The 72,089-nt window shown below is 41.9% G+C and overlaps 2 protein-coding genes across 2 annotated transcripts; both read right to left on the reverse strand.

Annotated features, from left to right (window-relative positions):
• Window positions 1–19,797: 19,797 nt before the first annotated feature.
• LOC127338560 (uncharacterized) lies at window positions 19,798–22,749 on the reverse strand. Its single transcript, XM_051364622.2, has 6 exons — window positions 22,549–22,749; window positions 20,999–21,272; window positions 20,782–20,878; window positions 20,575–20,702; window positions 20,377–20,458; window positions 19,798–20,294 (listed from the first exon to the last, which is right to left on the reverse strand). Exons 2-6 carry the CDS (start codon window positions 21,036–21,038, stop codon window positions 20,159–20,161), a joined length of 483 nt encoding a protein of 160 aa, XP_051220582.2. The 5' UTR covers window positions 21,039–21,272; window positions 22,549–22,749; the 3' UTR covers window positions 19,798–20,158.
• Window positions 22,750–27,637: 4,888 nt separating this feature from the next.
• Window positions 27,638–35,768, reverse strand: LOC139838106 (uncharacterized). Its single transcript, XM_071827458.1, has 14 exons — window positions 35,613–35,768; window positions 35,309–35,404; window positions 34,878–34,888; window positions 32,726–32,850; window positions 32,541–32,633; window positions 32,232–32,301; window positions 31,357–32,054; window positions 30,491–30,639; window positions 30,084–30,193; window positions 29,797–29,979; window positions 29,563–29,709; window positions 29,136–29,361; window positions 28,706–28,787; window positions 27,638–28,464 (listed from the first exon to the last, which is right to left on the reverse strand). Exons 1-14 carry the CDS (start codon window positions 35,766–35,768, stop codon window positions 27,638–27,640), a joined length of 2,973 nt encoding a protein of 990 aa, XP_071683559.1.
• Window positions 35,769–72,089: the final 36,321 nt, after the last annotated feature.

The raw sequence follows: 72,089 nt of genomic DNA on the forward strand, positions 1-72,089 counted from the left end.
TAAGTTTCAGAGGCTCCTTTTTCATTAGTCTTAGGCTTGCTATTCTCATCAAACAAATTTTCAGGGACAAGCCAAGCATAATTATCATCTAGAGCTTCATGCATTCCTAGGAGCTTGCAAGGTATTGGTGCTTTAATCTCCCCACCACCATTAACATTATTAGTATATTTTATTCTATCCATGTCCATCTTTTCAAGTGTTCTTTTAAAATCAGTGAACATACCAAGCCTCTTATGCTTAATAAAAACTTTTCTAGCCTCTTTAGCTATATCTTCAAATTCTCGAACAAGGACTTTTAAAACAAAATCTCTCTTTTCTCCCCTCTCCATATCAGAAAGTGTAAGAAACATGTGTTGTATCATGGGGCTGAGACTAATAAATCTAGTTTCTATCATGTGTACCAAACAGGCAGAGGCACTTTCATAGGTAGGGACAGTTTCTGCCAGGGGTATATCTTCAAGATCTTCATACATACTAACATGGGTGAAAAATTCTTCTATATTATCTCTTCCAATTATAGACCCTTGTCCTACCGGTATATCTTTAAGAGTAAACTTAGGAGGAAGCATGATGAAGTAAGTAAAGTAAATGCAAGTAACTAATTTTTTTGTGTTTTTAATATGGAGATTGCAAACAAGACAGTAAATAAAGTAAAACTAGCAACTAATTTTTTTTGTGTTTTGATATAATGCAGCAAACAAAGTACTAAATAAAATAAAGCAAGACAAAAACAAAGTAAAGAGATTGGAGGTGGAGACTCCCCTTGCAGCGTGTCTTGATCTCCCCGGCAACGGCGCCAGAAAAAGAGCTGCTGGCGTGCAGTTGACGTGGGAGTTAGAAATCTCTGTGGAGTAATTTCCTTCACGTCCCCGGCAACGGCGCCAGAAAAAGAGCTGTTGACGTGGGAGTTGAAAATCTTTGTGGTGTAACTTTTCTTCGTTCCCCGGCAACGGCGCCAGAAAAAGAGCTTGATACGCGTACAGCACGCGTCCGTTGGGAACCCCAAGAGGAAGGTGTGATGCGTACAACGGCAAGTTTTCCCTCAGTAAGAAACCAAGGTTTATCGAACCAGTAGGAGCCAAGAAGCACGTTGAAGGTTGATGGTGGCGGAGTGTAGTGCGGCGCAACACCAGGGATTCCGGCGCCAACGTGGAACCTGCACAACACAACCAAATTACTTTGCCCCAACGTGACAGTGAGGTTGTCAATCTCACCGGCTTGCTGTAACAAAGGATTAGATGTATAGTGTGGATGATGATGTTTGCAGAGAACAGTAGAACGAGTATTGCAGTTGATTGTATTCGATGTAAAAGAATGGACCGGGGTCCACAGTTCACTAGTGGTGTCTCTCCCATAAGATAAATAGCATGTTGGGTGAACAAATTACAGTTGGGCAATTGACAAATAAAGAGGGCATGACCATGCACATACATGTTATGATGAGTAGTGTGAGATTTAATTGGGCATTACGACAAAGTACATAGACCGCTATCCAGCATGCATCTATGCCCAAAAAGTCCACCTTCAGGTTATCATCCGAACCCCCTCCAGTATTGAGTTGCAAACAACAGACAATTGCATTAAGTATGGTGCGTAATGTAATCAACAAATTTATCCTTAGACATAGCATTGATGTTTTATCCCTAGTGGCAACAGCACATCCACAACCTTAGAACTTTCTGTCACTGTCCCAGATTTAATGGAGGCATGAACCCACTATCGAGCATAAATACTCCCTCTTGGAGTTACAAGCAAAAACTTGGCCAGAGCCTCTACTAGCAACGGAGAGCATGCAAGATCATAAATAACACATAGATGATAGATTGATAATCAACATAACATAGCATTCATTATTCATCGGATCCCAACAAACGCAACATGTAGCATTAAAAATAGATGATCTTGATCATGTTAGGCAGCTCACAAGATCCAACAATGATAGCACAATTAGGAGAAGACGGCCATCTAGCTACTGCTATGGACCCATAGTCCAGGGGTGAACTACTCACTCATCACTCCGGAGGCGACCATGGCGGTGTAGAGTCCTCGGGGAGATGATTCCCCTCTCCGGCAGGGTGCCGAAGGCGATCTCCTGAATCCCCCGAGATGGGATTGGCTGCGGCGGCGTCTCCGGAAGATTTTCCGTATCGTGGCTCTCGGTACTGGAACTATTCTCGACGAAGGCTTATGTAGACGGAAGGGTAGGTCAGGGGGCGCCACGAGGGGCCCACACACCAGGGCCGCGCGGCCAAGGGGTGGGCCGCGCCGTCGCCCCACTTCGTTTCCTCTCTGGACTTCTGGAAGCTTCGTGGAAAAATAAGATCCTGGGCGTTGATTTCGTCCGATTCCGAGAATATTTCCTTACTAGGATTTCTGAAACCAAAAACAGCAGAAAACAGCAACTGGCTCTTCGGCATCTCGTTAATAGGTTAGTGCCGGAAAATGCATAAATATGACATAAAGTATGTATAAAACATGTGAGTATCATCATATAAGTAGCATGGAACATAAGAAATTATCGATACGTTGGAGACGTATCACTATCACAGGAAATTTACAGTTGCATCTATGTCGATGACATCGAGGTGTGGTACGATTTAGAGGATAGACAACATGAACAAACGTCCTGTGATGTTTGCCTGAAGCTAGCTCTATTGAGCATTGGATGGCAAAGCAAGAGGTTCCCATTATATAGTGCAATACATAACCAAAGAAAACACAGTACAGAAACTATATGTGCATCCTATTAGAAGTCTTACTACAGTGCATGAACAATTTTCGCTTCTTGCGAGATGATAGAGAAGTACACAAAGGAGTTGTGACAGTGCTGTTCACAGTGGCACACCACGACGGCAATATGATTATTTAGTGGATACACTTTCCAGTATACTCTCTGCTGGAACTGTAGGCCCATCTGATTCTTGTATAGAACTCATTTGATTAAACTGAGCAATGCAAGACCATATCAATGAATTTTTCCAACCAAGTAATGCTTCAACCATTACTGAATTGCAAAAAAAAATTGCATGGCCATAAACTCAATTGATTATGAGAGAGGGCGGTAGATGTGACCATGAAGTACTTTGTTTTGCCTAAAAAGGGAAGGCACGTTCCTGTAGATGTATTGACTTTTAATTGCTGCAAAAGAGAATGCGTACCACTTATCTCTTGGTATACGGATGTATGCTATCTGGACAAATTAGTTTTAATGGTTTAAAGTTTTATATTGAGTACTGAGCTGGGAAAAAATTCCTTCAGGGAGGTTAGTTTAAATATATGGCGGTTAAACTATCATCTTGTTTGTAAGTTAAGATATCTATATCTTGTAAAGTGGCCTTTGTAGTCTCCATCTAAAATGGAAGGATACAACATACAATGTGTCGGCGCAATTTACATACCATTACTGGAGTAGGAAGAGGTTATGAGAGTACAGAAAAACGTCTAATAGCTAGTTAGATAATGAGTTGGTCATCGATGTGTGGTAAGAATATTTTGTATGCTAGATTATATTTTTTGTAATACCCTGTATGAAACTGGAACAGGTGCAGCACGAATAAACACATGAGAACTATGCAAGTCAGTAAGCGGCATGGTTTAACCTTAGTCCGTAAATAAGCAAATAGTATCCACCATCAGATCTTACTCATTTGTTTTTATGTTGGAGATGAGAAGGGAAGTCAACGTGACAAAAGGATGTAGAAACAATGTAAACAGTTGTGATCTTCGTTTTCACAGCGAGGTATATAATTCTAGAAGTGAAATGTCTAAATAATATAAGTCATGTATAAACCATACTGAATTACCGTTGGTCTCAAATGAAGTAATTTGAGTCAGCAGTGATCCACAACACTTTCATCAGAGACCAATCATCAGAGGAAAAAGTAGCTATATTGCACATAGAAATCCCAGGATCATTATAATCCTATAAAAAGTGGCAACTGTAAAATAGGCCAGTAACTTCGAAAGGAAACTATTGTATGAAGAACCCATCAAATTCAGGATATCTTATGTGTGCATACTAATCTAAAGTGAGAAAAACAGCCTCTTAATAGACTGTACCACATTAGTTGCTTTCCTTACCAAATATAAACGGATTATCGCTCTAATATTCCGTAAGTAAGATTTTTATTTTTGAGATATGAAAATAAGATCTTGGAATTGTACCAGAAGACTATTTACAACAATAGTGATAACCATATACCAATTGCTCCTATTCTCAATCTAACTAACAAAACCTGTCTTCTGTAGATGGACCATATTTTGTATCTAAATCATACAGTTTCATAAAAAATATCAAATGATATATGCCTCGGGTTGTAACCAGGATTATGTAAACAATTTATTAACTATAAATTAAATGACAGCCGGATGTGACACAGTCAAAGATAGATAGATCCAAGTTTTAATCAGGGAGTAGTAGTTCAAACTCCACAACATCAGGGGTGAGAAATATTTGACACTTGGACATGGCTAGACTGCCGCAGTCCAAACTCAAGAAACATCGTGATGAACAAATATTGGCTTCTGCCCGCCAGTCGTAGGCGGTGGGCGGTGGAGATTTTGTTAAGAGAGGGAGGAAGTCCAGTTCCCGCTGCCATCTAAACATCATCTATGCAATGTGTAAAAAACAGTGAACGCACTTGTTATATGTTAGCTTGTTGATTTACATTTTCCTCTAAACCTATGGAATGCCCATAGCAAAGATTTGTGTGATCTATTGAAACAATGGTTGGTTGCTGGTCTTTTTATATTCCAATACTGTAAAGCGAAGATCAGCAAAGTAAAACTCATTGCAGTAATGTACTAATGCATCAAAGACAACTATTTTGCCTAAATAATATATGTAAACAAGTGAGTCGACACAACATGAAGATAAAAAATATGAATGGAAGTCATATTTTGTAAGGATGGAGACAAAGGTTCTGATACAAATATTTTAGTTTTATGCCAAGTAGCAATGGTGACATATATCATGAAAACAAAAAATGGTAAGAGCCTAAATCCAATAAAAATGCACCTAAGATCAAGCTAATGTGCTGAAGATCTATGGCTACAATGTCATGTATTGGTTTGCGCTGCACCTGACTAAATGCTTGTGCCGATAATTTGAAATTTCAATAGAGGTTCTAGTTGTGAGTACATTCTTTTTACAATGGCTGATCCAAGTTGTTGTTGGGTACATACAACATTTTATACATTCATTTGACAATTAGTCTTATTGTGTGAGCTATTTCAAGATGAGCAAGCTAGTAGATATGTGAATGACACGATAGACTGGAAAGGACTGCCTGACACGATAGACTGGAAAGGACCTCTGATACACAAACAGTTTTTGTACTAAGGAGGAACCTAAAGCGAGCAATATATTACAATAAGACCGGCAACAAACAAATCACCCAGTGGATTGTGATGCAGGAGGATTGGTAAAGTCGGTAGACAAAGACATCAGTCCAGAAGAGTACATAAGAGTGTAGAAGTAGGTCTAGCACAAAACAATGCGCTCATAACGACCAAAACAGAGCGCATGCGTCAACGACCGGAGCAGGTACTAAATAGAGAGTGGCTTCATTAAAGATGCTAGTTGGAGGAAAATATGAGAAAATTCAGTCATCGTCTGAGAACTGGAGACCTTTCTTACTCTTTGGAGCCTTTCCATCACCATTGTTCTTACGCTTTGTTCTTGCAGATGATCCAGAGGGAGGCTGCACGACGGAAAGCAAATGGTTGAGGAAATTGCAACAGGAAATGAAAACAATAAGTTAATAAATGTTGCTGCTGGTAACTATAGGCGGTGATCGGCGTACATGCTCAGGCGTAGGATCTGTTAATGGTGGTGGAGTTGACATTTCCTCAGCAGTGTTAGCTTGCTCATTTGGCTGTACAGTAAGGAGGTCCTGATGGATCTGGCTTGTGGATGGAGCAGCTGCATCTTGTTGGCGCTGGACATTGGTTTGGATAATGGGATCAACGATCTGGACCTGAAGAATCATATGCATCGAATTGGGTCAACTATTTGTTGGCATGTCAACAATGTGCAAGTCCTTTTTTGTATCAGTAAGTAAATGAATAGATCTAACAATCTGTACCTGAAAATGCATATGGTAAGCATAAAGGCCTTGGAGTGACAACAACAGTAAACTCTGTGGGGACCCCGGACTAGCTGTCCGAAATACCCGTTATGTATACAGTTCACGATCCCATGATCAGTGCACCGTGAACACATAACCGAACTGATATCAAAATTTCATTATCCTTTACAAAACGGAATAAGAAAATTACAACAAGGTCACATGACCAATCTTTACATACTAGCCTCGATGGGCCTAATCTAACCATCAGAGTAGCGGAATCACTTCAGCAGCGTAGAGCCCAAGTCATCTGCCTTAACCCTACAGGCAACTGACTGGGAAGACGTTCCTAGCTCGCATAGACGTCGTCAACTCCTTCTTCACCTGTCGAGTTCCTCCAAGTCTGGCCAAGTAAATAGCCAGGGACAAAGCCGTGAGTACATTGGAATTGTACTCGCAAACCATCAAGAAGGTGATAACAATTCTAACTAAGGAAGACAAGAGAGAAATAATAGTTTCTCTTGTGGATATAGCATGTGGAAGAGAATCAGTTTCTCTTGTGGATATAGCATCCCAACTTCGCAGTTAAAGGGAACACTAAGAGGGTTCTATGACATCTCTACATCTTTGTTGAAGAAGGTACTCTAAAAGATATCCTATGACATCTCTATATCTTTGTTGAAGAAGATAATCTAAAAGATATCCTATGACATTCTCTATATCTTTGTTGAAGAAGTTACTTCAAAAGAGTTCCACAACATAAAACACTAGGATGGGGTAACCCAATTTTATTTATCCTTCCCGACCATCTCCATATGGTCGACACATCCTTTCCCGTACCCTTCCGGTACTTCAAAACAAGGTCTTTCCTTTCCTTTGTCAAACAACTTTGTAAAACAAAACTCATCAGGCTAAGCAACAGCCATTCCAACCGTCCATGACCGCGGACGCGGCTATTCGAATAGATTTTACTCTGCAGAGTTTGCACACTTTCCCCACCTCTATCCGGATACCTATCGTGTGGGCATCATCCCCGCATAACAACATATGCCACGACGGATACCCGAACATAGCCTTTCGCCCATTCGACTTAGCAAGAGGTCCTACCCTATGGAGTATGTACCTCCCCGGCACCGTGGCAGCTCACCTCCTCTTGAGCGTGGCTCCACCGCCAAGCCAGGAGACCCATAGTGTCTTCCGGACGGGTCAGCCCCGAAGGCCTCCCGTTATACTATTGTCCCAACAATGACAACCCGGACTCGGGAGTAACCGTACCCTTGTATAGTTGTGCGGTGCCTCATGCTAAGAAGAACAAACGTCAAGCTAAGCTCTGTGCCCACGTTGGAGTAGCTGTGGTTGCGCGGGTTAATTGTCACGGGTGAATACTTAGACGCCAAAGTTTTCATAAACAAGATTCTCTTTCCAACCATCTTTGCCAAGATCCTTTTCTTTCATAAACACACACTTAGGTAAGTCCAACTCACCCAAGGTTTTTCAGAAGTTCTTTTCAACAAGGTATTTTTCCAAGGGGTTCCCAACCTATAGTTTCATGTAAGAACTAAGAGACAACAATGGCGTGATGCTAGCCATCATACCACTAAGGAGATGATAATTGAGGTGTCAAGGGGATCATACATACTTAGGATAAGCATGCATAGGGACATCATAAATAGCATGATTCAACAAGGGTCTTGATGTTAATCATCATACCACTAAGAAGATGATAATATAGGTGGTCAAGGGGGCATACATGCTTAGAGTAAGCATGCATAAGATCAACAAGGGGTTCAACACACTCGAGAGTAAGTATGTATAACAGCAACAAGGGGTTCACAAACTTGGGAGTAAGTATGCATGGCATCAACAAGGGGTTTAAGATACGACAAGGGCATGATGCTAACCACCATACCACTACGGGGTGCAAAAAGGGTGTCAAGAGGTCAACACACACAAGACAAGTGGGCGTACCCATCACACTTAGAGGGGTACACCAAGAACATGATGATGAAGACCACCATTTCACTAAAGGGGGTTGTAGGTGAGGTGTCAAAGAGAATAAACATGCTCATGGTGAGCATGCTCCATCAACATAAGTAGAAACAACACAAGATAGATCGAGAGACAAGAATAACAACAAAGTAACCACAATATGTGATTAAACATTCAGAGATCAAGAGATGGCTTGCCTTAGCTTATTTGTCCCTGGACTTCTTCAACTCCATCAATATAAGAATCCCAACAATAAAAATAAAATCCTCGCCCGAACCACTTCTCCTTCTTCTTCGAATTGTTCGCATCTAACGCCGGAAAATATAAAAGAACACAATCAACACATTGCACCAATCATAACAAGCATGCAACAATCAACAATCAAAAGCTAATCACTCTACTAAGTCTAACATATTAAGTACTTATATATACTACCAAGCAACTAAAAGAGAACCCATTTTATTTACCTAGTAAAGGTATGAGAGTATCACACTTAGCAAATGCCTCTCTCGGCATCACCATGGCCCAACTAAGTATCCCCTGGTAGATAACATTAGAAAGAGGAAAAGTGCATAAGTTTGGAACCACAAACATTTATATTTTATAATCAAACATTTTTGGAAAAGCACAAATCATTCTTCTTATCTTATTTTGTTACAAAACACTACCAATAAAAAGGAAGTAAACAATTATTCCACACCATTTGAAAAATTAAGCCAGATAATAGAACTAAGGATAAGTTGCAGAGGTTTTGTTTTGCAAGAATAAAACATTGGTTGACCAATTTTTTTTTAAAAAAAGTTGGTTAAAGATTTTAAATAAACAAAAGTCTTGGTACAACCATGCATGTGACACACACACACTTGCAAACAGATACAAAATTTCTTGAACAGAGACTAAAAGTATTTGTCCTAGATGGACAGTAACAAAACAAGGTCAACACAATTGGATTCATCCAAAAATATTAATCCTAACATTTTAGGAATTACAAATACTAAACAATAACCAGTGAACATGTTTAATGCACTAAAAATCGTACAAAAATCCTAAAAATATGGGACCAGTGGCATTTGAAAGGTATTGAAATTTCTGAACTAACGCAATTGGTTTCACTCGATTTGGGTTAGTAAAACTCTAGATATTCTCAAAACAGTGCCACTGGTTTCTACAGCAAATTTCAATTTTTCAAACATTTAAAACGGGCGGGAGTTCTCTGGGCCGTGCGGGGTGGCAGTATTGGGCCAGCCCAGGTATGTTTTCCAGGTGGATGAAAAAAAACAAAACAAAAAAATAAAGAGAAAGAAAAGGGAGAGGGGCCCGGGCGGGCCAGGCCACTTGGGCCGACGTGGCCAAAACGGCCATGCAGGCACGATTTGGACGTCGAGGCGTTCGTCGTCCTCTTCCTCTGTGCAGCGGACGGGAAAAGAACAGGGGCGTCCAGGCGCTTACCTGGAGGCGACAGAGGTTGACGGCGAGGTCACGGTAAGGCGGTGGCGGGTCGACGGCGGTTCGAGGCCGTCCAAGGGGCACGTCCAGGGCGCCATACCCTCCTGCAGCAGCCTCGCTCGACGGATCCTCTCCGCAGATGCTCCCGGATGAACTTCAACGGCGGCGGTTACCGACGGTCCTGGGCGATGTGGAGGCATGCATTAGGACGGGAAGAACATGGCAAACAAGACGGAATAGAGAGGGAGGGAAAAAGGGTGTCGGGGCGAGCTCCACCGGCTCGCCACCCTTGCGGTGATCATGCCGGCGTGCCCTTCTCCGGCGAGCAGCGGCTAGGGAACTTCTAGGTGCATGTTGCGGGAGCTCAGGGAGGGGGAGAGGAGCCGTGGGGTGTGCAGAAAGGAGTGGGCAGGGTGCGGGTTTTATAGCCGGAGGGAGGTGTGTGGGTGGTGGCTGTGGCCAACGGGAGGGCGAGCTAGCGGTGGAAGCGACCAATGGAGAGGCGAGGGCTGACGTAGGGGCGGTGCTGGAGCGTGACGTAAGGGTGGGGACGTCAGCAAGAGGGAGGGGCGCGCGGGAAGGGAGGGAAGGTGAGCGAGGGAGTTTCCAGAGCTGTTGTTCTCTCGTTCCCTCTCGGTTAGGGTTTGGTGTTGGGCCCCTTTTGGGCTGCTCGACTTAGGTTGGTGGGGAAGGCCTAGAGGGAGGTGCAGGGGTGGTTTCTGGGGGGTTTAGATCGGGCAAAGAGGGTGCAAGGGTTAGGCACAAGCAAAAACATGGCCCGGCCATGTTTGATGCAAAAAGAGAGAGAGGGAGAGGTAGAGGGGTGGGTGTGAAATGTGATGGGACAAATCCCATGCAAAGTCCGGGTTTGCACCACTTTGCAAGAGTTGGAAAGAAACCAAGAGTAAATTTGAAACAAAGAGATCTCCTAGAACTCAATTTTGGAAATGAACACCTTCCTATCTTTAATTGACAAAGATTTTTGAAAAAGGTTTGGTAAGACTAGAAATATTTGTGTATGGAGAAGGAGGTTTTCTAGGGTTTTAGGTTAAGTGGAAGGGAAACCCCAAATTTGAGAATTTCAATTATTGCCAATGTAGAGTTGGATGATTTTGGAAGGATTAAAAACAAATGGAGGTTATCCATTTGATGAACCAAAGTTCATTCACCAAGATCATGAATATAAGGAGTTGTGATCTTGATAGATATGTGAGATGTATTAATGGCAAAGGCAATGCCATGCATGGGTATTTGATCACAGATTCAAATACCTTAGATTTGGTGTCTAAGGCTTTGATTTTTTATTTGTATAATCAAATAGGCTTACTTGAAATATTTGAAGAAGAGGAGAGGTTTTATAAGAGTATAATGATCCATAGAGGAATAGAAAATATGAATCCATTCATTTTATTTTAGGAACCCAAAACTACACATAAAAGCTTTCATAATATTTTGAAGTCACATAAAGTGATGGTAAACCATTTGGTAAATACTTTGTGCCAAAATAAAACATCTTTTGGAAAACCTTTTATGATACCATGATCAAAGGTGATCATAGTAAAATTTAAAAAGAAAGGTTTTTGACAAGATCCTTTGATTAATATTTTGAGTCATATGACAAAACAAAAAGAGGTATATTTGTGGTTTAGGTCAAAAGGTTCAATTATTTTTAAAGAGAGGAGGTTAAGGTAATACAAGAGTTACCATGGCTTCACTATTTTTCTGGAGACTAGAAATTGTGTGTTGAGGTACTTTATGGTAAAACACCAAGCATAGGGTTTTGTGTACTGGTAGGGAAAGGAAAAGAATTTCCCAGGGCCACACATGTGTTTTATTAGGTGAGTTGCTAGATTGTTTTACCACTAGATGCGTTGTTCTCAAGAGTAAACTTAACAAGCAGATCAAGACAATACATCTATAAACAGATCAAGGCAATTCATCTTAGTTAGCCTTTAGAAAAAGTTTTTTGTTCCCCCTAATTTTTGCACTCAGGACAATTAAACAAGGTTGCAAAAGTTAGTGTGTGATAGATCTTCCACCCTTAAAATAATCTCGTCCTGAGATTACTAAGCGTAGGACTAGGGAGGTTGTAAAGTTTAACTAAAGTTAGCCTCCATTCTTTTGTAGATGTGTTGTTGTCGAGAAGGTCGTTGCTTCAACTTCTGGGAGACATGGTGGATTCTTGCCGAGGTGAGCCTTATGAAGAGGTTGACTACTCCATGGAGGTGTTAGATCTGAAACTTCTTAACGATCCTATCGGGGTTCAAGACTCTGCGAGGGTTAGTGCACTCCAACGGTGCTTTAGCAGGGTTGAGAAATTTTTAGAGTTAGCTTACTATTTTAGTGGAAGACGAAGTCTTCCACCCATAAAATTGTTCAGCGGGGTTCCTGAAAAATTAGAGCCTCAGCCACGGGTCTTGTCGGGCGCTTTTTGGAGAAGTCCTTGATCTCTTGTCTTGAGTCGAACATCTTCAGAAGGCGTTGTGTAGTCCACGGCTTCAAGAGGGGTTAGTGTAGTCCCACATTTCCAACGGTGTTTTAGAAAAGTAAAACTTTTAGGGTTAGCTCTAATTTTTAGTGGAAGACGAAGTCTTCCACCCTTAAGATTTTTCATCAGGCTTTCGAAAAAAAAAATTCGAAGCTTCTGCCTTGTGGTTCCATCTGGGGCTTCTGAAGAAGTCATCGATCTTCCGTATTCAGTTGAAGAATCTTCAGGGGCAACGTGCAGACCACAACTTCAAGAGACACTCACGGTGTTTACTAAACCTTATAACGCGCGGTAAGTTAGTAAGTCGCTGGAGATCCTAGTTGGTATCCATATGAAGCAGAAACAAAGGTCGTCGAAGACAATCTTCAGCTTGCGAGTCGGTGCTGACTTCTACCAGCTAAGAAGTTAGCGGGTAAACTACGCCAAAAGTCTTGAGTCTTGAGATATCTTCAGGAGCTTCACTTGGTGAGGACCAGATGAACCATGTGATGTAGCTTGGCTTTGATGCTATTGTTCAGCTTGTTAGACGGTGTGTTAGAGGGTGGTTTCAAAAAGATATCCTCGAGGTTAGCGCGAATATACTCCAAGGTTAGACAAAGTTAGTATGTCTTCTCGCAGAGGTGCGGTTAATCTTGACGGTATGGGCGTCTGCTTTCTTGGCGTAGTAGAGATGCTTCAGTTGATCTTGAAAGTATTTATCGAAGATAGGGGTATGGGTTACTTTTTCCTACGGTTGAAAACAACTGTTAACAAGGCTAACTTCTCCAAAAACTAGCAGTTAGCATTTTAACGGCAAGGTAGATGAGGGCGAAAACATCTTAGGGAGGCTTCCTACATTGGGTTATCACACTAAGAATGTTTTGCAGACCGAAAGGCCAAGACAATCATACACACAACAAACAAACAAATGACACTCAAGGAAGCACACAAGGAAACTACAAGCAATCAGCACAACAAACAAGGCACTCTAAGTATCTAGAGATACCTAATACGTGGGGGTAGCTCAATCAAAGTGATCGAGTTTGTCCTATCCATCCTATAGGTTTGGGGCTGGTCGCATATGTTGACGTCTTCATATCATTGATATTGGCTTCCACTTGGATCCTTGTAGCAGTTAGTGGTGAAGTGGTCTGGTGTTGACTCGTCAATGTTGAGGCAGAGGCTAAAACTGTGCAGATTCTTCTAGTCTCGACATCCCGGGGACGTGAGGTCTTTGAAGGGGTAGCTGTTGAGGTGCTCCCGAAGTCGAGTTCTTCGTGTGGCTGGCCTAAAGATTACTAGTCAAGAACTGAGGACTTGATCCCAGACGACTGCAAAAAGTGCGAGTCCATGGAGGAACAATGTTAGCTTCTTGACAGACTTTGGTGTTAATCCAAAGACGTGATCTTATTATTCTTTTATGTGCACACTATGTCGGCATCCAATCTTCAATAGCTGCTGTTGGAGATACATGCGTCTTCTTGAGGGATTGATTGATTTTTGAGTTTCGAGTCTCCGGTCTGAGTTGGGGACATCGTCCAATATGTAGGTTTAAAGTGGATGAGACAATAGAATAAGAATTTTCAAACATTTTTAATAAAGCGGAGAGATAAGAATTCAGAAGTTTTGAAGAAATAAGAGGAGTAGAAGCTATGCTTCCGACTAAAGAAAGAATTTGTTTCGTAAATATTTTTTTCCCATGTACTTGTTTCCTAACTAACGTCCATGCTAACTAAGGTCTCCTACAGTCAGGATAGCTCTGATACCAGCTCTGTGGGGACCCCGGACTAGCTGTCCAAAATACCCGTTATGTATACAGTTCACGATCCCATGATCAGTGCGCCGTGAACACATAACCGAACTGATATCAAAATTTCATTATCCTTTACAAAATGGAATAAGAAAATTACAACAAGGTCACATGACCAATCTTTACATACTAGCCTCGAAGGGCCTAATCTAATCATCAGAGTAGCGGAATCACTTCAGCGTAGAGAGCCCAAGTCATCTGCCTTAACCCTACGAGCAACTCGGCGGGAAGACGTTCCTAGCTCGCATAGACGTCGTCAACTCCTTCTTCACCTGTCGAGTTCCTCCAAGTCTGGCCAAGTAAATAGCCAGGGACAAAGCCGTGAGTACATTGGAATTGTACTCGCAAACCATCAAGAAGGTGATAACAATTCTAACTAAGGAACACAAGAGAGAAATAATAGTTTCTCTTGTGGATATAGCATGTGGAAGAGAATCAGTTTCTCTTGTGGATATAGCATGTGGAAGAGAATCAGTTTCTCTTGTGGATATAGCATCCCAACTTCGCAGTTAAAGGGAACACTAAGAGGGTTCTATGACATCTCTACATCTTTGTTGAAGAAGGTACTCTAAAAGATATCCTATGACATCTCTATATCTTTGTTGAAGAAGATAATCTAAAAGATATCCTATGACATTCTCTATATCTTTGTTGAAGAAGTTACTTCAAAAGAGTTCCACAACATAAAACACTAGGATGGGGTAACCCAATTTTATTTATCCTTCCCGACCATCTCCATATGGTCGACACATCCTTTCCCGTACCCTTCCGGTACTTCAAAACAAGTTCTTTCCTTTCCTTTGTCAAACAACTTTGTAAAACAAAACTCATCAGGCTAAGCAACAGCCATTCCAACCGTCCATGACCGCGGACGCGGCTATTCGAATAGATTTTACTCTGCAGAGTTTGCACACTTTCCCCACCTCTATCCGGATACCTATCGTGTGGGCATCATCCCCGCATAACAACATATGCCACGACGGATACCCGAACATAGCCTTTCGCCCATTCGACTTAGCAAGAGGTCCTACCCTATGGAGTATGTACCTCCCCGGCACCGTGGCAGCTCACCTCCTCTTGAGCGTGGCTCCACCGCCAAGCCAGGAGACCCATAGTGTCTTCCGGACGGGTCAGCCCCGAAGGCCTCCCGTTATACTATTGTCCCAACAATGACAACCCGGACTCGGGGGTAACCGTACCCTTGTATAGTTGTGTGGTGCCTCATGCTAAGAAGAACAAACGTCAAGCTAAGCTCCGTGCCCACGTTGGAGTAGCTGTGGTTGCGCGGGTTAATTGTCACGGGTGAATACTTAGACGCCAAAGTTTTCATAAACAAGATTCTCTTTCCAACCATCTTTGCCAAGATCCTTTTCTTTCATAAACACACACTTAGGTAAGTCCAACTCACCCAAGGTTTTTCAGAAGTTCTTTTCAACAAGGTATTTTTCCAAGGGGTTCCCAACCTATAGTTTCATGTAAGAACTAAGAGACAACAATGGCGTGATGCTAGCCATCATACCACTAAGGAGATGATAATTGAGGTGTCAAGGGGATCATACATACTTAGGATAAGCATGCATAGGGACATCATAAATAGCATGATTCAACAAGGGTCTTGATGTTAATCATCATACCACTAAGAAGATGATAATATAGGTGGTCAAGGGGGCATACATGCTTAGAGTAAGCATGCATAAGATCAACAAGGGGTTCAACACACTCGAGAGTAAGTATGTATAACAGCAACAAGGGGTTCACAAACTTGGGAGTAAGTATGCATGGCATCAACAAGGGGTTTAAGATACGACAAGGGCATGATGCTAACCACCATACCACTATGGGGTGCAAAAAGGGTGTCAAGAGGTCAACACACACAAGACAAGTGGGCGTACCCATCACACTTAGAGGGTTACACCAAGAACATGATGATGAAGACCACCATTTCACTAAAGGGGGTTGTAGGTGAGGTGTCAAAGAGAATAAACATGCTCATGGTGAGCATGCTCCATCAACATAAGTAGAAACAACACAAGATAGATCGAGAGACAAGAATAACAACAAAGTAACCACAATATGTGATTAAACATTCAGAGATCAAGAGATGGCTTGCCTTAGCTTATTTGTCCCTGGACTTCTTCAACTCCATCAATATAAGAATCCCAACAATAAAAATAAAATCCTCGCCCGAACCACTTCTCCTTCTTCTCCGAATTGTTCGCATCTAACGCCGGAAAATATAAAAGAACACAATCAACACATTGCACGAATCATAACAAGCATGCAACAATCAACAATCAAAAGCTAATCACTCTATAAGTCTAACATATTAAGTACTTATATATACTACCAAGCAACTAAAAGAGAACCCATTTTATTTACCTAGTAAAGGTATGAGAGTATCACACTTAGCAAATGCCTCTCTCGGCATCACCATGGCCCAACTAAGTATCCCCTGGTAGATAACATTAGAAAGAGGAAAAGTGCATAAGTTTGGAACCACAAACATTTATATTTTATAATCAAACATTTTTGGAAAAGCACAAATCATTCTTCTTATCTTATTTTGTTACAAAACACTACCAATAAAAAGGAAGTAAACAATTATTCCACACCATTTGAAAAATTAAGCCAGATAATAGAACTAAGGATAAGTTGCAGAGGTTTTGTTTTGCAAGAATAAAACATTGGTTGACCAATTTTTTTTTTAAAAAAAGTTGGTTAAAGATTTTAAATAAACAAAAGTCTTGGTACAACCATGCATGTGACACACACACACTTGCAAACAGATACAAAATTTCTTGAACAGAGATTAAAAGTATTTGTCCTAGATGGACAGTAACAAAACAAGGTCAACACAATTGGATTCATCCAAAAATATTAATCCTAACATTTTAGGAATTACAAATACTAAACAATAACCAGTGAACATGTTTAATGCACTAAAAATCGTACAAAAATCCTAAAAATATGGGACCAGTGGCATTTGAAAGGTATTGAAATTTCTGAACTAACGCAATTGGTTTCACTCGATTTGGGTTAGTAAAACTCTAGATATTCTCAAAACAGTGCCACTGGTTTCTACAGCAAATTTCAATTTTTCAAACATTTAAAACGGGCGGGAGTTCTCTGGGCCGTGCGGGGTGGCAGTATTGGGTCGGCCCAGGTATGTTTTCCAGGTGGATGAAAAAAAACAAAACAAAAAAATAAAGAGAAAGAAAAGGGAGAGGGGCCCGGGCGGGCCAGGCCACTTGGGCCGACGTGGCCAAAACGGCCATGCAGGCACGATTTGGACGTCGAGGCGTTCGTCGTCCTCTTCCTCTGTGCAGCGGACGGGAAAAGAGCAGGGGCGTCCAGGCGCTTACCTGGAGGCGACGGAGGTTGACGGCGAGGTCACGGTAAGGCGGTGGCGGGTCGACGGCGGTTCGAGGCCGTCCAAGGGGCACGTCCAGGGCGCCATACCCTCCTGCAGCAGCCTCGCTCGACGGATCCTCTCCGCAGATGCTCCCGGATGAACTTCAACAGCGGCGGTTACCGACGGTCCTGGGCGATGTGGAGGCATGCGTTAGGACGGGAAGAACATGGCAAACAAGACGGAATAGAGAGGGAGGGAAAAAGGGTGTCGGGGCGAGCTCCACCGGCTCGCCACCCTTGCGGTGATCATGCCGGCGTGCCCTTCTCCGGCGAGCAGCGGCTAGGGAACTTCTAGGTGCATGTTGCGGGAGCTCAGGGAGGGGGAGAGGAGCCGTGGGGTGTGCAGAAAGGAGTGGGCAGGGTGCGGGTTTTATAGCCGGAGGGAGGTGTGTGGGTGGTGGCTGTGGCCAACGGGAGGGCGAGCTAGCGGTGGAAGCGACCAATGGAGAGGCGAGGGCTGACGTAGGGGCGGTGCTGGAGCGTGACGTAAGGGTGGGGACGTCAGCAAGAGGGAGGGGCACGCGGGAAGGGAGGGAAGGTGAGCGAGGGAGTTTCCAGAGCTGTTGTTCTCTCGTTCCCTCTCGGTTAGGGTTTGGTGTTGGGCCCCTTTTGGGCTGCTCGACTTAGGTTGGTGGGGAAGGCCTAGAGGGAGGTGCAGGGGTGGTTTTTGGGGGGTTTAGATCGGGCAAAGAGGGTGCAAGGGTTAGGCACAAGCAAAAACATGGCCCGGCCATGTTTGATGCAAAAAGAGAGAGAGAGGGAGAGGTAGAGGGGTGGGTGTGAAATGTGATGGGACAAATCCCACGCAAAGTCCGGGTTTGCACCACTTTGCAAGAGTTGGAAAGAAACCAAGAGTAAATTTGAAACAAAGAGATCTCCTAGAACTCAATTTTGGAAATGAACACCTTCCTATCTTTAATTGAGCAAAGATTTTTGAAAAAGGTTTGGTAAGACTAGAAATAGTTGTGTATGGAGAAGGAGGTTTTCTAGGGTTTTAGGTTAAGTGGAAGGGAAACCCCAAATTTGAGAATTTCAATTATTGCCAATGTAGAGTTGGATGATTTTGAAAGGATTAAAAACAAATGGAGGTTATCCATTTGATGAACCAAAGTTCATTCACCAAGATCATGAATATAAGGAGTTGTGATCTTGATAGATATGTGAGATGTATTAATGGCAAAGGCAATGCCATGCATGGGTATTTGATCACAGATTCAAATACCTTAGATTTGGTGTCTAAGGCTTTGATTTATATTTGTATAATCAAATAGGCTTACTTGAAATATTTGAAGAAGAGGAGAGGTTTTATAAGAGTATAATGATCCATAGAGGAATAGAAAATATGAATCCATTCATTTTATTTTAGGAACCCAAAACTACACATAAAAGCTTTCATAATATTTTGAAGTCACATAAAGTGATGGTAAACCATTTGGTAAATACTTTGTGCCAAAATAAAACATCTTTTGGAAAACCTTTTATGATACCATGATCAAAGGTGGTCATAGTAAAATTTAAAAAGAAAGGTTTTTGACAAGATCCTTTGATTAATATTTTGAGTCATATGACAAAACAAAAAGAGGTATATTTGTGGTTTAGGTCAAAAGGTTCAATTATTTTTAAAGAGAGGAGGTTAAGGTAATACAAGAGTTACCATGGCTTCACTATTTTTCTGGAGACTAGAGATTGTGTGTTGAGGTACTTTATGGTAAAACACCAAGCATAGGGTTTTGTGTACTGGTAGGGAAAGGAAAAGAATTTCCCAGGGCCACACATGTGTTTTATTAGGTGAGTTGCTAGATTGTTTTACCACTAGATGCGTTGTTCTCAAGAGTAAACTTAACAAGCAGATCAAGACAATACATCTATAAACAGATCAAGGCAATTCATCTTAGTTAGCCTTTCGAAAAAGTTTTTTGTTCCCCCTAATTTTTGCACTCAGGACAATTAAACAAGGTTGCAAAAGTTAGTGTGTGACAAACTCCTTTCCTACAATAGCGAGCAGGTCATCTGGTAGTCTGGTAGGCTGCTCATTAACACTTGTAAGAAGTGATAGCGCTTTTTGTCCAACGGCAGCTTCTCCTCTCGGGCCAAAGAAATACAGATCAGCAAATTTTGCATCATCTTTGTCTGTTGAGTTGGTATCAACTGCTCGGACGACAAACCTGTACCTGATAAGTTAGTGTCAGAAGAGATGTAAAGAATGTGTCAGTATTCTCCATGAGGAAATTATAAGTCTAAGCACAGTAGGTATAGGACCAATAAGAGAAAGGCTGAATATAAGTATGCTCACCTTGGTAAAGGTACAGTTGTGGTGCAATCAGGACACCTGTAGCTCCCACTTTCTGGGATCAATTTTTTCCAGCAGTCTGTACAACTCATATAATAGCACCCATCGCCTTCATGGATCTCGGTGATTTTGAAAGAAATTTTGTAACGCATTCCCTAGTTATGCACAGGAGAAAGATTAGTTAAGAGGAGAAAAGCATTTATACAGTGTAAAAAGCCATGTATTCTGTCAGAAAGAATAACACCAAAAAGAATAATCTGTGATAACACTATGGAGGACCCCAAAGATAGAGAATTTCATTACATAATTACTGGATGAGATATGTAGGAGTAAGTTTGAGTTTGGCAACAGGGAGTGAACATACCGAGCTTGTTTAGTATAATACTGCAATACAATAAATATAAGAAAAATATCGGTACAAAAATCTTAAACAAATAATTTGTTGGTGTCCATAACATGGTAGAGAATAGTTGTTTTTTCGTGCTATCATAAAAAAAGAAGGTAAGTGAACATGAAGAAAATTAAATTGTACCAAAACAGAACACATATGTAGATTAGTACTGTTGTATGAATAAGAAGTAAGCTAGCAGTGGGAGTTCACAGATAGGGCACAATAGATGTATGAACACAGATCGTTGGATAGACATGACGGTATGTTATAATTGTTAGAACACAATTTAGAAACAGTATGGGCGGACCATGATATCATTTGGTTCAAACGTTGATATCTCTGTGATCGATGAAGGTATTGGCTCAGCGTCATTTTTGGTCTTTCCAGTGTGCCACTCTATGTGGTATGGAAGATCCTTTGTCCTGGAAGATATGCAAAACATGAATGATGGTCAATAAATAGGAAAAAAACAAATAATGGAGATGAGCTCATGATGCAGTATACTTTTCTCGGACATCAGCAATTTCTGGGAGTGGTGCATTTACATAGCATCTTGTTACTGACGTACTCTGAAGGGCAAGTAAACCTGTAGAGGAAGAAATAATGTAGGTATCATGAACCGAATGGAGATGGAACGAGGAGCAAAAATGAAGAAGAAGATCACAGGTACTGAAAACGAAGAAGAAGATGATAGATATTGACCTGAATACTCGCCAACTGTCATGCCAACAAAAAGAACTATAATTGGCCCTTGAGCTGATGCCGCTATCAGCTCATCGACATCAAGCAAATCAGCTTGTTCTCCCCACAATGTAACAGTAGCATGTGTGCTTTATGAGGTCCAATGAAAACAAATTAAAGAGTGGTAACACTATAGCACATAAAATTAGCACTATCAGGAAGACTCACCTGCCATTTGTGATATATAGCTGTCGCCTATGGCTTTTAGCTTTTCCAGATGGAGGAAGTAGTAGGGGCGTCACCTTGTTCACCAGGCCAACCACATCTGCGCGTGCGGCATGCAGAAAAAATTAGCTTTTTCGATAAAGGGAGAAAAAAAAAATTAGCTATAGGAATGTAACATAGTAGCAGGATGGACTCATGTTTCATCTGGTTGTGTGTGTACCAGATAAGGTAATAACACTGTCAACTCGATCTGATAACATGCTCAAGGGAAGAGCAGTATAAGCAAATATAGGAAAGTTCTCAGGCGGTGGCACAATCTCTGCCACTTTTGTCCTCTAAGTGAAACAGATCCTTAAAGGATTATCCACTGAACGATAGTTCTTTTTTGGTTTGGCCAAATCAAACTTTTCAACAGTGTAGACTGATCCTTCTTTTATCAGATCTTTAAATTGCTCCCATCTCTTTCCTAGGATCCAACCTTCCATTGTGGATTTCTGCAAATTATGGCAGAGTTAAGACCATATACCCAGGACCGCTACTGAAACTCGAACGAAGTATGTATTGAACACTCAGATTTTTCGCAGTAGCCCTTCCGCAACAGCATGAGTAATGCCCTGATTACATCTCAAACTACAGAGGTTGTTGCTTTAAAAAAATGGTATGCTAACCTATTGGCCTGTACAAAGGAATAAATATTCGCAGTAACTTGCTTACTAAGGCACCCACAGTCTAAGGATTTGGTTCATACACCGCTAATGAAAAAAATAAGAATAAAACTCCAACATACATACGTCATCACATGAAGAAAAAGAAGAAAATAAGGAGGCGCTATAGGCACATGAGAATATGCACAATGAGCAGATGCAGATGATTAACAGACATACTTTATGTCAAGGTGAAATCATTTATCACCATGGGAAAGAAGCAACTAATATCGCAAAAACTACAAGAGAAGTTATGGCTGAATCACGTGAATGATGACGTAGCATAAGACAAGTGGCACGGAGACCATATGACTTACTGATATGTAATAAATGTAAACATATACACCTTTTCAGATGCAGCAACACATATAATTGAAAGTAAACATATCTTGAAAGAATATAAAAAATGTGTTAAATCTATAACACCTGATGCACATGGAATACAGATAGATTGTTTGGGTGATTGCAGTAAGCAAAACTAACCTATACAAATTTATAACTGAATTCGATGTATGGAAAGACAATGGAGTGGTGTGAACAAATGTAGCATTAAATAAATGGACAAAAAAGGAACACAGTGCACTAACAGATTAAATCGACCATGGCAACAAAGTATAGATGACTAAATCGAAAAGGAACACGGTCTGTTCATGTTCATTAGTGAAAAGTTTATCTAGGGAATATCTTATCTACGGTAGCTGAACAACATAGGTGAACCAAAGTGGGGAAAATTTAAAAATGTACCATACATGATTATCTAAAAGGGTACATCAGGCCACAACAAAAAAAAAGGTGGTCAAGAGCCTGGGACAGGGAGCATTCAGAGCTGGGAACATTGCTAAACGGATACAAAAGACAAATCTAAACAATATGGCAGGTGCCAAAGTGGAGAAAATTTTAAAATGTGCCACACAGGATTATCTAAAAGGGTACATCAGGCCACAAAAAAAAGGGTGGTCAAGAGCCTGGGACAGGGATCATTCAGAGCTTGGAACATTGGTAAACGGATACAAAAGATAAATCTAAACAATATGGCAGGTGAAAAAGCAAAGTAAGAAAATCTTACATGTCCATCAACACCACGAAATCAACAGTATACAAAGCTGCCTTATCTGGGCTTCGGAACTCCCAGACTCTAGCAAATCGAACCCTAATCTTTGCTCGAAATGAGTCCGGACCAAGATCCTTCAGAGCCGTGCAGTCCATCTTTGGTCACCACTCTGCACAGAGAAATCGAAGAGAATAAGGAAGAGACTGGGCATCATGGGGAAGAAGAGACCTGGAAGAAAGGAGAGGAAGAACCGAGAGAACAACCTGGAAAGAAGAAGTGAATCAGCAGAGGAGGCCGACCAGGGCGTATAAACCTACGGAGGCGGAAAGTCGACACATCGATGCGGCGCAAGCACACGTGTAGCCTGGAGTGCATCGGCGGCGAACGCGTGGCGTCAATGACTCACCATGAGGGTTGGTGAAAATTCGTCCTCAACATCCGATGGAACTTAAGTGGGCTAAAGAAGTTGACAATCGATTATTGGGCCGCAGAAACTATAGGCAAAAGGTGGGCTAGCACCAAAGTACACAACATAGAGATAAGCATCCTGTGGGCTTGTAGCAGGACTTTTTTTACCTGTTTATACCTATGAACTAAAACGTGACAATTCTATGGACTCACATATAATAAAATGGAACTCTATTGATGCAGTATGAATGACAGCCTGTTTAAAAAGGAGAAGAACATGTACACAGCGTAGAAAATTCATAGGTTGTATCTTTACAGCCAAGAAGGTTGCAAGTTGGTAGATCGTATCATGGACAATAGAAAGTTTATTTGGTGGGTTGAAGGCAGGGGTGGCAAGATCCTAGCGACGCTAGATTGATCCGCCGGTGGCTGGTTTGATGATGACAGGTAAAAACAAATTCTCAAATCAGTATCGAACAGCCGCAGCATAGATACATCGGTGGATCAACAAATATTAGGGTAGGCGTGTCACCTGTTGGGGCTCACAAGTGTTTAAAGGGCGACATGTGTATATCCACATAGCAAAGGTCGATAGGTTTCTGATCATCTCTTCCTCTAACATGGGTCATGCGGAGTGGACAACAACATCTGACATGTGAGGCTGACAATGGACCCAATCTGTCATTTTGGTGGTAAAACCGCTAAAACATCCTCATTTCACAGAGCGATGGGTATTTGTCACATTGTTACACCAAACCGGTGTTTTTTGCTGAAAATATGGAAAGTGGTGGTTTATTTAGATCTTAGTCGCAATTGTGATGGTTTTTCCTAATGTTCAACTCTCCAACGTATGTTGTCTCTTAGATATAAACACTTGTCCCCGCTAGCGCTGATGCAGTTGCTATGGTTTGGCATCTCAACTCAGCAAAAACAGTGGTGGTGAAGCTAGGGCCAATAATCGAAGGCGGTGTCGGTAAGAAAGAGGTGAGGACACAGCGGCATAGCGATAGGCGCATTGTACCAATGACGCTGTTAAGCTTGTTTTCTAATGTGGGCAGCGAAAAAGTGACAAGTGTGGACACAATGCAGAGGTCGCAACCCCCTGATCGGCCATAGGAGATGCCAGGAGGAAAACACATTAAGGCGGATGAAAGAGGGCGGAGGAAAACATGCTAGGGAGCACATCAGCCACACGGGCAAGAGGACTCGCCGGTGGGAGAAGCCGGTAAGACTCGACATCTTCCTCTCCAATGGGGGCACGCTGGCGCTAAGGATCAGTGGCCGATAGCCGAGTAGCATCCGCCAATTGAGGTAGGAATCCAAATGAGCATGCTTAGCCGAAAAGCGAAAGCATGCCACCGTGTCAGATGGCGTCCGATGAAGGAATTTTGGTGACAACAGTAAAAATAGAAGGTTAGATTGAATTGCTACATAGAATCCAAGTGAGCATCCGTAACTGAAAAGTGAGGGGGATGCCACCGTGTCAGATGGCATCCGATGCTAGAATCATGGTGAAAACGGTAAAAATAGAAGGTCAGATTGAATTGTTGGATAGCACAGGCGGACGTCCCATCTATATCAGGTGAAGGTTAAATCGGTACATGAAATCGAAGGGAGCATCCTTAGTTGAAAAGCGAGGGGATGGCACGGTGTGAGATGGATGACGATGGTAGAATTATGGCCCCAACGGTAAAAATAGGACTCCTCGACGTCTAGGAACCACCGCGTCGGCGCGAGACGATAGCCGCCTCTGGGGCGGCATCCCCAGAACGGGGGAGTTCCCTCCCTCGATGTTCGCGAGCGCATTCGCTAGGGTGCGGCCAGACGCGTTCCACCACAGGCGGCGGCCGTTGGCGTTGTTCCTGGCGGGAGGTGGAGAAGGGCGGTCGTAAGCGGTGACACCGCGTTTCGTCAATGAGTCGGCTTCACCACCGCCAACCAGAGGGCGCAACGACAGCGCCCTCATCATCCGCGACCAACTCACCTCCTCTCCATCACACGGGCAAAAGAAGAAATCGTCGAAGAAGGAGGCCGCTGCGAACCAGTTCATCGAGGAGGAAGCCCAGCGCGCCGAGGTTGCCGCGGTGGAGAAGGCGATCGCTAGGTCGCTGAAGGACTTGGTGCCTGCCAACAACACCCTCTCCATCGACGCCACGCTAGAGTGATCCATGTAGGACTGGGAGCGACAGGAGGTGGAGATATTAGAGCGAGACGCCCCATCTATATCAGGTAAACAGCACAGAGAAATCCAGAGAGGTGTCGTTAGGCAAGAGGTGAGGGCACAATAGCATAGCGACAGGCGCATTGTACCAATGTCGTTGTTCAGTTTGTTTTTTAATGTGGGCGATAAAAGGGTGGCAGCTGCAGACAGAATGCAGAGGCCGCAACCCCCTCGTCGGCCACTGGATATGGCGTGGGTGAAAATATGTTCGCACAGATGGAAGAGGCAGCAGTGAAATCTCCACTGGACCCACGCAGTGCTCCCTTTCTGGTGATGTAGGGAGCAAGTGAGTTGCAGGCGGGGCACACCGGTGGGATAGGCTAGTGAGCCTCTACGCCTCCCTATCCAATGTGGGCACGCGGGTGCTGAGGAGTGGTGGCGAGAAGCTGAGTGACATCCGCCGATTTGGCCAATGGCAGGAGCCCAAGTGGACATCTTTAGCTGGAAAGCGATGGGACGGTACCATGTAGATAACTGATTACCAAATTCCCATTACCTATGATGAGTAAATAAAAGGTACGGCCTATAGCTGTGGTGTTTGATTCACTTGAACAATACAACATCATATAACTTGCTGACATAGTGCTCATTTTCCCTATGTAGCTCCATTTTAATCTGAAATGTCTAGGGAATGGTGCAACATAAGTAGTGCAAGAAGTCTTCTATTCGAACTTCTTGTTAGTAAAACTCAAATTTCTTGCACCTTTTATAAATACCTAATTACCTGTCAGACCTAACAAAAAAAATAACAGTTCAAAAATTTGTGAAGAAAACTCAAACTAAAGGAACTTACATGGACACACATAGGCCCAAGGTAACCGCAGCCCTTCAATTGACAGCATCTAACTTACTGCAAATCAACTATCTTTTCCATCTACTGTAATCATTGTCGTGGTTGAAGAAAAAAATCATCTACTGTCGAGAATTTGAAGGATACCCAACTTCTTAACACGAACATCCATAGAATTTCAATCAATTTCTCGAACATACTGATATAAAATCTCAACTCTTAATTTGGTCTCTAACTCTATGGTATACTCCTTGTGTTCACATAACCAGCAGTGACCTCCTCTACTTCCATAAGGAGGTTATGAGCCAAACAATATTATGGGAAAAAAATCTCAAATTATGACTAAGAAAACATAACGACATTATAATATATGAAAAGCTGATCTTCTAAATCTCCAGGTTCGCTCAAATAATTTCATGTGGACCTCATATACATAAATTACGTGTATCATCAATCGGTGTCTCGATAGGTTCAACTTTGCAAATCGTAACAACAAAAGTTCATTGCATTAGATATGTAATTCTGTATTACCATTTGTTATATTTTCCCACTAATAAAAGAACTTGAGTATAGAAGTCCACATCGATAGTGAAATACAGTACACAAACCTTTTTAAACAAAGAAACAAGTAACTGGAAAGACCATGAAAGGAAAAAAACGTTGCAGTAAATCCATAATGTTTACTTCCTCAGCTAGTTGCAGTAAATCCATAGCGTTTGCTTCTTTAGCTGTTTCAAATTGAGCTCACAAAAGGAGGAAACGACAATTTGAAACGGAATGCACATATACTAAATGTATGCTATTAATCCAAGAGAACATTTTTAGCCCTCTACTCTACTCACAGGTAAAGGAGTACAAACCGTTGGACAGCAAAAGGGGACCCTTTTGGGTACTTCATTCCAACACACGTATCATGCGGCAACAGATTAGACCCCGGTACAAACGATTTTTTTATAGATATTTCAGTATCTCAGGAAATTGAAGTCAATAAACAAGTGCTGATTATCTGTAGTTCCTCGTCCTGTGTCAGCAAGTGGTAAAGCATAGTAGAATAAGAAGCATGCGGCAACAGATTAGACCCCACTACAAACGAAAAAAATTCAGATATTTGAGTATCTCAGGAAATTGAAGTCAGTAAACAAGTGCTGATTATCTGTAGTTCCTCGTCCTGTGTCAGCAAGTATTAAAGCAGCGTAGAATAAGAAGCACTATGCAACATGAAAGCAGAACAACTAAACCATTTGACGAAATTCCTAAGTAGAAAATCATGATGTCATCCACAGAGGCACACGGGTAAAAAGAATGAACTGAAAAATAACAGTACGATCATATCTGAAGCAGAGCAGAAAGTACACGTATGCTCACAAAGCACACCATATAGTAGGTATTCCCATAGATAACATATAATAAGTACGTACAGCACACAGAAGCAGAGAGCACGTACAAAGAACATATTCAAAGAAAAGGAAATAGAACAGGGTCAACAAACAGATGACATAATGACCCATCGATGAGCCAAAATAAGGCAGAGACCGCAGAAGTGATCTGTGAACACTGCAGAAAACGTTGGCTACCTGAAAAAAAAAACAGACCTTACTACAGGAAGGAAAAACATACACAGGAACAAATCACAAGGAAAAAAACAATGAAACAGATATAAAAAACATTACCTTCTTTCTCAAAACCTACAGAACACTCATGAGAACTTCTTTGTAGACTATATTCTTTGTCCTATCAGTTGGTTTACCGTTCTCATCTTCGATCAGAAGCCTAAGACCTTTCCGCGAAGTAGCCCGTGACACCGCGACATAGAGCTGACCATGAGAGAACACAGGGTTCCGCAAATAAACACAAATCTTAGAAAGTGTCTGCCCTTGGCTCTTGTTTATGGTCATGCTATAACACAAACGGACGGGGAACTGGCAGCGGCGCAATGTAAATGGCCATTTAGAGTCAACAGAATTGAGAACAATCCTTGGAATGCAGACCCGGTTGCCTTTGTGCGACCCTGTAATTATTTCTGCTTCTAGCACTCTTTCGCCTAGCCGCACAACTAACAACTGAGTGCCATTGCAGAGGCCTAATGATTGGTTGATATTTCTCACAATCATAACAGGAACACCAACTTTCAGGTCCAGCTGATGGTGAGGAAAATTATTAGGTTTCACTGGGTGAAGAAATTCTGGAGGACATAGTAATTCTGCATCAGAAACATGGTCAGCTGACTTTGATATGGAGTCACAACTTAGATACCTCCTAGAACAGCCAGGCACACAGGTGAAAACAGCATCATTGATTTCATCGATGACTGAATTTGTTGGACACATAATTGCACGGTCTGCAAGGTACTGAGCAGAAGAATAGTTGAAGAAAAAAGACTCATAAACACTCTCTATTGATGCATCTACGTTGGAGGAGGTAGGACGCAGAATAAGATCATCAGGAATTGTTATCCAAGAACCAGAATCTTCTCCATCTCTTGCATGCCCTGGGATGTCACCATTACCAACATCTAATATCCATTGCGAAAAAATAGAAAGCTCTTCACGCTCAAAACATGATAAACCAGGTCGATTGAGGCGCATATTCTCTTTTAAACTCAGCACGCTGACATGCATGACGCCAAAGCGGTGACGCAATAAGAGATGCATCGATAATTTCATTCCTCGAACCCCCCTCAATCACCGGAAGAGTTTGACGGAAATCACCTCCAAGCACAACAGTTTTTCCACCAAAAGGAAGAGACGACTTACTGGCATCATTGCAAGAGAGGACATCTCTTAAAGTACGATCAAGAGCTTCAAAACAATAGCGGCTTGTCATTGGAGCTTCATCCTAGAGAATCAAACTGGTTTCCTCAAGTAATAAAGCCATACTGGAACCACTTGAAATATTACACTGAGATTTATTTGTGGCATCTATCGGAATCCGGAAGCGGGAACGCGCAGTCCTACCATTAGGCAATAATAAAGAAGCTACTCCAGAAGATGCAACGGCAAGAACAACCCGACGCTCCGACCGGAGCACTGTAACAACACAGTTCCAGAGAAATGTTTTTCCAGTTCCACCATTACCAGAAACGAAAAAGATTTTTGGTGTTTGCTTGTCAACTGAATGCATAATTTGACCAAAAACAATGCGTTGACCAGAGTTTAACTGTGCACGCATAGACTCTCCTTGGACCTGCAAATCATGTACATCAGACTGTGTCTCCTCAGCTATCAGTCTGTTGTAAGATCCTCTATTCACTGGCAGACAGCGTGGAGATATGTTAAATGAAGCAAGCGAAGACCCATTTTTAGCGAATATAATTGACAACTCCTTCAGTAACTCATCTTGGATGTAAACATCAGGCACAACATATCCTCCAAGAGAAGTACTAATTCTATAAGATATATCCTCAGCCATGCTAGACCAGAACCGATCAAACAGAGTATTACCGTTGATAACCTCACAATACAGCAAAACCGTCATGAACAGGTGCCTCAGCTGAAAAGGAGTTGCCCATACAATGGCTTCCTCGAATAGATTGAACCACTCATTGTCATCACCCACAAGTCCTCGAGCCTAGCAAGCTTGCTTGAACGTATCGTGCAATGTTCCATTGTACCTGCGGAGATCCTCAAAACAAGTGGCCCCAGTGACAACCAATAGCAGCATACGCATGAAGAATAGTTCTCCACAGCTTGGATGTACATGGTATATTCTTCCAATCTTGCTACTAATCTTCCTCTTCTCAACCCTCTTGTTCCACACCCTATTGGGAGCATCCCAAACCCAAGAAGTAGGGAAGTCCAAATAGGTCAACGACCTGGCATCCAAGTGGTTTTGATTAGCCGCAAACCATTCAGTCAGCATCGTTTTGTAACGAAGCGAATTCTCCACTAAAGAAACCAAAGGATCATCTTCATGAAAAATGACTCTGTTCATGCCGGGCAAGTGCACAACAAGGCGCTCAACAGAAGGCTGCCTACCTTGGATATCATATCCAAACATGCGCCAACAGGCCTCACATGCCGAGAGATATCTGCAAAAGAAAGAAAAAACAGTGCATATGATATACCAAGGAAGAAACCAATAAATAGATGCATAAGATAAGCAAACCTAAGAACAAGGAAAATTGACACGAACCTACACTTAACAAACTCCTCTATTTCATTTCTACCACAAGATATAGTAGGACCAGCAGATGTCACAGAATTAGACTGAGTCTCAAACCGAACACGGGCAACATCAGGTCCCTTTGTAACATATTTAAAAGGTACTTCAATAAATTGGTTTTTCTACCATTCTACATTAATATGGGCCTGGAACCTTTTTAGCAACCCTAGGTTATAAGGAACAACCCATTTGTTGGTAAGCTTGACAGCGCCCTTGTTCCTAAGAACAAAACGACCGTCATCTCGCCGACGATAAACAGGGAAACCTTTGTCATCTACCAACGTTTCATCATTATAAGCCTTAGGAAAACGCTTAGAACAAATTCCTTCTTTCATGCAAGGGCATCTCTTGTTTAAATCACCACAGGGACCATGCACCATGAATTCGTCTACAAGAACATAACCTAAGGGGTCCTTCTCAGGATCCAGAAGTTCAGCAGAAATAAAACCATCAATCAGCGCGGAAGAAGGTTCCTGGGTATTTTTTTCAGCCATATGAGAGTATGTGTATGTGGTAGACCCCTTTTCTGAAATTCCACAACATATAAATCTGTAAAGGAGATAACACCAGTGCAAACAAATAAGATGGAAATAATATATAAAAAACCGAAGAAAACAGTAAGGCCCATAGACATGAGAGAGGCCCATAGAACAGTCGACAGATACATTGGACTGAAAGGAAGAAGATAAAGTAATACAAAGAAGGCCTCACATGCTTTGATAGGCCCAAAGAGATTACCATTATTCACATCGGCAAGGAACTCATTATATTTCATATGGAAAACCCGTGTAACAATATATGGCCGATCCGATGGAGACTGTCCAGGCTCTAAGGACAAAGCATCAGTAATCTCTTGCCACTTAGGATTACATGTGAAAGTAATAAAAAGATCCGGCGCACCATGTACCCGAGAGATAGCCATACCATCATGGTAATTTTGAACCATATATCGAGGACCACTAGTAAAGCTAGAATGAAGTATGTACTCAACACCAATATTTTTTTCCAGTAGAACTACCTTCACCCATGGCATCTGTGATCCCCTGATACGTCTTAGAACAAAGGGTCTTTTGATTTAAAAAATGATAAGCTAGCCTGCCTGCCTCAACACAAGAATAAGCGTTGACAATAATTTGCTGGCTAAGCCGGCCACAACATGTGTAAGGATTAGGCTCATGCTGTCGATAGTAGAAGTAGTATGCATAGTATTCCATCATAGACACCTCGTCCCGAGGCGACAAACCAGTTTCATCTAGCGTGGAAGATGAAGAAGAGGAAGGTGCAGAGACCTGTCGTGATGTCATTTGACCAGACAAATAAGACCGGTTAACATATTTAATCCCCAGATGGAAGCCCTTGTCAGCATATGGAAAAAGCAGCGGATATTGCAGAGCCATAAGAGAAGGGTTTAAAGGAGGCACACGCCTTAGTTCATGCGAGTTAGTCTCAACGATGACATCAAAACGATTCACCTCAGGCGTCAAATCACCAACTATCAAAGCAGCAACCTCACAAGCAGTCGGGCCATAAAAACGGGTTCCATGTGATCCACCTTCATCACCGAAAAATCTGATGGTAACATTTTCAGACCTAGGAGACTGTAACCTTCGTCGAGCAAATCTGAACTGCCCAACCAAATGGTTGTGATGATCAAGCATTTCAGTAAGCTCTTTAACAATTAGCGGATCAGCTGATTCAGTGCAGCTGCCTTCAGCGATATCTTCCTGCCCAAACAGATCAAGACGTTTCTGGACTTCATCACCAGAATCTATTATATAGAGCTGTGCAAACTTTGGAGGATCTGTTTCATGGGGCAAAAGAGAACCAATCCGATGGTAAGCTGAACCACACATCTTGAAAATATAGGGAGCACCTCCAGAATTAACAGATCTATCAATGTCAGCACCCATAGACGTGAAAGCAAACAGGGAATTATAATGCCTAATAAGGCGATAGAAATGAGTAGAAGCGGAGCCACAACTAAAAGAAAGCAACTCCTTAAGAGGAGAAGGCCAATCGTTAAAACGTGGCAACGACACTTTTCCACGAAGACAACAACGGGAGAAAACCGGCAACCGGCCTTTTCCAATAGACGATCTTTTACACCGTTCAAAGAACCAGAACAGCGCGCCGCATCTCTCACACCGATAAGCAGGAGCACCGTAGTATGAACGCTCAGGCGCCAAAGCTACAAAAGACAACCAGAAGGAAATAATGAAACAAACAAATAGGTACACGAAAAGAAGGACAAAATGTAACGAAAGGAATCTATCGCCAACCTTTGAACAAGGCAATACGCTTGTCGGTAATGGCGGACCATCGAGAGGAACTACATAAAAGAAACCAGTAAGAGAACACCAAATGAGTAGGCAGAAATTAGAAAATGAACAACAAAGAGAAACAACATAAGAGATGAGAAGAACAGACCTCTGGCTCTTTTACGCTGGAAGGCGTGAAGGACCAACCTTCTACGACGATTGACCAACGTTTGTTTACCATCAGCAAATGGTAGAGGAAACACTGCAAAGCAAGATTCGAAAAAGCGTAGAAACATTTAACAATAGCACATGTCATACAAATATTAGAAACAGCAGGAGAAGAAACAAACCTACCAGATGGCGTCGGGTAACCAGTCACTAACGAACATGCAGGCCCAAGAACATAGGGCACATCCGGTATGACAACAGATTGAAAAGCAGAATCAACTGACAGCAGCCCAGCAGGAGAAGAAGAAGGACTGAAATGAGGCAACACAGCAGAAGAGGCTCTATAGTGCACTGGAAGGCGAGATGACAAGGCAGTAGGCACCAAAGAAGTAGGAGCAGGCATTGACATGCTAACCGAAGAATCCCCTGCTAAAAAAATAAGCACAAACAATTAGAAAAGCAATGTAATAAATCAAAGAATAAAAAACCAACAAATCAAGAGAGCACGCCGGAAGTACAGACAAACACTTTCGCCAGTCAACAAACAACATAGATAAAAAGGGCCAGTATCTCTGAAAAAAGTGCTATTCGCACAAAAATTCTCCAAAGAGAAAAGTTTTTATTGTTAGCTCACCAACAGCATGTAGATGTAGCGACAAAATTCTGGTTTTCTTGAAGGAAGCGGCACTAAACCATAATAAAACCTCGAAGTAAAGGAACATCTTAATTTACACACATATGATAAGCGGCAACGGGGAAAAGCCTCAGAACCAACAAAACTAAATCTACAACTTTGTACATGACATTATCAGCCACAGATCTGAACAAAAACAACCAGAACCCTTTGTCTACCAACTATAGCATTTCCAGAAGTGTAAATACCGCGACACACATACAGCCTTAGAAGAAGAACATGCAATTACCAAAACTAAAGCTATAGCTTTCTACTGTCGAACAATGCGTTCGTCCATATAGAGCACAACCTTGTCAACCACAACTGTCAGCTGGAGCAAGCAAAACCCTTCAATTGCTCACATAGCATTTGTCCAGGTTTGAATACTGTGGCACACAGAGAGTTAGATAAGTGAATCAACATAGTAAAAAAACTACAGCAACATCACATGTATCCAATGCTGCCTCAGTTCTGGACTGTAGCATCGCTAAACCGCCTTACACATATCTAGCTATCCCTCTCTCAGTAAAGAAAATATCAAAACAACTGCTACAACCAGTAATAAATAAGACCCACATGCACCTCCCAAGTTGGATGGGAAGACTCACGTCATCAGGCGGTAGAATTGAAATGATTCAACCTCTGTCCTTCACTGCTGAAGTCGTGAGCTACAATTGCAACCTATTATCGATATGTTGAGCTCTACTAAAGCAAGTACCGACACGCAGGGAGAAGCAAGGTTTATGGTGATAACACGCAAACCACCCACCCCAAAACATTTTGTACACTGCTGAACAACAGGGGGTTAATATGGAACAGATATAAATGGGTTTGACGTGCTTTCATACCACTTCATCATAAATTCCTCGTTTGGCTAGCGTTCCGGGATAGACAAAACACCAATGATAATATGACCAAGAAATGCTAGCAAAAGGATAGAGGATACGACCAGTGTGTAACCCTCGAACCCATACACCATATAACTCTTCACTGCAAGCAGGCTACATAGGTCTGAAAAAAGCTAGATCTAGACAATACTGCTGCCACTACAAACAATCTCAAGCAGTTCGTCTGAATCACCACCAAAACCACAACATCCAAAACTTGGATTATCTGTGTTACTGCATGTCTGATAGACCTATCGAAGAACAGCTACAATAAGGTGTTTAACTGCAAATACGTTGAGACCTCTACCCCCATAGCCTCCCCTGGTCTATAATTCCAACCCCACCCCCATATAACGCATCCGATCATAAAAAGGCAGAAACAACTCTATCCTAATACGTAGAAATGTATATTAATCAAAAAAACCATCACATGTATCCTGAAAAACTGATGTGTGAACTACAGAATAAAATTCTCCTATGACAAAACTTTCTGTTACTAAGCTAAGAACCCCATGTACCTGTACTGAAAACATGATGGTCCTGATAAAGGAAGTCACACTAAACCATACTAAAACTTGCAAACTAACAAACAGCTGAATGCACATATATGTATTGGTTGGCTGCAGAGGTAAAGCCAACAGTCAAGCAAAACTAAGCCATACCCTTCTACTGACAAACAATTCATAGTTGTCGACCATGGTTCTCACCTCAAGCAAGCAAGACCCCTATTCCACTCAGTGCAACACTTGTAAACCTATGAATATGGTAGCACACATACATTCCAGATAACTGAATAAGCGAAAACAGAATGGTTATGATAAAGAAAATCACACTAAATCATAGTAAAACTTGAAAACTAACAGACAACTGAATGCACACATATGTATTGCTTGGCTGCGGAGAAAAGACCAGCAGTCAACAAAAATTATGCCATAACCTTTTACTGACGAACAATTCATTCGTTCATCTACGACACAACGCCGGCTGCCATGGTTCTCACCTAAAGCAAAGAAGACCCCCATTCCACTCATTACAACACTTGTAAAGCCATGAATATGGTAGGACACATACATTCAACATAACTGAATAAGCAAGATTTAACAAACGTACTGATGTGCCGACTGAAAAAACACTGAAAGCTGACGGTAATAAATAAATATTCTACAAACGGAAGGTGATTCATTAATCGATGGAATCTAAAAGACATACCGTCCGATAGAACGGGACGTTTACCCATCCTAATTTCGCGACGCCGGCGCGCAAGAGCAGTAGATGCAGATACGGAAGAATCAGCGGCAACATGACCTGCACATTGCACCAAAGTATCACCAAAGAAAGAACATAAGAAGCACACATAACTAAGCAACAAACAAAGGAGAGAACCAAGAAATCAAAAATGGCAGCAAAAACAAAGGAATCTAACAGTAAATATTACCAGAAACAGAGGACCCTAACAGAGGGACAGAAGCCATGGGCGACCCAATAAGGGCAGAAGACTGAGCAGAGTAGAAACGCGCTGAAGATCGACGGACCGAATCCCCGCCGGACGGCAGCGGAACCACAGGAGAGCCCATCCGCCCGCGACCAACCCGGCCACCACGGCGGCGGCGGCCAGCGGGAAAAGCATCTGCAGCAGGCGGGCCTCCAACAACATGAGGAACAGCGCCATTGCTAGCAGGCAAGAGCGCAGGCCGCCGGCCCGATTGACGGGGCATGGAAAACCAGTTGGAGTTGAAGCAGAGCGGACGGAGCAAGGAAAGGAAGGAAGGAGACGCGGCGACAATAAAACAGCACCGGCCACTCCGCACGAACAGATGGAAGCGGGCCCCGCAAGCGAATGACCAGGCGGTGGGGAGAAAGCATTACATACACCAAAAGGGGGCCAACCAATAGGAATCACAGTGGAGGCCGGTAAAAAAGAAGTACAACCTGCCCCCAAAAACGTACACAAAAACAAAGGGACACACAGAATTACACGTGTCAACCAGCATGAGTGCCCAAAAAAAATCCCAAAAAACTGAGAAAAATCGAAATCGTTCACATTTAGTATAGTAGTTATATCATCAAAGTATACATGCGTGAAGAACCATCTTTCTTAGATACCAAGATAATAGGAACAACACATGGGCTCAGAGACTCACGAATGTAACCTTTATCTTGGAGAATCTGAATTTATCGCTAAATATTTTTGGTCTCTTTAGGATTGGTACGATATGGTGCACGGTTGGGCAGCGAAGCTCCTAGAATCAAGTCAATTTGGTGTTCTATCCCACGAATAGGCGGTAATCCAGGTGGAACATCTTTGGAAACACATCAATAAATTCCTGCAAAAGGTTAGCAAGCGCGGGTGGCAAAGAAGGAGGCATATCCTCAAATGAAAACAGAACTTCTTTGCAAATAATAGCATAACATTGAGTAATGTTCACATCAAGTTCAGCAATATCAGATTTGCTAGCAAGCAAACACAGATTTTTCAAACGAATTTCAGTAGCATGGCTCGAATCAGATTTAGTATTAGTCTTATGTGGCACAAAATCTGCAGCAGCAATCTGATTTTCACTCTCATGTTTCTCCTTGTTTTTTACTCTAGTAACTCTAGCAAGATCATATTTTAAAATTTGTTCAGGTGTCATAGGTTTGAGACCAATTTTCTTTCCATCATGCATAAGAGAATATTGATTAGTTTTACCATTATGAACAGATTCTCTATCATATTGCCAAGGTCTACCAAGTAACAAATAACAAGCTTGCATAGGTACAACATCACAATCAACAAAATCAGAATATGTACCAATAGTAAAATGCACACGTGTAGTTCTTGTTACCTTGAGCTTCCGAGAGCTCTCAAACCATTGAATGTAATATGGTTGTGTGCACTGTCTTGTAGGGAGAGAAAACTTCTCCACCATATCAACGCTAGCCAGATTATTACAGCTCCCTCCATCAATGATGATCCGTATAGCTCGCTCTTTTACAACGTCTCTTGTTTGAAACAGATTGTGGTGTTGATCATGCTCAGATTAGCTCAATTGCACGCTCAACACACGATGTGCAACTAGGCTCATGTACTGATCAGTAGTGTCAGCTTCCATTACCTACATCTCTCTCTCAGAATCAGAATTGGCGCCATCACGTGCAGCAATAAGGGCCAATGTATCTTCATCAAAGTCACTTGCAGAATCATATTCTCCATCTTCACGCACCAACATCACATGTTTAGTTCTGCATTCTCTCTCTATGTGTCCAAAGCCCAAGTATTTTGCGACATTGAATGTCGCGCGTCTTCCCCGGGGAGGCCATGAAAGAGGAACTCCGAGGAGGACCATCGAATTGTGGTGGAGTTGCAGCAGGTGATGCTCGTGATGCAGGCGCGGTGTACTTGGAGGTAGTAGGTGTCGGTGCAACTTCACAGATGGTGGCGCTGATTGTCGCGGAGACCATGACGATATACGATCAGCAAAAATATTAGCTCTTCTCCATGGTGGTTGATGATCCTGCACTTCACGTTCACCTTTGCAAGCAAGATGAAACAAGCGAGTAATAGTGTTGTACTCCTTATAATCTAAAATATGTTGAATATCTTTATTCAAACCACCAAAGAAACGTGCAAGCATAGCCTCATTATCCTCTACAATACCCCAGCGAATCATGCCAGTTTGCAATTCTTGATAATAGTCTTCTACATAATTTTTTCCTTGTTCTAAGCGAGACAACTTTTTCAGCAAATCACGTTGATAATGTGGAGGGACAAAACGAGTACGCATAGCAAGTTTTAAACCAACCCAAGTAGTAGGAAAATTAGCATATGAAAGGACACGGATGCCGCATAGAGATGGGGTGAATAGGCGGTTTAAAACTTTTAGGAATATGGCTTAACAAATGTGGAATAAAACTAGCGTTTAATTTGTCAATCATAAAGCCTATATAACTAGAGTTCACCTATGTGCACCAACGACTTACGCTAAGCAATTCAAACAACTATGTGATAGCAATATATATAACTTCAAGCACGAAGGCTATCACAAAGCAAAGTGCATAAGTAAAGAGCTCGGGTATAGGAATAACCGAAGTGACGCGGAGAAATGATGTATCCCGAAGTTCACACTCTTGTGAGTGCTACTCTCCATTGGAGCGGTGTGGAGGACAAGTCACTCCAAATGCACGAGGGCCACCGTATTCTCCTCGATAATTCCCACCAAAAGGGATGTCCGCGATCCACTATGGAACCTTAGGGTGGTCACCGAACCCGCACAAAGCTTGGGGCTATCTCCGCAACTTAATTGGAGGCTTCCAATAAATTGCCACAAAGTCCTTACCCTTGAGGAATCTCTACAACTTAATTAGAGGCCCCAAGAACACCACTAAGCCACAAAGCACAAAGCTTGAGGTAATCTCCATAACTTAATTGGAGGCCCCAAGAACACCACAAAGACCACTAAGCCGTCTAGGGTCCAAAGACCCAAGAGGAACAAGCTCCCGAATTGTATGTCTCACGAACTTTCACCTCCACGTATCACCGCAGAGAAGTCAAACCAATTTACCAAATGCAATGGCAAGAACACCACAAAGATGTTCTCTCTCAAATTCCAACAAAGCTACAAAAACTATTGAGGGAATAAGAGAGGAGTGTGGATTTCTTGCCACCGGGTGGCACTGCCCCCCTCTGACTGTCGTCTGATGGAGCGTTCGAGATTCGTGCTGCCTCCATCCGCATGTGTCGCGATGTGCTTAGCACACGCCGAAACATGCTGGTAATCGATTCAAGTCCTAATCACTAGGTGACGTCTCAGCGAGGAGCAGCAAGACGCAGCGGGTGCCGCGCTGCACCCATCGGCTGTGGCAGTTCACTTTTCATATCATTGAATGTATCCGAATGGCAAAGCTGCTTGCCGCGCTGATGTGCATATACGGTTCCTTTTACTTTTACTTCTACCCATTGTCTGTGCCAATTTACTTTTCAACCATTACATGCGCTGCTTGCCGCGGACTGTCGCCTGCATGCATGGCGCTCACCTATCTAGGTGTATTGCAAGTTTCATGCATGCCTAGCTATCCCGATATACTTGGCAAGCAGCGCATGCAATATATAGCTCTAGTACTAACCAAATCGTGTCCAACATTCCTAACTAGGGTATTAGCACCAAATAGTCACTCAATGTCTGTAATATCCCAGGTTTAGAGGCTATAAAATGAGAGAACACCAAAGCGTGCATTGCATTCATGCATAGAAAATCCGGGAAATTTTCGCGCTTTCAAATAAAACTTACCACAGTAACTGAAGTTTCACTTGACTTGCTGGAACTGAAGTAGATCATCAAGTCAAGCGCTATAAACTTCACTGTGATCTTTGTTAAAACCTTGTTTTGGGTAGAGATGATTTGATCTATGGATTAGGTCAAATGGAATTATATTTACAACAACACATTCTTTAAGAATCAAACCCTAACTTATTAACACTTAAAAGTTAGCAACTACCTTTGTGTGAAAATTAAATTCACTTCTAAACTTATTACCAAATAAGGTAAACCACAGGGTCTGAAGTGCATAAAAGCCACACATTCTTATTTAAATCATAACTTATTAAGTATATGGAATATCATAAAACTAAATCCATTTACATTACGATTTATAGTTCAAACTATTTGAATCAAACTGACTATGAGTATTTTGAAACTCATATGATCATGCCTTGGTGAAATCAAACACCAACTATCCAAATTTGAGGAATAACCTTCAACCTTGATCTTTTGATCAATATTATAATATAAATCCAATCAAATATGATATAGTGACTCATCCATAATAATAAAACTATCCACAAGATATTTAGTAGCAAATGCCACTTGGCTATCCAAAAATAAATCATATGAGAGGATAATCTCTATGCCACATGGGATGAAAATATCTACATGACTTGCATTCCAAGCTTTGCCACCTCATGCTCAAAGGATTGCTATGGATGAGGGCATGACAACCAAGCACCTTACTCATCAAACCAACACAAGAGTCACCACCTATGTGTCATGACACTAGAGCTTGCCCAAGCCTATAAATAGAGACACACCCTTCATCCATTTGCTCATCAAGTACCATGATACATGGGAACAAACACATAGAGCCACTCCATATGAATTAGCTAGGATCAAGATGAAGAAGCTAGGAGGTGGAGGCATACCACAAGAAGAAGGTTTATCAGATTTCCTGAAGAACAAGCTACAGAAGATACCAAGGTAGAATTCCTAGGGAAACCATATATTTAGAGGATCATATCATCATCTCTTGAGTAGGACCTTAGAATATTCCAAGACATTTAGAAGTGAGAGAAGTTATAATACTAATCATAGCCATGCCATAAAAGAATATTAGAGTAGTACTAATCCTAGATGTTTAAGTCAATATTTAATCTTGGAGGTGAGAACCCTATTTCAATCACAATACCTTAGCAAACCAATTCCATGATCATCACAACTTGGTATTTATTATAAACCCTAAGAATCTAGGATGAGTGTGATGAGAGGAATATTAAAAGGGATTAGTGAGGAATGAGTGAATCTTGTCTAATGCATGATTATACCTTGTAAATATAGATGATAAGTTAAACACATATGATTAATAGATCTCATCTATCATATAAAATAATAAGTATATCACCAGTAGTTAACCCCAAACCAATCCTCATGCCTTGTATGGAGGAGTGATGTCATTAAACCTAAACCTTGTTTATCCAAACACTAGAGTAACCCTAGCTAGCCAATAAAACATAATCAAAGCTTATGTTCATATCCTAATTCTTGGTTGTGTATCAATTGGGTGATCACAACTAAAACCCTAGATCACCTTTGCATTTCAATCCAAGTATCACTTTGGATTATAAGTAAAACCCTGCCATGCCTCATGCCTATTTTATATTTCAATTAATGAAGCATCATCAAATTCTTAAACCCTAAGAACTATCATCCACATAAAATCATAACACCATTCCATTTCCTTTACCATTTGTTAAACCCTATCCATAATTGAACTATATGTGCATAATCACTATGGTTAAGCACTAGAAAAAAATAAAATGTGTTCACCATGCACATGTTCTAAACTTCAAATCATTTAAATAGATATGGTTCCTAAATTAAAAAGGGAATTGAAATAAATAACTAAACCATTTATATTTTACTCAAGCCTCATAAGATATCAATTAAATCCTAAACTAAATATTTGTTTAAACAACAAGACAATGCAGTAACCACTATTATCAAGTGATATTGATATTCAAATGTTTTAGAACCTACAAAACAAAACAGAATTCAAATTTGAATTCAAATAACAAATTCAAAATAGAAAATAAAAACAGAAAATAGAAAAAGGAGAAAAAGGAGAGTCTTACCTGGTGGACCTCAGCAGACCGTCGCAGCCCATGAAGCCTACCCAGCAGAAGCCCAAGACGTAGCCCAGCCCAACGGGAAACGGTCCGCGTACCGTTTCGCGATTAAAAAGAAGGTCACCGTCGTCGTCTTCTTCTCCGAGCTCGACACCGCGGCAGAGCCGGTAGACACTGTCCTCGTCGACGATAAGGACGTCCCAGACGCCGCCGAAGCTTCTAGAACTCCTCCCTATATCTCTCGCGTCCGTCTTATCCCTTTTGCATCCAGATTCGTGCCCAGATGAACTTCACAGTCGCCGTCGCATCTCGGCCATTGCCGCCGGTGGAATGACGATATGGACCTCGCCATGCCCTATAAATATGTCCAGCAGCTCCGCCGTAGAACCCTAATCCTTCGCCGCCCATCCATTTCTTCCCAGATCCTCTCTAATCCTTGACTTCTTCCTCGATTGCTCGCCGGTGTTGATCATGGCGCCGACGATAGAGGCCACCCCGGAGCTCACCGTGAGGTCTAGGAGAAGCGCCTGGATGTGTAGAGCATCCTGGCATAGCCGTGCATCCGGGGAAGCCGTGTGGGGGGCGAATTTCGTCGATCCTTTCCACAGCATATCGCCGGTAATGGCGAATCCCAGCTCGCCTCTGTCCACAATCCACCTCGGCGACCATCTGAGAAGCTTCACGGTATGTTTGCGCATCGATTGAGCCCTCTATTGCTTCCTGGCATCAACCGTAGCCGTAGTTCGTGTGCTCGCCGGAGTAAACCGCCGCGGGACATGGTCGCCGGCATAGCTCCGGTGATCCCCTCGCCAAACCAACAACACCATCGTGCTCAGTAGCTCGAGGGGAGTAGGAAAATCTTATTCGCGCATCCCGGGAGGTCATAAATCGGCGGCGTTATTTCCGTCTGGTCGCCGGCGACAAGCCGCCGGCGAAGCTAACGTGGTCAGTTGGCCCCACGCGTGGCTGTTGACTAGTCTTCGCCAGCGTGGCGGTCGACGTGGCCTAGACCCCACCTGTCAGTCTCTGTAGCTAGGGTGTGAACCGGTACCTTTAGATTTTCTGTTTGATTTAAAATCCAGTAAATAACTGAAACTTTGCAAAATCATATAAAATTCATTTCAACTCAGAAAAATTCAAATAATATATCAAAATGCTCACAAAAATAAACTCTATTCAAATAAAATATAAAACAAAAATGTGTGTCAAAACAAAAATCCACTTATTTTTAACTTTGTTAATTATGCCTTTTCATTTATTTTAAAACACAATTTGAATTCAATAAATAATTAAGTTTAAGAAAATCAAATTTTAACTATTCAGTAACTAAGTAAAATGTTAAGATTAATTTTCTTTACCATAAATGCATCCACTTAAATATTAATGGTAATTTATAAAACCCTAGTTCCTAAATTTAAATTTAAATAGAAGTTACCCTAATTATTAATTCTTGTGGAAAATTAATAAAATGTTAAACCATTACTAATTCTAATTCAAAGTAATTAGTAACCACACCTATATTGCCAATCATCATTTTAGGAGTTGTACCATAATTTAGAAACCCTAGTTTCAATTAAGTAAGACCTTGATTCCATTATTTCATGTGATCATTCCACCTTAGAAGCAACTCTAAAACCCTAGTTATGTGTCACATGTGATCATGTGAGATTTACTTGACATATAGAACCCTAATAAGCAACAATTGAATGCATTCTTATGATCCACTAGCATAAAACCAAGTCACATGAGATTATCATTTCATGTCCCTATTCTTAATTAAAGCCTATATGATCCACTAGTGTCACCTAGGTATAAACCCTAACTTGTTAATTGAATTAGTACCATTGATCCCTATTACTATATACCATACCATGAAGATCAACCTCAATCATCCAACCCTAGTAGAACTATAATAATGAACCTAGTACCAACCTTGTGTAGTAATTCACAACACATGCTCTTATCCAACTAAACCCTACTTATAGAGTAATAAACCACTTAGTCTAAGAACCATTAGTGTTGCTTAGTAAAGCCATTGTGTAGCAATAGTAAATCCTAACTCATAGCATCACCTTGACCATTATTCCTTGATATAATCCCTATGATCAACCTTAGTAACAAAACTACCCATACTTGTTGTATATGGATCCATCCAACTTAAGAATCTAACTAGTTCCTATTAGTGAACTAAAGGAATCCAATAATAAACCCTAGAGTTACATAGCTCCTATGTATAGTAGTTCATATTCGTATTTAACTTGTTCTTCAAAAGTTATTCTTTTGAAGTACAAAGGACAATCAAACCTTAGAAGCCTAATCCTTCTTTGAAATACTAAATATTTCTTAAACAACATGTTCTTCAAAAGTTATTCTTTTGAAGTATAGTATAAGTAATCATCAATCATGTTCTGTAGAACTTAAAATTGACAACTGTTCTTTACATATTATTCCACCACTATTCTTTATGTGTATGATTGTTATGACATCTTACATCACTTGGTTATGATGCTAATAAAACCAAACCCTAATAAGAACCTTGTTTGAGAACCATTCTAAAAGTGCAACCAACCCTAAAGAAGCTTTACAACTCATCCATCCCAAATCATCGAGGTTAGGATACGCTCGGGACGATTGCATCTCATACTATGCATTATAGCATCTTTGCCAGTTCTTTAAACATTGTCCTTACCGGACAATGATGGTATTTCAGCATTTGGAGTTCTCACGTATCGAAGCTTTTGCCTGCATAATCTTGCAGTCAAGAAAGGCAAGTTCATCGCTTGCTCATGTCATTTGATTATTTCTATCAAACTATATGCAAAGTACTATACTTATCACTCATGCATTGAAAAGCAAAATATTATTTTCCAATTATGAATATGACTATGTGGTGGGCAATGGAACCATGGTATGTGTTGATATGGTGGAGGTTCCATTGCATGGGTTATATCACCCTAGGATTAATTACCAATGCCGTCCAGTGATTCTAGCGCCGTACATATCGCGTTGACCATAAGATCTATAATGGCTCTGGGAAGTCAGTATCTTTTCCCTTCTGCACGCCAACGGATTGGTAGAGACGGTGGGGTGTTGGAGGCACTGCCGCAATAGGTTGGGATATCCTTTTAAATCCCCATCCATTAGTGATGTTAATCTCTACCATCTATGAGGGATTGTCCGGAGTACACCATGAGTAAAGCCGTATTATCGGGGGATGTCTACTGGAGGTGTACGGTTGGACAAAAGGGTGGGTTTGCAGGGTCGCGGAGAAGGCAGTGATTGGCTTGGACCTTACACCTGGCCCCACACCAAGGAAGTGTGGACGGGAACGATCACCCGGTTGGTATCAAGGATAAGTTCTCTTATGGGAAAAGTAACGCACCTCTGCAGAGGATACTGAATTGTGACTGTCACTCCCTGTTCCGGGAAGGGAACTGCGAACGCGGCAGGAAAGGAACTCCACGAAGTTCTGGTCAACCTGTGAAGACTGACGGGCATAGTTTTCAGAATAAAATAAACCTTTTGAAGAAATATTTATGAAAACTTGCATTGGCCTATGACTTTCTGGTCTATGGCTGTAGCTAGTGCATGATACACATATTTCCTAATATGAACTTGCTGAGTACGCTCGTACTCATTCTATCTCGTTTGAACCCCCTTCTTAGAGCAAGGCACCGAAGGAGAAACTACCGTGGAACTCAAAGACAAAGGAGTCAACTGCAACAAGGTGAAGAAGCAATCAAAGAAGCCAATGGAGTCAACTACTGTATCAACTAGAGTGGAATTTAGACTAGTAATAGAAGGGAACATTTCCCTAATCCTAGCACCTAAGTAACTAGTTGTCTATAGCAAGCCAAGTAGCTCATAATCTTGAGTTAGCAATAAGATAGACTACGAGTCGTTCTTCTGGAGCTTTATTTGAAGTTTTACCTCACTGTAAAGTAGGAGGTTGTGTTGATCTTATGTAAACAGTTCGTGTGTACTTCTATAGACATACCTTGGACTCGCATATGTTTCTGTTGTACCACTCTGAGAGATGTAATATGAGTGGAACAGTGTTTCACTTGTGTTATGTCAACGACTTGTGTACTACACCATGCAGTGGTACGCTGGGTCATCACAGCTGGTATCAGAGCAAATGCTTTGACCCTAGGATTAAAACCTTTTAAAGGAGACCTATAGGTTTGGTAGTGTCTATAGGAAAATATCTTAGCCCAACCAATTATTCTTTTGACTTAAGATGGGTATTCACTTGAGAATAATCCTGACACACTTGAGTCAATCCTTCTAATCCATATTTCTTAAGTAAAGTTAGTTAGTTATCTTGCTTCATTCCAAATAACTATAACACCATTGAAGCTTAAGATAATGGGTGGTAGTAGACCACAGTTGGTATACAATACATGGTAGTCCAAAGAGAGGATACAACCATAAGGAAGATATCCTATTGGAAGAAGTATACCAATGCAAGTTATAGTTAAGTAAGAGTCATTAAAAATGTCAAATGATTGATGTTAAGTAAGGGAGATAAGTTATATAAGGTAGTATATGTCTATGATGAGTCAATCATAGGAGGTAAGGAAGAGTGATAGGAGTTTCATGAGTTTACTTTCAATAATAAACTAGGTACTCATATATGATTAACTTGAGAATCATGGTATGATGGAGTAGAACATCATAAGTACGATAACAAAAGGATGATAATGAGTAGGATTTAGGGAATAGTTCGAAAGCTTAGGCCTTAAAATCCTAGAAACTGTGTCAAGAATGTTAGAACCATGGTCCTTAATTTAAAGAAGGCTTATTTAGAGCATATCACATAGAGAAATCCTAGAGTTATTGGTGGTATATTCTAAACAATCATGTGTTTAGAATAGACATGTTAGAACTAATTGTATTATAGGAAGTAGTCCTCAATAGCACCTATATATGGGATACTATTTTGTTAGTAATTCCAAAGAAAACTAGGTTAATTTCAACTATCCCAAGCCATTTTGGTTCAAGTTTGTCTCATTGCAAATGTGCAATTAAGATAAATGTTGAGACCACTAGTAGAAATTCACGTATTGTGCTAAGTATCACAACCAAAACCTCTCTTATGTGGTGTTATATACTACACATCTGATCCTGATGTTTAGGGATGTCTTACCCAATTATTATATTCAGGCATATAAGGATGTGTATTATAAGCACAAAGTTGGATCTTCTTGGATTTTCTTGAATCTTCATTGATTGACTAGATCCATACATGAAGTTTGACTTTGATATGCAAATGCATGTTGCAATATCAAGCTCTTACTTGATGTTATAGGTCTAGAGGGTAAAGGTATTCGTGTAAGGAAGTGACGAATTCTGAAGATTTGAAGACAAGATGAAGGTCCACTAGAAGAAGGAAGTAAAGTTGTGGGAAGCAACCACAACAATCTGAAGGAAGGACCAATTAAAACTCATTTTTATCCTTAATCAAGGAGTACTTCAACATGGAAGTATCATGAAAGTGAGAAAATAGTGAATATGGAGCAGTAGAAGTGGAATCATATTCAATATGGAAGAAGGAAGTGCAAGTGAAGTCACTTACAATACTATTTTCATAGTATCAACAAGTGATTTTCTTGCAACACAAACCCTAAAAGAAGGAAAATAGACAAGTGAAGTCGTAGTCGGCATAATAAGACCGCAGCTGATATAGGATAGTCATGAAGAGAAAGTATGTGAAGTGAGGTATATCTTAACTAAAACTATAAAAGTAGCCACAGCTGGTAGGTAGATATTGACTAGAACCATAACATAGCCACAGCTGGTATCCAATAAGCCACATCTGGTACTAGGTAGTCTGCAGCTGGTACCATATAGCCCACAGCCTGAACATTTCTATACCCTAAAAGAAAGGGGGATTCCGCAGCTAGTATTTCACCGCTGGTATCTCGTGGTTGGTAAAAATTTAGTCGGAGGATTCATAATGGATACCCACAACTGTGTGGATACACCGCAAAGAATTCTTCGTGAGACTTTAGAAAGGAACAAACTATAAGCCAGACCAAGACCAATCTTCTAGCCTTGGAGTTTAATGATTAGTAGAAAGGAAGTTTGAAGATCATTAGTAAACTCCAAGGGGGAGAGGAAGGCTGAAGGAGAAGTAATAAAATATGATATTCGAAGTATGATGGACCAAGAAGAAGGTCTGAACTGAGAGGAAGTCCGATCTTATTTTTATAAGGTTGTTGGGAATAACCATATAATAGTACTCTCAGGAGGTTGTCAGACCCGAAGCCAAGGTCCATATCTCGAAGAAGTAAGAGTTAGATTCTAACTTGAGTGGGTAATTGTAATTACTCGAAACCAAGAGAATTCAAGTAAGTCTAAGATAATGAAGTTGGATGAAGAAGATGTCGGAGGACAATCCAAGCTTAAGAAGATACTATACGAAGGAGTTTGACCATACCAAAAGTAATGATTATTAGAAAGATTCCTTTCATGGAACCTAAAGAAACCAAAAGAAAGATAACTAGCAGAAACTAGAAGCAATGATTGGATGGACTAAATGAGTTTAATCCATTCGTAGGAAGAAACCACTAGAACCATGCCTATTGTAAATACCTTACTAAGTACCATTACTTTCGTTATGGTAGTAAGGGACAACCATACCTTACCTTAAATAAATCTTTTAGAATTAAGGTTTGGACATCACAGCTGGTACACCATAGTGCCATATTACATCGCAGCTGGATTATCACAGCTGGTAGAACCAAGTTTTAAGTACCCAAATAGGAAGATGTCACCACAGCCATTAGTAAAGTCCATTAACACAATAAGATGTCTTAATCCAAGAATCTTTGGAGAGTAAGCCTATAAGCTTAGAGTGTTGGAAGAAATCATAGAATCGAAGAAAGTATCAGTGCCAGACATCAGAAGACTTTCGGAAGGATCTGGACAAAGGATATATTCAACTATATCTAGTGTGATCACCATGGAGTTGAAGGATGGTGATCTGTTCAAGACATTTCCACATTCCGAAACATGAGAGCGTTCGAACTTCGGGACGAAGTTCAGTTTAAGGGGGAGAGGCTGTAATATCCCAGGTTTAGAGGCTATAAAATGAGAGAACACCAAAGCGTGCATTGCATTCATGCATAGAAAATCCGGGGAATTTTCGCGCTTTCAAATAAAACTTACCACAGTAACTGAAGTTTCACTTGACTTGCTGGAACTGAAGTAGATCATCAAGTCAAGCGCTATAAACTTCTTTGTGATCTTTGTTAAAACCTTGTTTTGGGTAGAGATGATTTGATCTATGGATTAGGTCAAATGGAATTATATTTACAACAACACATTCTTTAAGAATCAAACCCTAACTTATTAACACTTAAAAGTTAGCAACTACCTTTGTGTGAAAATTAAATTCACGTCTAAACTTATTACCAAATAAGGTAAACCACAGGGTCTGAAGTGCATAAAAGCCACACATTCCTATTTAAATCATAACTTATTAAGTATATGGAATATCATAAAACTAAATCCATTTACATTACGATTTATAGTTCAAACTATTTGAATCAAACTGACTATGAGTATTTTGAAACTCATATGATCATGCCTTGGTGAAATCAAACACCAACTATCCAAATTTGAGGAATAACCTTCAACCTTGATCTTTTGATCAATATTATAATATAAATCCAATCAAATATGATATAGTGACTCATCCATAATAATAAAACTATCCACAAGATATTTAGTAGCAAATGCCACTTGGCTATCCAAAAATAAATCATATGAGAGGATAATCTCTATGCCACATGGGATGAAAATATCTACATGACTTGCATTCCAAGCTTTGCCACCTCATGCTCAAAGGATTGCTATGGATGAGGGCATGACAACCAAGCACCTTACTCATCAAACCAACACAAGAGTCACCACCTATGTGTCATGACACTAGAGCTTTCCCAAGCCTATAAATAGAGACACACCCTTCATCCATTTGCTCATCAAGTACCATGATACATGGGAACAAACACATAGAGCCACTCCATATGAATTAGCTAGGATCAAGATGAAGAAGCTAGGAGGTGGAGGCATACCACAAGAAGAAGGTTTATCAGATTTCCTGAAGAACAAGCTACAGAAGATACCAAGGTAGAATTCCTAGGGAAACCATATATTTAGAGGATCATATCATCATCTCTTGAGTAGGACCTTAGAATATTCCAAGACATTTAGAAGTGAGAGAAGTTATAATACTAATCATAGCCATGCCATAAAAGAATATTAGAGTAGTACTAATCCTAGATGTTTAAGTCAATATTTAATCTTGGAGGTGAGAACCCTATTTCAATCACAATACCTTAGCAAACCAATTCCATGATCATCACAACTTGGTATTTATTATAAACCCTAAGAATCTAGGATGAGTGTGATGAGAGGAATATTAAAAAGGGATTAGTGAGGAATGAGTGAATCTTGTCTAATGCATGATTATACCTTGTAAATATAGATGATAAGTTAAACACATATGATTAATAGATCTCATCTATCATATAAAATAATAAGTATATCACTAGTAGTTAACCCCAAACCAATCCTCATGCCTTGTATGGAGGAGTGATGTCATTAAACCTAAACCTTGTTTATCCAAACACTAGAGTAACCCTAGCTAGCCAATAAAACATAATCAAAGCTTATGTTCATATCCTAATTCTTGGTTGTGTATCAATTGGGTGATCACAACTAAAACCCTAGATCACCTTTGCATTTCAATCCAAGTATCACTTTGGATTATAAGTAAAACCCTGCCATGCCTCATGCCTATTTTATATTTCAATTAATGAAGCATCATCAAATTCTTAAACCCTAAGAACTATCATCCACATAAAATCATAACACCATTCCATTTCCTTTACCATTTGTTAAACCCTATCCATAATTGAACTATATGTGCATAATCACTATGGTTAAGCACTAGAAAAAAATAAAATGTGTTCACCATGCACATGTTCTAAACTTCAAATCATTTAAATAGATATGGTTCCTAAATTAAAAAGGGAATTGAAATAAATAACTAAACCATTTATATTTTACTCAAGCCTCATAAGATATCAATTAAATCCTAAACTAAATATTTGTTTAAACAACAAGACAATGCAGTAACCACTATTATCAAGTGATATTGATATTCAAATGTTTTAGAACCTACAAAACAAAACAGAATTCAAATTTGAATTCAAATAACAAATTCAAAATAGAAAATAAAAACAGAAAATAGAAAAAGGAGAAAAAGGAGAGTCTTACCTGGTGGACCTCAGCAGACCGTCGCAGCCCATGAAGCCTACCCAGCAGAAGCCCAAGACGTAGCACAGCCCAACGGGAAACGGTCCGCGTACCGTTTCGCGATTAAAAAGAAGGTCGCCGTCATCGTCTTCTTCTCCGAGCTCGACACCGCGGCAGAGCCAGTAGACACTGTCCTCGTCGACGATAAGGACGTCCCGGACGCCGCCGAAGCTTCTAGAACTCCTCCCTATATCTCTCGCGTCCGTCTTATCCCTTTTGCATCCAGATTCGTGCCCAGATGAACTTCATAGTCGCCGTCGCATCTCGGCCATTGCCGCCGGTGGAATGACGATATGGACCTCGCCGTGCCCTATAAATATGTCCAGCAGCTCCGCCGTAGAACCCTAATCCTTCGCCGCCCATCCATTTCTTCCCAGATCCTCTCTAATCCTCGACTTCTTCCTCGATTGCTCGGGGTGTTGATCATGGCGCCGACGATAGAGGCCACCCCGGAGCTCACCGTGAGGTCTAGGAGAAGCGCCTGGATGTGTAGAGCATCCTGGCATAGCCGTGCATCCGGGGAAGCCGTGTGGGGGGCGAATTTCGTCGATCCTTTCCACAGCATATCGCCGGTAATGGCGAATCCCAGCTCGCCTCTGTCCACAATCCACCTCGGCGACCATCTGAGAAGCTTCACGGTATGTTTGCGCATCGATTGAGCCCTCTATTGCTTCCTGGCATCAACCGTAGCCGTAGTTCGTGTGCTCGCCGGAGTAAACCGCCGCGGGACATGGTCGCCGGCATAGCTCCGGTGATCCCCTCGCCAAACCAACAACACCATCGTGCTCAGTAACTCGAGGGGAGTAGGAAAATCTTATTCGCGCATCCCGGGAGGTCATAAATCGGCGGCGTTATTTCCGTCTGGTCGCCGGCGACAAGCCGCCGGCGAAGCTAACGTGGTCAGTTGGCCCCACGCGTGGCTGTTGACTAGTCTTCGCCAGCGTGGCGGTCGACGTGGCCTAGACCCCACCTGTCGGTCCTCGTAGCTAGGGTGTGAACCGGTACCTTTAGATTTTCTGTTTGATTTAAAATCCAGTAAATAACTGAAACTTTGCAAAATCATATAAAATTCATTTCAACTCAGAAAAATTCAAATAATATATCAAAATGCTCACAAAAATAAACTCTATTCAAATAAAATATAAAACAAAAATGTGTGTCAAAACAAAAATCCACTTATTTTTAACTTTGTTAATTATGCCTTTTCATTTATTTTAAAACACAATTTGAATTCAATAAATAATTAAGTTTAAAAAAAATCAAATTTTAACTATTCAGTAACTAAGTAAAATGTTAAGATTAATTTTCTTTACCATAAATGCATCCACTTAAATATTAATGGTAATTTATAAAACCCTAGTTCCTAAATTTAAATTTAAATAGAAGTTACCCTAATTATTAATTCTTGTGGAAAATTAATAAACCACTTAGTCTAAGAACCATTAGTGTTGCTTAGTAAAGCCATTGTGTAGCAATAGTAAATCCTAACTCATAGCATCACCTTGACCATTATTCCTTGATATAATCCCTATGATCAACCTTAGTAACAAAACTACCCATACTTGTTGTATATAGATCCATCCAACTTAAGAATCTAACTAGTTCCTATTAGTGAACTAAAGGAATCCAATAATAAACCCTAGAGTTACATAGCTCCTATGTATAGTAGTTCATATTCGTATTTAACTTGTTCTTCAAAAGTTATTCTTTTGAAGTACAAAGGACAATCAAACCTTAGAAGCCTAATCCTTCTTTGAAATACTAAATATTTCTTAAACAACATGTTCTTCAAAAGTTATTCTTTTGAAGTATAGTATAAGTAATCATCAATCATGTTCTGTAGAACTTAAAATTGACAACTGTTCTTTACATATTATTCCACCACTATTCTTTATGTGTATGATTGTTATGACATCTTACATCACTTGGTTATGATGCTAATAAAACCAAACCCTAATAAGAACCTTGTTTGAGAACCATTCTAAAAGTGCAACCAACCCTAAAGAAGCTTTACAACTCATCCATCCCAAATCATCGAGGTTAGGATACGCTCGGGACGATTGCATCTCATACTATGCATTATAGCATCTTTGCCAGTTCTTTAAACATTGTCCTTACCGGACAATGATGGTATTTCAGCATTTGGAGTTCTCACGTATCGAAGCTTTTGCCTGCATAATCTTGCAGTCAAGAAAGGCAAGTTCATCGCTTGCTCATGTCATTTGATTATTTCTATCAAACTATATGCAAAGTACTATACTTATCACTCATGCATTGAAAAGCAAAATATTATTTTCCAATTATGAATATGACTATGTGGTGGGCAATGGAACCATGGTATGTGTTGATATGGTGGAGGTTCCATTGCATGGGTTATATCACCCTAGGATTAATTACCAATGCCGTCCAGTGATTCTAGCGCCGTACATATCGCGTTGACCATAAGATCTATAATGGCTCTGGGGAAGTCAGCTGTATCTTTTCCCTTCTGCACGCCAACGGATTGGTAGAGACGGTGGGGTGTTGGAGGCACTGCCGCAATAGGTTGGGATATCCTTTTAAATCCCCATCCATTAGTGATGTTAATCTCTACCATCTATGAGGGATTGTCCGGGGTACACCATGAGTAAAGCCGTATTATCGGGGGAAGTCTACTGGAGGTGCACGGTTGGACAAAAGGGTGGGTTTGCAGGGTCGCGGAGAAGGCAGTGATTGGCTTGGACCTTACACCTGGCCCCACACCAAGGAAGTGTGGACGGGAACGATCACCCGGTTGGTATCAAGGATAAGTTCTCTTATGGGAAAAGTAACGCACCTCTGCAGAGGATACCGAATTGTATTTGTCACTCCTTTGTTCGGAAGGGAACTGCGAACGCGGCAGGAAAGGAACTCCACGAAGTTCTGGTCAACCTGTGAAGACTGACGGGCATAGTTTTCAGAATAAAATAAACCTTTTGAAGAAATATTTATGAAAACTTGCATTGGCCTATGACTTTCTGGTCTATGGCTGTAGCTAGTGCATGATACACATATTTCCTAATATGAACTTGCTGAGTACGCTCGTACTCATTCTATCTCGTTTGAACCCCCTTCTTAGAGCAAGGCACCGAAGGAGAAACTACCGTGGAACTCAAAGACAAAGGAGTCAACTGCAACAAGGTGAAGAAGCAATCAAAGAAGCCAACGGAGTCAACTACTGTATCAACTAGAGTGGAATTTAGACTAGTAATAGAAGGGAACATTTCCCTAATCCTAGCACCTAAGTAACTAGTTGTCTATAGCAAGCCAAGTAGCTCATAATCTTGAGTTAGCAATAAGATAGACTACGAGTCGTTCTTCTGGAGCTTTATTTGAAGTTTTACCTCACTGTAAAGTAGGAGGTTGTGTTGATCTTATGTAAACAGTTCGTGTGTACTTCTATAGACATACCTTGGACTCGCATATGTTTCTGTTGTACCACTCTGAGAGATGTAATATGAGTGGAACAGTGTTTCACTTGTGTTATGTCAACGACTTGTGTACTACACCATGCAGTGGTACGCTGGGTCATCACAATGTCTACGAAAGCGTCACTCCGTACGCACGCGTGGCCCTGCGCCATTACTGTTCACAACAAGCACCTGCTCGGTTCGTACTGTACAAACTATCCGCACAACACACGATACGCATGGCAGCTGCCCCCTGGATCACTGGAGACAAGGACATCTAGACTGGTGCAACGAGACAAGCTATTCCTGAGCAAGCTGGTACGACACTTCAATACACTAAAAAAATACATCGAGAAATGTGAATGCATGCATCGTTAGAGCAAGTTCAATAGTAGCCAACTGTTGGCTATAAGCCAAGTGCCATGTCATCTATAGTCATCTAAGAGCTAACATGTATAATAGTGAGCTATAAAATTGTACTATTTTACTAGTGCATGGCCCACCATTCACTCTCACATAGTGCCTAGGAGCACGTGCTAGAGCTGGCTCTTGCATAAGAGCCCACTCCTCTTCTCTCTCCTCCAACTAGACCACAATATATTATTTTAATCCTTATAGCCATCTGACTAGGACTTATTGTACTTGCTCTTAGCTACTTCGCGTGTCCAAAGCATGCATCATTGAATCCGGGGCAGCATGGAGCCCAGACCGGCTTGTCCGCATGCACGACTAATTTACTTTAAGTTTACATTAAAAACATACCGGAGTAGTAGTTTCGAAACATTGCAGCAGGTCCGGTTATTAGGGCATCTCCAGCGGCTCGACCGTTTGGATCGGCCCAAATGGTCGAAATCGTCCGGGCGGTGCAAAGAAGAACTAGACACACAAACCCGTAAGGCAATAATAACATAGATAGAGGAAAATCAGAGGATCATGTGGGAAGGACTCCCTGGAGTAAAGTCCGTTTGCATCGGGGGTGGCTCCAGCGACACGATGCATTTTTTTGTTGCATTCATGAAGCCATAATTCACATCTATTATATATTAAAAGTAAATTACGGGCTCACCAGAAAAAAGGAAATACTCTAGAAAATCCCACAAAAATTAGAAACATCTAACCGTTAAAATAAGTAATCAGCCACTGTCAGCCAATGGATCTTAGAAAAAAATTTACAAATATAGTTACACAAAATTACCCACCAATGCCATTCATTTTTTTTCTGCACTTCTTTGATAGGTTACGTGCTCCATCAAAAAACAAAACCTAACCTAAGACTCTCCTAGCGCATGCTCAGGCCGCCGTCCGCCCGCCGTATTTTCCTTTTCGTCTCCGAACCAGCCGATCTCCTCCAAGTGCATGCCCTCCGCGCCGCCAGCTCAGTACGTATTCCAATCTTATGGTGTCATATTTGTTGTGATGCGCTCAGTCCGTGGAATCTACTTAAGCAGCTACCGTATTCAGGTTTCACTCTTTGCCTCATATAGATAACATGCAGCCGTGCAGCTTGCAACATGGATCGATCCATGTAATTTGATTTGGCTCATGCATCCAGCCCGGACGAACAGCCCAAAGCCAAGGTATGCATGAGGTTTTTTTAAACCGTTCCGTCTACTTTTTTAGAGATTTCTGAGATTAATTTGGTTCTAGATTGTTAGTTCAAAAGTATCCAGCCTTTTCTCTTCAGTCTGATAGCAGCCTACTACCGCCGTCTCAAGACTATATTCAGTTACGATGTGACGGTATTCCGATCCCCCGGAGTGTCTCAGGAGACCCCGCCGCCGCCGTGTTCAAAAGTGTATTCACGCACTATGCCGCTGCCGCCGTATTCCGATCTTCCGGTGTGTCTCAAGCAACGCTTCCGCCAGCATATATGCATCGGTGCTTTCAGTAAGTCTTTCATATGTACACCTTGCATCGTGGTTCGAGACTTGCCTCATGCCGCATCATCTTTGCCAGCATGCCGTGGCCAATTAACGGCGATGTGCCAGCCCAACGCCTTTCCTGCTATCTTAACATCTGAACCAATATAGATGGATGCAACAGAAAGGAAGACGCAAGATAGCGCCATCGCGCCATCTTTGCCGAAAGACTACCGTTGCGCCACTGTCAGGCGACGTGCACCAGCCAAACATCATTCATCCTCTCTTGGTACGTGAACTGATTGACGGATTCGGCAGAAAGACGCCAAGATGACATGGCTGGGCGTGGTTCGAAAAGAAACTGACATTGCTCGAAGGCACCGGCCGGCCCTTTCCAGTCCCTGATGGCTCACACAGTTGCACGTCAACCCACGACACGGTCAGCAGCAGCAAATTGCAGCGCAGAGATAGTTGCTTAAATTGGTAGGTTCCCTCAAATCATTCAGATCTCCCACAAATGTATAGCTGTTCCTTGCATATATACACTTTTTTTTTGAGCAGGGCACATGTATAACTTTCTCTTTGATTCATGAAATCACATCGCAGGTTGCATGGTGTATATATGAAGGACCACGTTGCATGTTGGGGTTATTACATCACATCGCAGGTTTGGGTGATTTCCCATTCAGTGTAACATGAAGCAGCTATAATGAAGAGTCATGAATTAATTTTTGTCCAAGATGACGCTGGTATACCAGCATGTAAACATGGTATCTAGGTATAAATCTTTATTTTGATTTCTCCTTGCAATTTTCTTTTTTATTTTGTGCATGAACTAACTTGCGGTTTGCATGGCTCATTAAAATTGCATGGATGCTACCGAAACATATTAGTTTATGGCAATGATATATTTGCATCGCAACTATAATTTTTTTTATAAAACAATTCGCTCACGATTTGACACATATTTGCATTATGACAAATCTTATCAACAGATTTTGAATGAAGCAGTAAAAAATAATGTACAACATGCCATCGTCATTGCGACATCAAGTGCTTCACATGTCTCATCGAAAAATCACCGTTTGAATTGGGAAGGTCCCTTTCCCATCGCTTTTACAAGGTGAACGCCTGCACCCAATCACCTCCAATATGTACCATCCACATTGTAGAAAAATATTCTGACTGATTCATGGTTTATCAGGTCGGGGCTACTTTATTGAATGGATCGGTGATAGTTTAGTCATTTATAATTGACAGATCAATGGTTGCTTCAGTTCTTAATCAGTTAATTATTTATTATATCGATAAAATTAATGAACGATACTTCAGATTACTTTTAATGGATGGTTGAATGATACTTCAGTTGCTTCACAAAGATATATTGTCCACAAGTTGGCAATTTTTCGCTTTACTAATTAGCATATATTTTTCTAAGCCTTGACGTATATAGCACCTGTATTGTACAATGATTTGACCAGAAGATAGAAACATACACAATAAAGGCGATTTTGAGACACACTTAATATACTGAGGAATATTATTAGCACCAATATGATTTTAGCATATATGGTGTGATTATAACGTGCATACCATGGTATTACTTTTACATATTCAGTTTTTGCATCATATAATCTTTCTACATTGGCCAGTGCAATATATGCAACTACTGGAAGAAAAATGATGCATTTAAGCTAAGGTTTAAAATAGAAAGCTATTTCTTCGCTAATAGCGCGCTATATCATATTTTGACAGTCCACGCTAAATTTTAGTAATTTTTCTTGCTATGACGCTTTTTGCGAAATAGCGTGTTATATCGCGCCAAAACATCACATCGTTAGCTTGCTATTTTTTCCAGCATATTGATTCGATTTAAGTTTTCCTCATTAAGAAAAGAAGAAATTTCCCTTTAGTTGTTGTGGTGATGAACATCAAACTATTGATTCCTCTTTTAGTTATGAAGATACTATCAGTAATACAAATAATTATTGATAAACAATTTATATAATGTTGTTAGGGCGTGAAATATTGATGCTAGGCGTCTAAAAAGTTGGAGGAACTATTTTTATGTGATTATGTATGTATGAATCTATCACTTTTGGACTGAAATCCTTTATTTTTAGACTTCATCTGCTGTTTTTTTCAAAATACTATTTAGAATATAGAGCGCTATTCACGATATAGTGTGCATAGCATTTGGAGGATGCCGCCACTATTTTTTTAGCATGCTATTTTAAACCTTGATTTAAGCCCATTATTGAAGATGAGTCCATGTACATGCCTGAGATCTTCAGTGATTGCGAGCATAAATCAATTTCGTCTTGATACAATAGTGTAGGAAGTTTTTGAAGAAAAGTCAGATTCTTTGGACTATTGCTCGAATTTACTGACAGTGATGCCCTGGAGAGTAGAGTAAACATCGATAAACAATACTTATGAATTGGTTTTTTCGTATATAAAAAGTTGAATTTATAACTATGGTTTTGTGTTGATATCATTGGCCTGCTGACCCAAATGAAACCAACAAAGCAAGTAATATAGCAAACAAAACAAGCGATGAGAAATCTAAAAACACAAATTAGATAATTCAAGTCCTTTTATATGATGCTTTTTGGAAAAGTTTAATTATGAAGATTTGATTGTTGCAGAATATGCTCAAATAGGAGGATATCAATGATTAGGACCGCCATAGTGATGCCGATATGGTGATTAAAATTATGAACAAAGGAATTTTTCTAAAGTTACGTAAAAATAAAAACAGAGAAAATTATGTTTGAATCATTTTTATGCAATGTATGGAATTATAGATATGGTCTTCTATTGTATATTACTGGAAACATGGTGACCAAATGATGGAGATAATTCAAAAAAAATGTTATAAGCTTTGAACACGTTCAATTTCTTTGATTATCATGTGATTTGTTAAGATTATGGTTCCTTATAAGTGTTGATATCTATACCGGATGATAGTTTTAGATCGATTCTTATTGTGATACAAAAAATCATCAATGTTATAAATTATCCGATATTTTCTTTCTAGAAAAAAGTAAAGCCACCAATTTTTTTACTAAAAGATTTAAGGTTTATATTCGTTCCTAAAGTTGTAGATGATGTTTGATATGATGCCAATAGAAAACAAAGAGTTTTGTTAGAATATCTCAAAAAAATGATCGTCGATTTGATATCATCTTTTTATTAATACACCACCACCGTTAGATCTATATAACTATATCTAAAACACCTAAATTGTGTGCACCTATTAGAGATTCACACCTGCACCTAAACAAATGGAATTTGTTGGATATTCATATTTAGACCTTAAAATATCATAATGGTAATTTTTTTGACACATTAAAGATCATGCCCTCGCATTGCGAGGGCCACCTTGCTAGTTAATAAAAAAACATAAAAAGCCATAAAGGCGTGGTAAAAGTAGGTGTTGCCTGCTGCTCGTCGTCGCTGACGAGGTCAATGAACTCCAGCGTCGGCCATGGAAGCTCGTACGCTGGCGGTGGAGGAGGTACCGCCGCATGGGCAGGAGGCTGTGGCCAGGGATCCCACGCCGGAGCAGCAGGCGGAGCGCGGTCTTTGGAACACGTCGGTGTGGCCGGAGGAGTCGCCGGCCTCCCCTGCGCGAGCGCTGACTCGCGGAGCTGGATTGCGAGCCCGTCCCACAAAGCGAGGTCGTTGAGCTCGTCCTGCTCGCTGTTGGCCAGTGCCATGGCAATGGCCTCCTCCTCGGAAATGTCCGGCGGCTGGGTCTCCGGATCCCATGGCGTCGGTGGGGTGGATAGTGTGGGATGTGGCAATGGTTTGGTCGGGGAAATGGCCGCCGGCAGCGTTCCTTTAAAAGGCTCGGATGCCATCTCGCCTTCAATGGCCTACCACTGCAACGCCGCCTAGCTGCGCACGCTCGCGGAAGCCGAGGCGCGCCATTAATGCGGCCCTGCAAAGGCTGCAGCGCGCCACCCGCAAGTAATCACACGGATGACGAATCAGTTGTGTCCCTGCCAGGCGGGCCGTGCGAGGATCAAGCGGACACTTTGCGCGTCCGCTCAGCATCGGTCCGGTCACTATGCGTCGCGCTGCTGGAGGTGGTGTGATACGTCTCCGACGTATCGATAATTTCTTATGTTCCATGCCACATTATTGATGATATCTACATGTTTTATGCATACTTTATGTCATATTTATGCATTTTCCGGCACTAACCTATTAACGAGATGCCGAAGAGCCAGTTGCTGTTTTCTGCTGTTTTTGGTTTCAGAAATCCTAGTAAGGAAATATTCTCGGAATTGGACGAAATTAACGCCCAGGGGCCTATTTTGCCACGAAGCTTCCAGAAGACCGAAGGAGTCACGAAGTGGGGCCACGGGGCGCCGCCACACTAGGGCAGCGCGGCCTACAGGGGGCCCGCGCGGCCCTAGCGTGTGGGGCCCCCGTGACGCCTCCTGACCTGCCCTTCCGCCTACTTAAGGTCTTCGTCGCGAAACCCCCAGTACCGAGAGCCACGATACGGAAAACCTTCCAGAGACGCCGCCGCCAATCCCATCTCGGGGGATTCAGGAGATCGCCTCCGGCACCCTGCCGGAGAGGGGAATCATCTCCCGGAGGACTCTTCACCGCCATGGTCGCCTCCGGAGTGATGAGTGAGTAGTTCACCCCTGGACTATGGGTCCATAGCAGTAGCTAGATGGTCGTCTTCTCCTAATTGTGCTTCATTGTTGGATCTTGTGAGCTGCCTAACATGATCAAGATCATCTATCTGTAATGCTATATGTTGTGTTTGTTGGGATCCGATGAATAGAGAATACTATGCTATGTTGATTATCAATCTATTACCTATGTGTTGTTTATGATCTTGCATGCTCTCCGTTATTAGTAGAGGCTCTGGCCAATTTTTTGCTCTTAACTCCAAGAGGGAGTATTTATGCTCGATAGTGGGTTCATGCCTCCATTAAATCTGGGACAGTGACAGAAAGTTCTAAGGTTGTGGATGTGCTGTTGCCACTAGGGATAAAACATCGATGCTATGTCAAACGATGTAGTTTTTGATTACATAACGCACCATACTTAATGCAATTGTCTGTTGTTTGCAACTAAATACAGGAAGGGTTCGGATGATAACCTGAAGGTGGACTTTTTAGGCATAGATGCATGCTGGATAGCGGTCTATGTACTTTGTCGTAATGCCCAATTAAATCTCACAATACTCATCATATCATGTATGTGCATGGTCATGCCCTCTTTATTTGTCAATTGCCCAACTGTAATTTGTTCACCCAACATGCTTATTCTTATCGGAGAGACGCCTCTAGTGAACTGTGGACCCCGGTCCATTCTTTTACATCGAATACAATCCCATCGCAATACTTGTTCTACTGTTTTCTGCAAACAATCATCATACACACTATACATCTAATCCTTTGTTACAGCAAGCCGGTGAGATTGACAACCTCAATGTCACGTTGGGGCAAAGTAATTTGGTTGTGTTGTGCAGGTTCCACGTTGGCGCTGGAATCCCTGGTGTTGCGCCGCACTACACTTCGCCGCCATCAACCTTCAACGTGCTTCTTGACTCCTACTGGTTCGATAAATCTTGGTTTCTAACTGAGGGAAACTTACTGTTGTACGCATCACACCTTCCACTTGGGGTTCCCAACTGACGTGGGCACTACCCTTCAAGTAACTGATGTTGCCCTATCCTGTATTGACCAACTGGAGGCCCATGAAGACACCCGAAGGCTAGATGGGCCACTAGGTCGGCTGACCAGAAGATTCCTTGACGGGCAAGACAAGGAAGCGAACAAACAAGGAAAGATTGGATCTAAACTATTGTAAATCTAGTCGTATTCGGTTAGACCTCTTGAGACCTGGCCTCCTATATAAAGGCCAGGAGAGGGGCTGCCGAGGGACACGAACAATCTTAGCAATCTTAGCCAGGAAAAGCTTAGAGCTAGGTAACCCTAGTAGCAGCAATCTCGACTAGATCTCAGCCGAACTATTCGGCACCCCATTGTAACCCATTGTTTTCATAATCAAAGAACAGACAGGCAGGACGTAAGGGTTTTACCTCATCGAGGACCCCGAACCTGGGTAAATCGCTCTCCCCGCTTGTCTGTGAACCGATGTCTCGTGTCAGCCTACAGGATTCCATCAACCCTAAGCCCCTATCGGAGGGTATTGGCGAGGAGTACCCTCGACAATTGGCGCCGTCTGTGGGAAACCTGTCGGCACAAGATCGGACATCGGCTGAACCCGTCATGTCATCAGCAGCTTCATCCGCGCCATCATTGCCTCATCTGGGAATCCCGATCCGTTTTGGCTCCTACGAATTTACCCCGCACAGCGAATCATCTCGCTCCACCTTTTCTGGTCTGCAAGGCAACATGGAGATGGCGTTCGGGAGCGTCCACTACAACGTCAACTCAGAAGGAATCCTCCGGCTGCTGGAATCTCCTATCTCCAGATCGACAAGCCCAAGTGCGTCATCAACACCCGACCTTTCGGCTGGCCAGGCAAACCCGTCGAGTGCGTCCGCGCCATCGACTCCACGTTCAGCATCCTCCATGTCGGTTGGATCTGATGACCCCGTGCCCTCGGAGATGACCTCGTATTACTGCATGAACTGCGACACCAGGCATGGACTAGGGTCAAGCGACATGCCATTCATCTGCAACGCCTACTATTCGTCGGGGGAGGACATCATCGACAGCGTCGTCCGAGGAGACACCCGAAGAGTGGCGCCCCTCCAAGTCTACGTCGCTAATAGGGGAGACGGAGAACGCACCCCCCGTTCCAGCAGGCGGGCTAGTTTTAGAGATAACGCCACGTAGATCCTTAAAAGAGAAAGAAAAACAATTAAAAAAGGCACGCTCCAAGAAATCTGTATTTGCGATCAGAAGAGGACTTACAGAAAAAGGAGCCGCAGTAGCAGCAGTTGGAGAAGTATCCTTCCCTTTGGAAAGGGAAGACGCGGTCAATGCTTGAGCCGTAGGGGCAGCCTTAGGAGCTGAAGCTTCGGAAGCCACCACAACCGGCGAAACAGCATCAGATTTGGCCTTTTTAGGAGGAGACTCGATAAAGCCCTCATCACTGCAAAAGTAAACAGTCGACTGCGATTATAACATGGGTATGAAAAATCAAAAAGGCACAGTATAACTTTCAGAAAAGAACTACTTACATGTCGAAGAGATCATCTTCATCGGCGAAGCCGCCGGTTGATCTCTTCGCAGGAGAAGCTCTGGCCCCTTCCGCAGCTGCATCAACAAAAGTATCACGATCAGAGTCGATATTACGCACTGATCCATCTGCGATACGAGTGTTATCGGCTGAGGGGGGAAGATCAGCGTGGGAAACTTCAAGATTCATCGGACCATTATATTCATCCTCTAGACCTGTTTGATCGGTGGTGTGAAAATCTACGGGGATTGAGGAGCCTCTCCCCTCAGAAGTATCATCCGGTGAATCACGTGTATTTTCAGAAGCCATAGGGATCTGGCAAAGAAAAATGACAAGTAAGGACAAATGTAATCATGTCGGCTAAGCAAGAAGCTATAGTAGAAATGTGAAGAAAGGAAAATACCCCGGATGGTGGATGATCAGCGTCAAGGGGAGCATAAGAAGAAATCAGCGGAATCGAATCTTCCTGGTTGAAGGAAGTAAGACGACGGACTTCATCAAGTAACTCTTTCTCTGATAGATCGGCAGCATTAATCCTGGTCTCATCCTTTGGACCAGAGTACAACCACATCGGGTGAACTCTGGCCATGACTGGCTAGATTCGGCGCTTCAAGAATACTGCTGCCACCTCCGTAACGATCATAGTTTGACCGTCAGCCTCTTTGATTCGAAGGAATTTGGCAAACAATTCTTCGGCTGAGGCCCTTTCGTCGGCTGAGAGGATGTTCTTCCAAGAGTCCTTGGGCTTGGCTTCAGAAACGTCGGCATAACAGGGGAGTCGACACTCGGGTGACGAGGAATCTTTGACGTAAAACCATTTCAGCCTCCATCCTTGCACGGACTCTCTCATTGGGAAATTAAAGTAATTAACTTCTGAGCGAGCAACAAAACCTACCCCTCCGGTGACAAAGTACCCATTACTACTGCTGTATCTCTTCACATAGAAGATCTTCTTCCACAGCCCGAAATGAGGTTCAATACCCAAAAATGCCTCGCAAAGGGTGATGAACACAGCAACATGGAGGATTGAGTTGGGGGTAAGTTGCCATAATTGGATTTCATACGTCCGTAAGAGATGGAGGAGGAATCCATGAGTGGGGAGCGAAAGGCCTCGGTGAAGAAAAGATAAACATCACAGAAAATCCAGCAGGAGGATCAGGCCGAGAAATCGCACCTGGAAGAATCACATCTCCCGCGTCGGAGGATATCAATCCTAAGCTTCGGGACCTCTTCTCGTCACGTTTGGTGACGGTTGAAGCTACCCAGTCCCCAGGTTTGACTATTGGGCTCGACGGCGCCGGCGGCGCCGGAGCTAGGAGAGGGGCGCTTGGGGCGCTCCCCTTCGGAAGAGAAGAGGAGGACTTGGCAGCGGCACCTCCGCTGGTGGAGCTGGCGGCGGCGGCGGCATTCTTCTTCTTCACCATCGCGAGATCTGAGGAAGATTGGAAAAACTGTGGCGGTGGCGCGGCAATGGCGAAAGAAGGAAGAAGAGGGAGAATGAGGAGATGCTATGGGAACCGTGGAGAAGATTGAGAATTTCTGCCCTTTGTAGATTTTAAGGAGAAGTTAAGAGTTAAGTAAGCACGTGGCGCTTGAGGAAAGGGAGGAACTGACGGCCCACTACGCCCACGATTGCGCGAAAATCGAGGAGCCACCTCGGTCGTTACGCGTATAGTGGTCAAGCCCTAAAACACTGATTGAACAGAGCTAGGGCTAGCCCATCATGATGAGACCCGTCAAATCAGCCCACAGTAGTTACACGTCGGCAATGACGTCATAAATTGGAAGCATTCTAAGGAAACGTAAAAAGTTATCGGATGAAGAATTTGAGTCCACGCACGAATTGCAAGCATCCGAACCTGGACTCGGGGGCTACTCCCATCGGGAGCGCTGACGCGCACCCGATAAAAAGAAGATTCGACAGCATAAGCAGTCGAAGGAATAAGGTTTGAGTCTTTATCCAGACTCGACATTTACTCCCATCGGGAGGACGTGGTGCACACCCGTTGAAATTTTTTTGCATTCCAGGATCATGCCCAGGGACTTGATTCTGTGTAGAGTAACGTTGTTCTGCCATCAGCAGTTAACCAACAAAAGTTGGGCACGTTACTCATTATCCTTTGCGTAAAGAAAATGTATCGGATGACCTATGAAGACTTGCGAAAAACTCGGCAGAGGAAAGTATTCGAGTAGTACACCTTGAGTCTACGCACGGATTGCAAGCATCCGTACCTAGACTCGGGGGCTACTCCCATCGGGAGCGCTGACGCGCACCCGATAAAAGGAAGATGGAGCAGAATCAAGATGAATAAGAACAATGAAGGGGAAGAATATCATAAGAAGGCATGCATTAGTCTCTACCCGAATTATCTTCGGCTAGACACTCGGGGGCTACTGACGTGGGCACTACCCTTCAAGTAACTGACGTTGCCCTATCCTGTATTGACCAACTGGAGGCCCATGAAGACACCCGAAGGCTAGATGGGCCACTAGGTCGGCTGACCAGAAGATTCCTTGACGGGCAAGACAAGGAAGCGAACAAACAAGGAAAGATTGGATCTAAACTATTGTAAATCTAGTCGTATTCGGTTAGACCTCTTGAGACCTGGCCTCCTATATAAAGGCCAGGAGAGGGGCTGCCGAGGGACACGAACAATCTTAGCAATCTTAGCCAGGAAAAGCTTAGAGCTAGGTAACCCTAGTAGCAGCAATCTCGACTAGATCTCAGCCGAACTATTCGGCACCCCATTGTAACCCATTGTTTTCATAATCAAAGAACAGACAGGCAGGACGAAAGGGTTTTACCTCATCGAGGGCCCCGAACCTGGGTAAATCGCTCTCCCCGCTTGTCTGTGAACCGATGTCTCGTGTCAGCCTACTGGATTCCATCAACCCTAAGCCCCTATCGGAGGGCATTGGCGAGGAGTACCCTCGACACCAACGGTCGCGTGTTGTACGCGTGTCAAGCTAAATTTCTGGCACTGTTGCCGGGGAGATCAAGACACGCTGCAAGGGGAGTCTCCACTTCCAATCTCTTTACTTTGTTTTTGTCTTGCTTTATTTTATTTACTACTTTGTTTGCTGCATTACATCAAAATACAAAAAAATTAGTTGCTAGTTTTACTTTATTTGCTATCTTGTTTGCCATATTAAAAACACAAAAAATTAGTTACTCGCATTTACTTTATCTAGTTTGCTTTATTTACTTTTACTAAAATGAGTAATCCTGAAGTTGAAATTTGTTCATTTAAGCAACAAGGGGGGGAATGTTTAAAAGATGCTTGGTATAGAATTAGTGATGCCCATAATAGGTGCACTAAGAAACACTCCACCACTATCCTACTCAGGAATTTTTATGTTGGTATCTCTAGCTGGAATAGGTATGTTCTTGATTGTCTCGCGGGAGGTAACTTCCTAGGTACTCATGCCTTAGAAGCTAGTTGCATTATTGAAAGTTTATTTGGAATACCGCCTGTTAATGAAGTTAAAATTGAAACCTCTCTTGAAGATGTCATGAAAAAGTTGGAAACCATAGAGCAAAACCTTCCAAGTATTGAGACTAATTTGGGAGCATTACTTGATAGCACTGATAAACTTGATAAATCTCTAGGTGGAGTTAATGAGAGAATTGCCATCTTAGAAGCTTGTGCTATTCATGATAATCAAACCCAAAGGATTAGTGAACTTGAAGAAGCTATGGGAACCTTAGGTTCAACTTTTTCATCTATTAAGTTTAGAGAGAAAGCTTATGTGGGTAAGGAGCAAAAGTTCATGTATGTCTCTAAGGTGCCTAAACCAAAAAGCTATTATAGGCCTAAAATTGATAAAGCTCTTAAAACCACTATAGATAAGGGAGCATCTAAGATACCTAATGGGACAAATTGTGAAAATTATGATGTTGATGCTTCGTCTCTTGATAATACTTGATACACACTTTCTGCGCCTAGCTGAAATGCGTTAAAGAAAAGCGCTTATGGGAGACAACCCATGATTTTACTACTGCACTTTTATTTTATATTTGAGTCTTGGAAGTTGTTACTACTGTAGAAACCTCTCCTTATCTTAGTTTTGTTGCATTGTTGTGCCAAGTAAAGTCTTTGATAGTAAGGTTCATACTAGATTTGGATTACTGCGCAGAAACAGATTTCTTTGCTGTCACGAATATGGGCCTAATTCTCTGTAGGTAACTCAGAAAATTATTCCAATTTACGTGAGTGATCCTCAGATATGTACGCAACTTTCATTCAATTTGAGCATTTTCATTTGAGCAAGTCTGGTTCCTCTTAGAAATTCGTCTTTACGGACTGTTCTGTTTTGACAGATTCTGCCTTTTATTTCGCATTGCCTGTTTTGCTATGCTTGACGGATTTTTCTATTCCATTAACTTTCAGTAGCTTTGTGAAATGTCCAGAAGTGTTAAGAATGATTATGTCACCTCTGAACATGTGAATTTTGATTATGCACTAACCCTCTAATGAGTTGTTTTGAGTTTGGTGTGGAGGAAGTTTTCAAGGATCAAGAGAGGGAGATGATACAATATGATCAAGGAGAGTGAAAGCTCTAAGCTTGGGGATGCCCCGGTGGTTCACCCCTGCATATTTCAAGAAGACTCAAGCGTCTAAGCTTGGGGATGCCCAAGGCATCCCCTTCTTCATCGACAACATTATCAGGTTCCTCTAGTGAAACTATATTTTTATTTCATCACATCTTATGTACTTTGCTTGGAGCGTCGGTTTGTTTTTATTTTTGTTTTGTTTGAATAAAATGGATCCTAGCATTCATTGTGTGGGAGAGAGACACGCTCCGCTGTTGCATATAGACAAATATGTCCTTAGGCTTTACTCATAGTATTCATGGCGAAGGTTGAATCTTCTTCGTTAAATTGTTATATGGTTGGAAACGGGAAATGCTACATGTAGTAATTGGTAGAATGTCTTGGATAATGTGATACTTGGCAATTGTTGTGCTCATGTTTAAGCTCTTGCATCATATACTTTGCACCTATTAATGAAGAAATACATAGAGCTTCCTAAATTTGGTTTGCACAATTGGTCTCTCTAAGGTCTAGATAATTTCTAGTAAGAGTTTGAACAACAAGGAAGACGGTGTAGAGTCTTATAATGTTTACAATATGTCTTTTATGTGAGTTTTGCTGCACCGCTTCATACTTGTGTTTGTTTCAAATAACCTTGCTTGCCGAAACCTTGTATCGAGAGGGAATACTTCTCATTCATCCAAAATCCTTGAGCCAACCACTATGCCACTTGTGTCCACCATACCTACCTACTACATGGTATTTCTCCGCCATTCCAAAGTAAATTGCTTGAGTGCTACCTTTAAAATTTCCATTCTTTGCCTTTGCAATATATAGCTCATGGGACAAATAGCCTAAAAACTATTGTGGTATTGAATATGTACTTATGCACTTTATCTCTTATTAAGTTGCTTGTTGTGCGATAACCATGTTCCTGGGGACGCCATCAACTACTCTTTGTTGAATATCATGTGAGTTGCTATGCATGTCCGTCTTGTCTAAAGTAAGGGAGATTTACCATGAGTTGAATGGTTTGAGCATGCATACTGTTAGAGAAGAACATTGGGCCGCTAACTAAAGCCATGATCCATGGTGGAAGTTTCAGTTTTGGACAAATATCCTCAATCTCTTATGAGAAAATTAATTGTTGTTGAATGCTTATGCATTAAAGAGGAGTCCATTATCTGTTGTCTATGTTGTCCCGGTATGGATATCTAAGTTGAGAATAATCAAAAGCGAGAAATCCAATGCGAGCTTTCTCCTTAGACCTTTGTACAGGCGGCATAGAGGTACCCCTTTGTGACACTTGGTTAAAACATATGTATTGCGGTGATAATCCAGGTAATCCGAGCTAATTAGGATAAGGTGCGGGCACTATTGGTAATCTATGCATGAGGCTTGCAACTTGTAGGATATAATTTACATAATACATATGCTTTATTACTACCGTTGACAAAATTGTTTCTTGTTTTCAAAACCAAAGCTCTAGCACAAATATAGCAATCAATGCTTCCCTCTGCGAAGGGCCTTTCTTTTACTTTTATATTGAGTCAGTTCACCTATCTCTCCCCATCTCAAGAAGCAAACACTTGTGTGAACTGTGCATTGATTCCTACATACTTGCATATTGCACTTGTTATATTACTTTATGTTGACAATATCCATGAGATATACATGTTACAAGTTGAAAGCAACCGCTGAAACTTAATCTTCCTTTGTGTTGCTTCAATACCTTTACTTTGAAATTATTGCTTTATGAGTTAACTCTTATGCAAGACTTATTGATGCTTGTCTTGAAAGTACTATTCATGAAAAGTCTTTGCTATATGATTCAGTTGTTTACTCATGTCATTTACCATTGCTTTGATCGCTGCATTCATTACATGTGCTTACAATAGTATGATCAAGATTATGATGGCATATCACTCCAAAAATTATCTTTGTTATCGTTTACCTACTCGGGACGAGCAGGAACTAAGCTTGGGGATGCTGATACGTCTCCGACGTATCGATAATTTCTTATGTTCCATGCCACATTATTGATGATATCTACATGTTTTATTCATACTTTATGTCATATTTATGCATTTTCTGGCACTAACCTATTAACGAGATGCCGAAGAGCCAGTTGATGTTTTCTGCTGTTTTTGGTTTCAGAAATCCTAGTAAGGAAATATTCTCGGAATTGGACAAAATCAACGCCCAGGGGCCTATTTTGCCACGAAGCTTCCAGAAGACCGAAGGAGTCACGAAGTGGGGCCACGGGGCGCCGCCACACTAGGGCGACGCGGCCTACAGGGGGGCCGCGCGGCCCTAGCGTGTGGGGCCCCCGTGACGCCTCCTGACCTGCCCTTCCGCCTACTTAAGGTCTTCGTCGCGAAACCCCCAGTACCGAGAGCCACGATACGGAAAACCTTCCAGAGACGCCGCCGCCGCCAATCCCATCTCGGGGGATTCAGGAGATCGCCTCCGGCACCCTGCCGGAGAGGGGAATCATCTCCTGGAGGACTCTTCACCGCCATGGTCGCCTCCGGAGTGATGAGTGAGTAGTTCACCCCTGGACTATGGGTCCATAGCAGTAGCTAGATGGTCGTCTTCTGCTAATTGTGCTTCATTGTTGGATCTTGTGAGCTGCCTAACATGATCAAGATCATCTATCTATAATGCTATATGTTGTGTTTGTTGGGATCCGGTGAATAGAGAATACTATGCTATGTTGATTATCAATCTATTACCTATGTGTTGTTTATGATCTTGCATGCTCTCCGTTATTAGTAGAGGCTCTGGCCAAGTTTTTGCTCTTAACTCCAAGAGGGAGTATTTATGCTCGATAGTGGGTTCATGCCTCCATTAAATCTGGGACAGTGATAGAAAGTTCTAAGGTTGTGGATGTGCTGTTGCCACTAGGGATAAAACATCGATGCTATGTCTAAGGATGTAGTTGTTGATTACATTACGCACCATATTTAATGCAATTGTCTGTTGTTTGCAACTTAATACTGGAAGGGGTTCGGATGATAACCTGAAGGTGGACTTTTTAGGCATAGATGCATGCTGGATAGCGGTCTATGTACTTTGTCGTAATGCCCAATTAAATCTCACAATACTCATCATATCATGTATGTGCATGGTCATGCCCTCTTTATTTGTCAATTGCCCAACTGTAATTTGTTCACCCAACATGCTTATTCTTATCGGAGAGACGCCTCTAGTGAACTGTGGACCCCGGTCCATTCTTTTACATCGAATACAATCTACTGCAATACTTGTTCTACTGTTTTCTGCAAACAATCATCATCCACACTATACATCTAATCCTTTGTCACAGCAAGCCGGTGAGATTGACAACCTCACTGTCACGTTGGGACAAGGTAATTTGGTTGTGTTGTGCAGGTTCCACGTTGGCGCCGGAATCCCTGGTGTTGCGCCGCACTACACTTCGCCGCCATCAACCTTCAACGTGCTTCTTGACTCCTACTGGTTCGATAAACCTTGGTTTCTAAATGAGGGAAACTTACTGCTGTACGCATCACACCTTCCACTTGGGGTTCCCAACGGTCGCGTGCTGTACGCGTGTCATGGAGCCAGACGCATTTTTGGTCACGACGACGGTCGCTCAGCGTTCGTTTGCGTCACGCTCTGCCCTTACACGTGAGAAATAGAGAAATGCGCGGGCTATGGTGCTCGCTCTTGGATCCTCTACGATAGACCTGTAATGGAACAAGAGGATTATGGAGCATGCTAATGCGCTTGCGAACGCAAATAAGAAAGGGATCTCTAATGTCGTAGCTAAAACTATGGTTGCAGCGGCTGCAATCGATGCAGGGAAGATGAACACTGCCATCTGTTTTAGATCCAAACAAAGAACAACAAATGTAGATGAGTTGAAACAAGCTTGCAGCGGGAAATCAGTTGAAAAAAACTGCTGCATGAAAAAGGGCATACATTCTTTGGAGGGCAGCTCGGGTATCTTGATGGATCTTGGAGTTCTAGATGGCAACGGCGATAAGAACCTTGCCACCTTATCTGCTTGCTGTACGCACCCTATATATGGAGTTTTATGACCATTGTTTGGGCAGTAAACCAGGCGCTGTCCGCACACTATTGCATGCTTGCTACGCTGACCTTGACAAGTCTGATCACACTCCGCACACCCCTCCTTTTCTCTGTGCCACTTTTCAGATTCTGATGCACAGCCTCGCTGCGCTTGCGTGCGTCGGGCCAGGTGATTTGCAACATCTCTACTAATTAATGCATGGGCTTGATACAAACCTACTCAAGGAGC

Source organism: Lolium perenne, chromosome 3 (assembly GCF_019359855.2).
Source record: "Lolium perenne isolate Kyuss_39 chromosome 3, Kyuss_2.0, whole genome shotgun sequence".
Taxonomy (NCBI): Eukaryota; Viridiplantae; Streptophyta; class Magnoliopsida; order Poales; family Poaceae; genus Lolium; species Lolium perenne.

What these genes read in the sequence shown, in the direction of transcription:
- LOC127338560 (XM_051364622.2), bottom strand. Translation starts at nt 21,038, where the DNA reads ATGTTATCAGATCGAGTTGACAGTGTTATTACCTTATCTG. An exon ending in CAGTGTTATTACCTTATCTG is followed by an intron (nt 20,879 to 20,998) that starts GTACACACACAA and finishes CCGCACGCGCAG; the next exon opens with ATGTGGTTGGCCTGGTGAAC. An exon ending in CTATATATCACAAATGGCAG is followed by an intron (nt 20,703 to 20,781) that starts GTGAGTCTTCCT and finishes GACCTCATAAAG; the next exon opens with CACACATGCTACTGTTACAT.
- LOC139838106 (XM_071827458.1), bottom strand. Translation starts at nt 35,768, where the DNA reads ATGGCGCTGTTCCTCATGTTGTTGGAGGCCCGCCTGCTGCAGATGCTT. An exon ending in AGATGCGGCGCGCTGTTCTG is followed by an intron (nt 32,055 to 32,231) that starts GTTCTTTGAACG and finishes TCGCCTTATTAG; the next exon opens with GCATTATAATTCCCTGTTTG. An exon ending in TTCTTGTAGACGAATTCATG is followed by an intron (nt 30,194 to 30,490) that starts GTGCATGGTCCC and finishes TATGTTACAAAG; the next exon opens with GGACCTGATGTTGCCCGTGT.